This window comes from Heterocephalus glaber, unplaced genomic scaffold (genome assembly GCF_053883595.1).
Source record: "Heterocephalus glaber isolate CG9 unplaced genomic scaffold, H.glaber_assembly_v1.0 deba00001429, whole genome shotgun sequence".
Taxonomy (NCBI): domain Eukaryota; kingdom Metazoa; phylum Chordata; class Mammalia; order Rodentia; family Bathyergidae; genus Heterocephalus; species Heterocephalus glaber.
This window is the reverse complement of record NW_028258294.1, coordinates 23,504,667-23,576,755: the sequence shown is the minus strand read 5'-3', so window position 1 is coordinate 23,576,755 and position 72,089 is coordinate 23,504,667. Positions and strand designations below refer to the sequence as shown.

Sequence of the window (72,089 nt, the reverse complement as noted above, 5' to 3'; positions counted from 1 at the left end):
TTCTAATTTGGATGCCCTTTATTTCTTTCTCTTGCCTGGTTGCTCTGGCTAGGAATTCCATAATGTTGAATAAAAGTGGTAAAAGTTGTCTTATTCCAGATCTTAGAGGAATCTTTCAGCTCTTCCCATTCAGTATAATGTTAGCTGTTAGCTTATTGTAACTCTCTGGACTTTGTTCTATTGAGGTATGTACCTTCTATACCCAATTTATTCAGCATTCTTATCACAAAACATGGTTTAATATTATCAAATATATTTTCTGCATCTGTTGAAGTACTCATCATGATCAACTGGTTTGGCATATGCAAGTCAATAAAATGATAAAATACGTAAGTAGAATGAAGGACAAAAACCATAAGAGAAACTGCTTTACAACTATGTTCATTAAGGACACTGGCCTGCAGTTTTATTTTCTTTTTCTATTTTGTTACATCTTTATGTGGTTTAGATGAGTAATGCTAGCCTCACAGAATGTCTTTAGTAAAATTCTCTTCTGTTCTATTTTTTTGAAATAACTTATGAAGAAGTGGTATTAGGTTTTTATTAAACGTTTGTTAGAATCTAGCAATAAAGCTACCTAGTTTTAGCTTTTCTTTGATGGGAAGTTTTTTGAAATATTCATTTGGTCTCTTTTCATGTTATTCATCTTTCAGGTTATCTACTACATGATTCAGTCTTGATAAGGTATATGTGTTTAGAAATTTATCTATTTCTTCTAGGTTATCAAATTTGTTGCAATAGTTGTTCATAATAATAGCTAATGATCTTTTGTATTTCTGTAGTGTCAGTTATAATGTCTCTTTTTCATCTCTGTTTTTCTATTTTTGGATCTTTATTCTCTTTTTCTTAGTTTAGCTAATGATTGTCTCTTTTGCTTCTATTTTCAAAAAGAACTATCATTTTGTTTCATTTATCTTTGTGAGGTTTTTCAATTTCATTTATTTCTGGTCTCATCTTTATTATTTTTTCCTTCCACTAATTTGGAATTTGGTTTGTTCTTATTTTTCTAGTTTCTTGAGATGCAGATATAGATTGTGTACTTGCAATGTTTCTACTTTTCTTAATATAGGCACTGATAGCTCTAAAATCCCTTTTTAGTAATGCTTTTTCTGAATCTCATGGGTTTGGGTATATTGTGTTTCCATTTCCACTTGTTTCAAGAAATTTAAAAAATTCCTTCTTGACTTTTCTTTTTATCAATTGGTAGTTCAAACATAAGTTGTTTAATTTCCATGTATTTGTATAATTTCTAAAGTTTTTCTTATAATTGAAACCTAGTTTTATTGCATCATGGTTGTGAAAGATAATATAATTTCAACTTTTAAAATATTTGCTGAGACTTGTTGTGTGACCTATCATATGGTCTTTCCTGGAAAATATTCCATGTGCTGATGAGAAAACTGTGCATTCATCGGATGCTGGGTATAATGCTCTGCAGGTATCTATTAAACCAATTTGGTCCAGGACACAAGTAATTATCTTTGTTGATTTTTTTTGACTGGATGATCTTTCCAGTGCTTAAAGTGGAGTGTTTAAGCCCCGCCCCAACTCTTATTTTATTGGAATGCACCTCTCCATTTAGGTCTATTAATATCTGCTTCATATAATTGTGTGCTCTAATATTAATACATACTTAGAATTGTTATTTTATTTTCATGAAATGACTCTTCATCATTATATAATAAAATTTTCTTGCTGGGCATGGAGGCACATGTCTGAAATCTCAATGCTTGAGAGGCTGATGCCAGAAGATCACAAGTTTGAGGCCAGCCTGGGCTACTAGTGAGTTCAAGGCCAGCCTGGACAACATAGTGAGATCCTGATGATGATGATGATGATGATGATGATGATGATGATGATGATGATGATGATGATGATACTGATATAACCATGGCTATTCCTACTCTCTTTTGGATTTTACTTTCATAGAATATCTTACCCTATTTCTTCACTTTCTGTCTATGTGTGTCCTTAGGGGTAAAATGAGTTTCTTGTAAGCAAGAGTTAGTTGGTTCTTCTTTTTAAAAATCCATTAATTCACCCTATGCCTTTTAATTGGAAAACTTAATTCATTTACATTGAAGGTAATTATTCATTGATAAGGTTTTCTACAGTCATTATGTAACTGGTTTTCTAGTTTAGTTGTCTTTCTTTTATTTCTTTCTCCCTCACTTAGTCTTCATTTGTGGTTAAGTGATTTACTCTAGTAGTATGTTTTGATTCCTTATTATTTTTGGTTTGTGTTATGGTTTAGAACTTAAACATCCCCCAACAATTCATATGTTGAAGGCTTGATCCTCAATACAGTAGTGTTCAATAGAGTAATCCATTTATGAATTCATAACTTAATGAGCTATTGGGAGGTGGTAGAAAGTATAGAAGGTAGGCCTAGTTGAAGGAAGTAGTCAGGGAGGGCATGCCCTTGAAGAATATATATTTTGTCCTTGGCCTTTCCCCTCTCTCTGTACTTCCTAGCCACCATGAGTTGAGAAGATTTGCTCTGCCCAATGCTGTCTACTATGATATTCTGCCTCACCACAGGCCCTTAACAATGGAGTCAAGTAAACACAGACTGAAATCTCTGAAACCGTGTGTCAAAATAAACTTTGCTTCTTTAAGTTGATTTTCTCAGGTATTTTTTCATAATAACAGAAAATTGACTAAAATTTATTATAAAATTTTGCTTTGTGGTTGCCTCAAGGCTTACAATATCATCTTTTGATATAACAAGCTGTTCAACTGGGGATCAAACTTGGGACCTTCCATTTTCGAGGCAGGCAATGGAACCACTGAACTAAAACCCTGGCCAAACAAGCTACTTTGAAATCAGCAACTTAATGTGATCATAAAGATAAGAACAGGAACAAGAGAAAATACATCAATAAGAAAATGCTCCAATTGTATTCCATTCCTTCATACATCTTGAGTTTTAGATATTGCACTTTACATCTTTCTGTATTGTCTATCCCTAAACATATTAATGTAGTTATCACACTTATTTATTTATTTATTTATCTATTTATTTTTGTGGTGCTGGGGATCAAACCCAGGGGCTTGTACATGCTCATCATGCACTCTACCACTGAGCTAGGCCCCCATTTCCCTTTTTGAGATAAGGTCTCACTATGTCGCCCAGGCTCAAATTTAGGCTCAAGTGGTCTTCCTGCCTCAGACTGCTGAGTAGCTGAGACTACCAGTGTGTGCCTCAGGCTTGACTAATGTAGTTAATGTTATTTTTAATTGTTTTGTGTTTTAGCCTTATACTAAAGATATTGTTTACACACCATGCTTACAATATTAGGACACTCTGAATTTGTCTTTCTATGTTTTATTCTTATTCATTGTCTCTTTCAGCTTGAAGAACTTTCTTTAGTATTTCTCATATAACATGTCTGGTGGAAATATATTATCTTAGTTTTTGTTTGTCTATGTATGTCTTCATCTCTACTTCATTTCTAACAGATGGCTTTACTGGGTACAACATTCTTGGTTGACTGTTTTTTCCTTCAGTATTGTGAAAATCTCATGCCACCATTTCCTATCCTATAAGATTTCTAGTGGGAACCCTGCTACCAGATAAACTGGGACTCCTTATATCTGGTTTCTTTTCTCTTGGAGCCTTGAGAATCTTCTCTTTATTTTTCACCTTTGAGAGCTTGATTGTAAGATGTTTTGGGGTAGAGTTGATTGAGTTAAATTTGACTGGTGACATTTGACCTTCCTGTATCTTTTGTATCTTTGTTTGGAAAATGTTATTTCTTCGAATAAACTTTCTATCCCTTTGGTATTTTCAAGTCCTCTTTGCATCAAAATAATCTGAATACTTGCTCTTTTAATACAGTGGACCCTTGAGTTATGACTGGCTTGACATATGAACAACTTGGGTTATGACTGAAATTTTAGTTTTCACTTCTGACCAGAGTCTTAAGTTATGACCTGAATGCCAGCCACTTGTGCTTCCAGAGCGTCTCAGATACAGATTTAACCTTTAAAGAGTTCTTGAAGGAACATTACAACATCGTTTCCTGTGTGGGATTATTTGAAAAATCGTGGGCCAATGTCTCTCTAAGGACACTGAGATCTGCCTGTATACAGGAGGGAGATTTTGAAGGCTGTGCAGAGGAGCCTGAGCCTTCAATTGACCAACTTGAGTAATAACCAGCCCTCGAGAATGAATTGAGTTCATAAGTCAAAGGTCCACTATACTGTTTCCAAGTTCCTATAAGCTATCTTTATTCTTGTTTATTCATTTTTCTCTCCAAATGGGTATTTTCAAATAGTCTGTCTTCAAGCTCATTAATTGTTCCTTTGGTTTGATCTATCCTGCCTTTTATTATGTTCTTAATTTTGCACAGTATGTTTTTTGGCACAAAAATTTATTTGATTTTTTACAAACGGCTCCCATCTCTTTATTGTTTCCCTGTTGAAGTACTGAAACACTTTTCTGTGTTTTCAAGACCACTGAATTTCCTTTAAACAGTTGTTTCAAATTCTCTATCTGAGCTTTCTCTTATACTGATTACTATCTGGTCATTTTGATTGTTTGTTTTTTGAATTCTTTCAGTTTTTTGGTTTTTTTTTTTGTACTGGGGATCAAACTCAGGACTTTGTGCTTGCCAGGCAGGCGACAGAACGACTGAGCTAAATCCCTGGCTGTTTGTTTTTTGAGACAGGGTCTTGCTATGTAGTCCAGGCTGGCCTTGAATTTGAGGGGATCCTCTTGCCTCCGCCTCCCAAATGCTGGGATTACAGGCATGTGCCACCATGCCTGGCTATTTTCTGTTATCTTATTAGATGAGGTTATGGTTTTCTGAAAGCTCCTGATTCCTTTTGGGGTGAGACATCATCTGGACACTGAAAGGTTAGGTTTCCTAATCTGGCTTTGTCTATTCTTATCTGTCCAGAAATTCTAAGCAGGCTGTTTATTTTCTCTGAGCCTGTAGTTACTTCCACTATTTTAGCAATTAATGATGCCCAGGTCAGTTTGCTGAGTCTGCTATTGTGTTGTTTTTGTTTCAGTCCCAGAGGGCAAACCAAACCCAGGTTTGTTCCAAATGCACTGTGGTTGTGTTGTTCAGAAAGAACCAGGAAAGCACCTAGAAGGAAGTCTGTTCCTCCAAGATTTCCCTGGGGATGAAGTAGGCCCAGATGCTTCATCCATGGCTACCAGCCTGTGGTCTAGCACTGTAGGAGTCTGCTGGTTCTAGGCACAGTCACTTTTTTTTTTTTTGGTACCGTGGATCAAACTCCGGTCCTCGCGTTTGCGCAGCAGGCGGCGAAACCACTGAGCTAAATGGCACAGTCACTTTTGATGGACCAGCCCTAGGCTGCTAGGTTCAGTAATACCTTGGTTCACAAATGCCTTTTTCTGCAAACAATCCAGTTCACAAACAGAAGTGTTCAGCAAAATTTGCTTCCATTCTCAAACTTTGCATCAGGTTATGCTAAATATGATGGGGAAACTGGATTCAGTTTGTGACCAGGATCATGGAACAAATTAAGTTTGTGAGCCGAGGTACCACTGTAATACTTCTGGCCATCAATGCTGTCTAACTGTGTCATATCCTGAGCCCACAGCCTTCCAAGACCAGGACAACCTAAGATAGGACCAAGGCCACATCACTCTGGAATACCTATTGCTGAGGTAAACTGGTGCTCCAAGAATGCTGTAACCAGCCCCAGTTAATACTAGCTGGAATGGAAGTGTGATAGACTTGGGTGTATTCCTTGGACACTGGAGCTTTCCAGATGCTCTGTCCATAGACTGGGGATAGGGACCATTAGGACCTGCCCAGTGTTGGGTTTTACTAGCCTAGCATTACCTTCCAGGGAAAAATCTTGTGCTCACCATCCTGTCCTATGCCCCAGCAAATGGGATCTTGTATCATTTTTTTTTGGTACAGGGGATCGAACTCGGGACCTTGCACTTCCGAGGTAGGCAGCGGAACCACTGAGCTAAATCCCCAACTCAGGGGTCTTGTATCAGGTTAGGGTCAGGGTAGTTTTGGTGAAGGCAGTGTTTCTCCACCTAGGCAGATACTCCTGGGTCATGCCTGAGTCTCACAGTTGCAAGGACCTTCATGGTCTCAGGGGTACACTGAGGCCCATACTGCAATTGGTGGTGATGCAGGCTTAAATAGGAATGTCCCATTGGGGTACAGGTCTCTGCCCATTATCTGGGCAGTTCTAGAACTGCACCTGTGAGGACTAGTCTGGGAATAGCTGTGTTGCCCCAAGTTGGGGGACAAGTGATAGAGACTCAGGCTGACACTGAGCTGGGTCACACCTGTCTTACAGCTGCAGGTGCCTGCACAGTGTTGGGAGGAGGGGAGATGTACCCTAGACCCACTGCAAGGCTGAAAATGCTGTGATTTAAATGTGAATCTCCCACCAGTGCACAGATCTCCACCTGATGCTGAGGTCTGTGAGCTCTGGCCTGAGTCCGGGGCATTGAGTTTCTCCCAGGTGCAGGGTCTCACTGCAGCAGGCCTGCACTGGGGTCCAAGATAAAGTCCTGTGCTAATTTTCATGCCTGGCTCCCAGGAGGTGGAGTCTTACTTCCCCTTCTGCTCCCAGGGCTAGGAAAAAGGGTGGTGCTTGTGGTCAGCCTAAGGCATGCTCTCTGGCTCTACTGGTACTGGCCTGGTGGTAGAGGTCCTTGGGCTTTTCCTGGTGCTGGTTTCACCATGATAAGCCTGGAACTGGGTCTCCAGACTAAACCTTGGATTTAATTCTCTCTCTCCCTTTCCCAAGCAGGATGCATATCCTGCCATGCTGGGTTGCTTGGAGTTGGGGGAGGGGTGATGCAGGGGACTTGTTTTTGTTTGTTTTGAGACAGGATCTTATTATAGTCCAGCTGCTCTTAAACTCACTATGTACCCCAGGCTGGCCTTACAAATGTGCAATCCTCCTGCCTCAGCTCCCGAGTGCTGGGAATTCCACCACACCTTACTTCAGGGAACTCTTTCCTTTCTGCCTTCTTCAGTGTGTTTTTGTTTCCTTGTACTAAAAGCAGCCAGCATGGTCTTTCACCTGATTTCCTGTGAAGGTAGTCTGATGCATAATAGCTGTTTGACTTAGTGTACCTGTCAGGAGATGATGGCAAGAGAACCTTACTGAGTTGCCCTCTTGCTCTACTTGTCCTATGCTGCAAATTCTATACAGTCACTCCTCCATATCTGCTGGGGATTTGATCCAGGAATCTCTACCTCCTCACCAACAGTACAAAATCCAATGATGCTCTAGTTTTTATATAAAATGATATAACATTTGCATCTAACCTATGCACATTTTTCTTTATATTTATATTTGTATTTACTTATTTTGAAATGGTGTCTTACTTTGTTCCCCAGGATGGTCTTAAATTTTGGGGCTTGAGTCAGCCTCACGGCTCAGCCTCCCAAGTAGCAGGGCTACAGGCCTATATCACCTTGCCTAGCTTCCTTCGGTATATTTTACTTTAAGTTTTTATTAGTACATGTTTGCAGTACATAGTGATCACATTCATCATGGGGAGATGGTACATGTACATAACACATCTTAATTCTTTTTATTTCTTTCTCCCCCCTCCTTCCATCTCTTGGTCCCTGTCCCATTTACAAAAGATCTTTCTCCCTGTTTCCTATTATCTTTTATGTTGCTCTTTAAATTATTTATACTTTGAGTTTCTTATATAAGAGAAACTATGCAATATTAAAGCTTATGTGTCTGATTTATTTCACTTAATATTAGTCTCAAGGTGCATCCATTGTTCTACAAATGATTCAAATTTATCCCTCTTTATGACAGAATAATACTACATTGTGTGTAAATACCACATTTTTTAATCTATTCATCTGCTGATGGACATATAGGCTGCTTCCAAGATTTAGCTATTATGAATTGTGCTATCAACATGGATATGAATGTATCACTGTAATATGACATCTTTTAACTCCTTCAGGGAGATACCTAGAAGGGGAATAGCTTGGTTGGGTGGAATTTCTACTTTTAGCTTTTTGAAGAATCTCCATATGGATTTTTATAGTGGTTCTACTTGTTTATGTCCCACCAACAATGTAGAAGCGTTCCTTTTCCCTGCAGTGTCACCAGCATTTGTTATTGCTTGATTTCTTGATGATACCCATTCTTTCTGGAGTAAGATGGCCTCAGTGTTGTTTTAATTTGCATTTCTCTAATGGCCAGAGATACTGAATATTTCATGCATTTATTGGCCATTTGTACTTCTTTTGAGAAATGTCTATTTCAGTTGCCCATTTTTTTGATTCAATGTTTTATCAAGAAGGGTCTAATTTTTTTGAGTTCTTTATATATTAGTCTTCTGAGGAATAGCTGGCAAAATTTTTTTCCCAATCTGCAGGTTGTCTCTTTGTTGGTTTTTTCCTTTGCTGTGCAACTTTTTAATTTGCTATAATCCCATTTGTTGATTCTTGATGTTATTTCTTGTGTAATTTGGGTTCTGTTCAAAAGTCCTTGACTGTGCCTATGTCTTCAAGAGTTTTACCTATGCTGTCCTCCAGGAGATTAAGTGTTTAATATTTAGATTTTTGATCCATTTTGATTTTATTTTAGTATTTGGTGAGATGTATGAGTCTATATTCAATCTTCTTTGTGTCTATAGCCAGCTTTCCCAGCATTCTTTGTTAACTACCTACCAGTCCAATTATTTAAACACAGGATGACCAAAAATTGCATATTTTTGTTAATTTTTATAAGCTAATATAACAGGAAGTATAAAAATGACAATTTTATCAAATTTATTAAATATTTTTTTCTATGTATGATGTATCTTAAAACATTTGATACAAAACACAATGTTACAATCTGGCCAGTAGTATCTAGTCTCTTTCCAAATTCTTTTTTTTTGGTACTGGGATCGAACTTGGGTCCTTGCGCTTGCGAGGCAGGCGGCAGAACCACTGAGCTAAATTTCTGGCCCTCTTTACAAATTCTTTTTGCATAATTGTCTTTTTTTTAACTGCACACTTCACACTGTTGTGTTGGCCTTTCCTTTTTTTCCTGTGGGTAGTATAATTTCAATAAAATGTCCACCACTAAATGGAATGGTGAAGATATGGATGATGGATGTCCTGGTTGTGTTTCACTATCCCATATTTTTCAAAATTGTAAATGAATTTTTGAACCCCCTTCTTCTGAATAAATTGTTATTTATTTTATGAGCTCCATATTGTCCGGTCCAAGAGGTGCAAAAATATCTTATAATAGTATTTTTTTTTTTTCGGTACCAGGGATCAAACTCAGGACCTTGTGCTTGCAAGGCAGGTGGCAGCACCACTGAACTAAATCCCCTGCCCTTATAATAGTACTTTTTTCCTAGCTTTTTGATTACAGGGTAGCTTGTTTTCCTCTGTGATATGCTAACATTTCTCCCTTTTTCAGATTTTTCTTTTGCAGATCTTTTGCCACTTCCTTCCTATTCAGTCTTGATGTCCTAGATGTATCCATTTTGTATTGTAAAAGAATATCACTGAGCCACACATGGTGGTGCATGCCTGTAATCCCAGTACTCTGGAGGCCAAGCCAAGAGGTTCGTCACAAGTTCAAGGCCAGCCTGGATTACATAGCAAGACACTGTCTCAAAAACAAACAAACAGAAAAAATAAAAAATAAAAAAAAGAATATCACTGAGTTCTGGAATAAAAATTATATCTGACATACTTACAATAAGAGTAGTTATAAATTAAGCACAAAATTATAGGTTATTTTTCACAAATAAACATGAATTAGTAAAAAAATGACAAGAATTTATTAGATTTCACTAGAAACAAACATCAAAGGGAAATACATAAATAAAGAAGTATTAAAATAGTTGAAATAAAACAAATAAACAGATGTATCTTGTGCAAATAAGAATTGACTGGTTGAAATGACCCTTGTGGAGCTCAGGATAGTCACACTCCCTCCCTGGAGGTAAACTCCAGGCACATTCAGCTATCTGATCTTTGACAAAGTGGCCAAAGTATAAATCATCTCTGGATTACTTATAATATATAATGCAATCTAAATGGTATGCAAATAGTGATACAATATTGTTTAAGGAACAAGGACAAGGAAAAAACGCTGCACTTGTTCAATATAGATGCAACTTTTAAAAAAATTGTTTTTAAAGCTGGGCATGGTGCTGCATGCTTGTCATCCCAGTACTCAGGTAGGCTAAGCAGGAAGATCTCAAGTTAGAATCCAGCCTAGGCAATTTACTGATTTAATGAGATACTATCAAGAAAGAAAGGAAGAAAGAAAGAAAGAAAAAGAGAGAAAGGGCTGAGGATACAGGTAAGTGTGAAGGCCTGGGTTCAATCTCCCAGTACTGAAAAAAAAAATTGTTTTTGATTTTCAGTTCATTGACTCCAAAAATGCAGAATCCACAGGTAGGATTGGCTGACAGAAACAAAGGACCTGAGTGAATCACTCCCTTCCCTCCATTCAACTGTAAACACCACACCACCCTAACGTTTGTCCATGCTTCCACTATCCTAAAAGAGGTAGGCAAGGTAGCAGATCACTGACACCAGAGAGAGAGGCAGGCAGCCACTAGAGCCAGAGGTGTCTGATCATTTAAATGCTGGAAGCCTGAGTCACTGAGAGGCTCCTTTTTTCCCCCCTTTCCCCTTTTGCCTGTTCCTGCTGCTACCATCCTGTGATCTTCAATAAACGTAGCTATTTACATATTATGAGGTGTATGCATGGCAAGTTTTTTCATACATAAGATCCTGGACTATTTCTGGCCCACTCAACTGTAACAATCTGAGATCCAGCCAGTTTGGCTTATAGGCATCCTGTCCTCAAAGATAAACAAGATTAGCAAGGGGTAGAAATTAGGTCAAGTAAGATAGGGTGGAAATTCAGCTAGGTTCGTGATTAGAGTGGGATGATATTCTAAGACATCCATTGTTCCTTCATGGTCTGTATTTTCTTTATTATAAAGAGTAAAAAACCTAACTTGTTTAACTACAGATATTCATTAACATCTAAAACCATCCTTTAATTTTATGTATTACACAAAAGCATACATTTTATAAAAGGACTATATCATACTTGCTAGAGTCCTTTTTATTTTTTAAGTGCAGCTTTTCCCCTTTGCTTTCTGCACACCCCTTCCTCCCATTTAGTAAGAAGAGACTACTGTGGTCTTTGGTTGGAGGACACTGACAATATGCTTTGGCTCTTTTCTCTTAGGATACTTGCCGAGGTGGAGTGGGGAAACCAGTTGCCAAGTAAGGAGACCAAATATGGTGAATTCATCAGGCTGTGAGGAAGACTTTGTAGTCTACAATTAGAGGTCACATGGAGTGCTCTAACCTCCACTCCACTCCCTGCTTTTAACTTCATCTGTCTTTTAACTAACTTGCTGAGAGACCTGGAGCCAGAATTGTCTGGCCCACACCTCCCTAACCTCCTGCCCCACAGAAACCACAAGAGATAATTAAATGTTTGAAGCCACAAAGACTTGGGATGTTTCCAGACATACAATAGATAATATAAAGTTTTTGGTTATGGAAGGTGCTTAATAGCAGTTTGTTGTTGTTTGTGTTTTTTGCACTTGTGGTAAGTAAGGTTATCATGTGCAAAATTCCTAACATCTAATACTTTTTACAGTAAATTTCCTTTGACAAAAACATGTGGACTGGTGCCTTAGATTAACTCAATATCTTTTAATCCTGATACCAACCAAAATAATGTTGACTGGTCAATACTGCTTGGGAGATGTGCTCATTTTGGAGCAATACTAGAGGTACTATTGTCGTCCCCCCCCCTCCATTTTGGGAATCCCCAAAACTTAGGGCTTTACATTGAGCTTCATTTCCAGCCTTTTTTATTTTTCACTTTGAGACAGGGTCTCACTAAGTCGCTAAATTGCCCAGGTTGAGCTAGAACTTGTGGTCTTCCTGCCTCAACCTCTCAGAGTGCTGGGATTACAGGCATATGCCTCGATGCCTAGTAATAAAATCTTTTGTTTCTTTCCACCATCCGCTATTTTATTTTAGATTGGGGATTAAACCTATGGCCTCCAGCATGCTAAACACCTGCTAAGCACACACTCTTCTCCTGAGCAACACTCTCAGATCTCTTCAACCCTTTCTTAAAGTTACTTATGTTGACATGTATTCTACACTTTTCTCCATACCATATATATGCATATATTCAAATAAAATCTGATTTAGTAAGGAAAGACTCTGAAGTTCTTGTAGACGGTATACTTGTAATTCTTGAAGTTATATTTCATTTTTCAAAGTCTATTTTTTCCCCCCTTAGACTCTACTTACATAAGTGTCCAGTCCACCTGGGAGGCTGAGGAAGAAGGAACACGAGTTCCAGGACTGTGCGGGCCACACAGTGAGTTCAAGGCCAGTGAACAGCGTACTAGTGAGACTGTCTCAAAAAACCCAGATGAGGGCCGGGGATTTAGCTCAGTGGCACCGGGTCTGCCTCACGAGCACAAGGTCCTGAGTTCGATCCCCCGGTACCAAAAACAAAAACATAAAACAAAACCAAATAAATACATAAAAGGTCATCTTGAACATACCCTTTTTTAAAAAAAAAAAATTTTTTTTTTAACATACCCTTTTTTTTTGTTCCCCTCCTCCCGAAAGGAAGGACGTGGAGCAGGAGAGGTGGCGGAGGGGATGTTGGTATGCAAGAACCTTTTTTTCGTTTTCCTAATCTCCTTTCTGGAAACAAGGGCTCAACCAGACCCACCGACCTCTTCCTGTCACCCAGTCAGGAACTTTGCCACCTCAGCTTTCGGTTCTCCTCAGCCCCGCTCAGTCCCAAGGTCTTGGGAGGTGTGGTCTGGGGACCTCAAGGGGCGTGGGACGGGGGCGGGACGCTCAGGAGGCGTGGCATGGGCTCGGGGGCGCGCAGAGCGCAGCCTGGAAACCCTCAGCAGTGCGGAAAGAAAGGCGCGCGGCGGGCCACCCAACAAAGACTCGCTTCCGGGATCCTTTTAGGCTCTCACCCTTATTTGGGGAGGAAGGGGAACAACCAAAACGGCTCTTCAGTTCCAGTTCGACGGGACTGTCAGCCGGGCGTGGTGGCGCATGCCTGTAAACACAGCACTCGGAGGCTGAGGCAGGATTGCCCGCAAGATGGCAAGATCGAGGCCAGCCTGGGCTACATAGTGAGTTCAAGGCCAGCCTGAACTACATAGCAAGGCCCTATCTCAAAAAACAAAGCAAAACAAACAAACAAAAAAGATGGGGCTGTAGTGTATAAATCAGAGGGAGAGAAGCTGGAGATAAAGCAGAGGCCAGTCCTCCCTCCAATTAGCAAAGTTCAGGCAGTGACTAACTGCTTCTTTTTGTTTTGTTTTGGGTCTCACTACGTAGTCCAGCCTGGCCTTGAACTCACTCTTTGGCCTAGGCTGGCCGGAAGCTGACAGCAATCCTCCTACCTCAGGCTACTGAGGGCTGGGATCATGGGCGTGCACCACCAAGCCTGGTTTAACTCCCTCCTTCTTAGGGTGGGACAAGCGAGGACTCAGTAGCGATAACCCTGGATCACTTCTTTTGCTGAGTTCCAACAGGGAGCCATATAAACCTGAAATGCACCTTGAGTGCCGCCCAATACCAAAGCTGGACTGCTAAACTGGAAAAAAAAAACCAAACCCGCCCATTCTCCTCCTGCCTCCCCAGCGGTGACCGGCTGTAATCTGCGAAAGTCTCGTCTGGCCCTTGGGCATCTGGACGGTTAATAATTGGTGGCAGAGGGAGCCGGGCGAGGAAAGAGGGGAACGCGAGCGAGCACGCGATTCAGGCAGAACCAGCGCCGCGCGCGAGCCGGATTCCCGCCAGCCGCACAGGCGCCGCCTTCCGTTTTGCGGGTCCGGGCGCCTCGGGGAATTCCGGGCGCGCGAACGGCGCGGGGGTCCACATGGAGGCCGAGTCCTCGTCCGGCCCCGGGGGCCCGCAGCCCGGTGCGCTGCAGCCCGCGCGCGCACTCGGGAGCCTGCTGCTCAAGATCCGAGGCAAAGTCTTCACCTGGTGAGCGGCGCGGGACGCGCGGGCGGGTGGCGCGCACGTGTGCTGCGCGGGAGCAAAGGTGGCGACTGCTCGGACTTCGGCTCCCGGCGCCCTGCGCGCCTTCCGAGGGTGTTGCGCCTCACCTGGCTTCCGAGGCGCGTGGTGCCCCTCCCTTGGCTCCCTTGTAGATCATAGCGATGTATTTCGGAGGATTTGGGGGAAATGCACCCGGCTGGCATTGTTGGGCGGGGCCTTCCTGACCTCCGGCGGGGAGGGGACCTCGTCCCCAGGGATGCGGTGAAGGAGGGTTGCCCACCCTCGAGTCTGGCAGGTGGATGAGCCCCACTTTCTGGCCGCGCACCCGCCTTCCCTCCGCCTCCCATCCGGTCAGACCGGGCCAGGTGATCTCTAACATGAGCTCACTCAAATAAGAAATCCAGGTTAAGTTTTGCACAGCTGCCTGCCTCATTCGTGGGCCCGAGCGAGGTGACGTGGTGGCCACCTGCGGGGCCGGAGTCCAGGGAAGCCTTTTTCTGGTATCCCAGTTCTCTGTGGGAAGGTTCTTAAGGAGTTGGCAGCGACTCCATGGAAAGCACTCCTGTGGTTATTGGAGGACTTTGGATAACGAAAGCCATTTACTGAGCAGTGACTCAGTGCCAGGCGTTGTGCTTAGCAATTTGCCTGAATAATGACATTTCATCCTCACTTTGGGAGGTGGCACTATTGTTATACCCACTCTGCAGACTGAGAAACAAAGAAGCTAAAGCAGTTACCTGAAAGGGTGCTGCCAACGAGTCTAACCTGCACGGTAACCACTTCTGGCCGCTGGCATCTCGTAAAACGCACGTTTCAGTTTTTTCCTTTGTATCGACAAGCCGAATTCCTCTTTAGAGATTGTAAAAAGCCGTACCATTTTCAAAACTAGATCGATAAAGGTGTATACATTCTTGTTGTCTGTATTTTTAAATAGATGCATGCATTTAAAGGAGAAAGTTGGCCAAAAAATCACCTTATTCGCTCTGTCTCCTTTAGTTGTGTAGGTCCTGATAATGTAGTTGTAAATGCTCAGCTAGGAGGCAGTATAGTGGCACGGCTAAGGGCATAGATTCTGGATTCAAATCCTAGCTGGACAGCTTCAGCTGCCACTTAATTTCTCTGTGTTCCAGTTTTATTATTTTAACATTTAATTTAATTAATTTATTTTTTGAGATAGGTCTCATTATATAGTCCAGGCTGTCTGTGAACTCAATATCCTTGTATCTCATCCTCCCAAGGGCTGGAATTACAGGCGTGCACCACCATGCCCGGCTCAGTGTTCCTGTTTTTAAAATGGAGATTGTGTATGGGTATGGTGGTGCATGCCTGTAATCCCAGCATTCTGAGAGGCTGAGACAGGAGGAATGAAAATTCGAGCCCAGCTCAGGCAATTTATTGTCTTAGTGAGACCCTGTCTAAAATTTTAAAAAATGGAGCCAGATCCAAACACTCAGAAAGCTGCAAGTTTGAGGCCAACCTGGGCTTCAACCTGGGCTACATAGTGAGACCATCTCAAAAAACTTAAATAAATAAATAAATAAAATTTAGAAAATGTCTGGAGATGTAGCTCAGCATGAAGGCCCTGAGTTCAATCCTAAGTAATGAACAATAAAATAAAATAAAATTCAGACAAAACAGTAGCAGTACCTACAAGGCCTAGAAGTGTAGTTCAGTGATATAGCACATACTTAACAAGTGCAAGGTCCTGGGTTCAATCCCTATCACCAAAAAACCCCCTCCAAACCAAAGCAACAGCAAGAAAAAAACCCCACAAACCCCCAAACCTCAAGATGGTGCTTACCTTGTAGGAAGATGTGAGAATGAACTGATGGACTACACAGCAGTGGGCAGACAGATTCTTCCTCATTTCAGTGCCTGTGTGGCTTAGCTATCTTCCTTCCTGGCTAGTGGGAATGTGTGGTGATTCTCTGGGAGATGCCAGCAGACCTGAGGTTGGGGCAGACCATATGGCAGATCTCTGTTTAGCGAGATGTAATAATATTTTTCTCATAATATTCTATGTTTTCAGAGTCACAGGGTGTTTTACAACCTGTAGAGTCTAGTAGCTTCCTAAACATGAGATTTCTTCAGCCTCTGAATGTACATTCTTTTGTACTTCCCTGGGGTTTTTTATTTTATTCCTCATCTTTGGATATTTGTGGGTATTTTAGACTCCCAATAGATGAACTATCCCTCTCTCCCTCCTTTCCTTCTTCCCTCCCTCCTTTCCTCCTCCCCACTCTCTCTCTTTCTCTCTCTCTCTTTTTTGAGACATGGTATTCCAGATATTCAGGTTGGCCTTGAACTCACTGTGTAGTCCAGGCTGGCCTCAAACTCTCAGTAATCCTCCTGCCTCAGCCTACCAAGTGCTGGGATTACAGGCATGTGCTACCATGCTGGTTTATCCATTATTTCTTATACTTAGTGCTTTCAACTCCATTACTAAATCTCATCTCCCAAGTTCTAGTTTAGCTTAGTGAATCCCCGTCCCTGGCTAGGGAACCATGGGGGGTTGGCTAGAGACTACTGAATAGGTATGATGTGTTATCACCTATGAACAGGGTATGGAGAGATAGTTTGCAACCGCACAGCTCTTTGCTATTCCTTTTACAAATAAGAGGCAAGAAGGGCCCTTGGCAACCTGGGTACTAACTATTGGGGAAAGTTTGAGCCCTAGAGTTGGTTCTGTTATCATAATAAGAAGCATATATTCTAGGTGACCCCAATTCCTCATGTACTTGCCTCTTTTAGGGTAGATATAACTTTTCTCTATGATTAATAGATCAGGCTACTCATTCAAGTTTATTGAGCACTTGTGCTAGGCATTTGTGATAATGAGCCCCATAAGTTTCCAAGTAGACTGACTAGACCTTCCCTTCCCTTCCCTTCTCTCTCCTCCCCCCCGCCTCCCCTTCCTTTTTCTTCTTTTATTCTCTCTCTCTTCTTTTTTTGGTAGTACTGGGAATTGAACCTAGGGTCTTTTCACTGAGCTATATCCCCAGAACCCTCCTTTAAATATTTTTGAAAATTTTTATTTTGAGATAGTGTCTTACTTCGTTCCTAAATTGTCCAGACTAGGCTCAAAGGCTCAAACTCCTGGCCCTCCTTCCTCAGCCTCCTAATTGCTGGGATTACCGGAGTGCACCACCATGCCTGACAATTGCTCTTTAAAGTTTTTTTTTTTTTTGGTACCGGGCAATGAACTAGGGACCTTGCACTTAGAAGGCAGGCAGTGGCACCACTGAGCTAAATCCCCAGCCCTGCTCTTTAATTTTTACTTTTGTCACTTATTGTTGTCAACTCAAATGAAAAATACTGTAACAGAAGGCCATGGATTTTCAGAAGTACCTAAGGGTACTTATTTTATACCATTAGGTAGTTTACATTCTGACATGTAAATCCTAATCTATTGATATACTTAAAATGCATATGTATTTAAAAAATAATTTAAAAAATGCATATGTAATCTGTCTTATTACAACCATCAACTTTAGCAAAAACTTTTATTTATTTACTTTTGGTTTTTGAGACAGGGTCTCACTATGCAGTTCAGACTGGGCTTGAACTCACTATGTAGCCCAGGCTGGCCTCAAACTCACTGAGATCCTCCTGCCTTAGCCTACTGAGTGCTAGGATTACAGGCGTGTGCCACTATGCCCAGTCTAGCAAAACCTTTTAATTAGTATTTGTCTTTTCCCTATCACATAGATGGTAAACTTTTTGAAGGCATAGATTTTTATCAGATTCTTTTTGTAGCACAGAGCTAGACATGGTTCATTCATTTGCCAAACTGAATAACATTCTAGACACTAGATTGGCTTTTCTGGCTATGGTGGTGAGTAGGATTTAGTTACTACTCTCAAGAAAGCTCATAATCAAAGTGTAGTAAGAAGTTATGTTAGGGGCTTTTATGGCACAAAGTAGGGCAAAATCAAGCTCAACAGAGTGAGGCAGAATCGGGGAACTTTAAGCATCAGTAAGAGTTTTCCAGCTGGACTAGTTGGGGAAAGGTAGTCTGGGCATGGCACTACCCATGAAATATGTTTTTCTGTCTTGTTTAACGGAGCAGGTAGGTGACTTTCCCAGGACATATGGCTAGTTTCTAGAGACAGAGCTGAGATACTTTCGTTTGATTCGAAAACACAGACCTGCTTTATTATTTCTGAAATCTCACATCTTTTTCAGTCTGAAAGGTTTTGGGACTCCTCTCATCACCTTTGCTAATGGTTTGCAAACTGGGGCACTTTGGGTGTTTCCTGGAAGTTCCTTAGGGTTCACGGTGGGGGACAAGTACAGAGTTGGAGCTGGTGAGCCTCTCTGTCAGCTCCTGATGCCCACAAGATGTGTTACTGTTACCTATTTGTTTTACAGGTGGGCTTTCATGCAAGATGTCTTAGTCCATTTGGGCTGCAGTAACAATACTGGAGACCATGTGGCTTATGAACAACAGAAATTTATTTTTCACTGTTTTGGAGGCTGGGAAGTCCAAGGTCAAGGTACTTGGAGATTAGATGTCTGGTGAGGCCATCTTCTCCCAGAAGGGGTCAGACAGTAATCTGCAGTCTTTTTTATGGGGGCATAATTCCAGTTGTTACCTAAAGCCCCACCCCCAAATAAATACCATTACATTGGGGATTATATTTCAACATATGAATTTGGAGGTACTGATCAAACATTCATTCTGTAGCTGTGTTGCCTGAAAAAAGAGTCCAAACAAGTCTGAAAGCCACTGGTTTCTAGAGAGAGCTTAAACTGCTGCTGCTGGTCCCCTTTCTCTCCCTCCCCTTTCTTCTTTCTGTTTACCTGTATGTAATAATTATTTTTCATTGGTTTTTTAAAAAATTGTGGTAATATGATTCAGAAGCGTTAAGGATATTTACAGTGTTGTGCAGCCATCACCACTGTTCACTTAGAAAACCTGCTTATCATCGCTAACAGAAACTTTGTACATGTCAAACAGCTCAGAATCTCTTTCCTCCCTGAGGCCCTGGCAGCCACTGGTCCACTCTCTGACTCTCTGATGCTGACTTGTCTGGCTGCCCCATATCAGTGGATTCACATGGTATTTGTCCTTTTGCAAGAACTTAAGCTTCTTGACAGGAACTATAAGAAGACCCTCCATGTTGTCAGCCCACTGCCCCCTCAGCTCATCTCCCGGCCTGTCCGTCTCTAACTTAGTAGTTCCTTCAGCAACACTGACACACCTGTGCTTCCCCTGTGCATAGCAGACCTGCACTTTTGCCTGAGTCATTCCCTCCCGGCGCCCTTTGCTATCTGACTTTGTCCTGGCAGCTTGAAATTGGGGCATCTCTGCTGACTCTTTCAGTCTTTCCTCACACACAGAACCTTTTATGTACCTGTTCCTAACTCGTCACTGCACTTAGCGTATTTAAGATTAAATATAATATCTCTGGCCTGGAAGTATACCTTAAGGGAGAGGATGTAGTTCAGCTTGGAAGTCCGTGTAATATTTTGTGCTTGGCACAGAACTGAAATGGTGGCAGTTCTTCCTATTTTGGAAGTAGAATTGATTTCTAGGAACTATAAAAACATATTTGCACCCACATTTGGTAAATAAGAGGTATGAGTTAAGGCCGAAGTAAAATTGGCTATTTCTCAAGAGGAGCATTTAGAAATATTTCAAAAGTAGCCACATTTGTGGAAGATGCATACTGCACCCCTAGAAAGCCCCTTGTGTATATAATAAGTTTTGGTAAGTTTATTTAAAAACTGCAAAACCTTCCTTCTGTTATTATTTAGGGAGTACCATAAGAGAGAACTTTTCATTTTACACAGGTTAATTTTCCAGATAACTTCAGGCTTACTCTCTTAAGCATTAAAATTTACTTTTAAATACAGTTGAACAGCTCCATTTATATAATGGATTTCTCACTTCTGCTAATTCGTTTGTTTATAATTTTTTGGCAGCATTTTCCAATGTTTAATTGGCTTGCACTGAACAATTCTTGAGGGTGGGCCAACCCATTTAATTACTTAGTGGGTCCATTTGCAACAAATCCTCGAGATTTTGCCAATAAAAAATAAGACATTATTTAAAATTCTTCATGACACATCTAAAACAGATGAGAATATTCTTTTTTCATAAACAAAGTGTATTCAACATGGTACTTCTTCTGTTTTTTTTTTTTTTCGGTACTGGGGATTGAACTCAGGACCTTTCGCTTGTGAGGCTGGCTCAGTACCACTGAGCTAAATCCCCAGCCCCCTCTTTTCTTCTTGATCATCATTGTGAACTTTATTCTGGTGAGTAGTGATAATATGCTCAGGGGAATTAAAGTGAATTACTTCAGCTTGTCACGTTTCTTTCGGGGGAGGATTAGCGAAGCATATCTCTGGAATCCTGTGTCCTTTTGAAATTATGGTTTCTCACCCCCCTTTTGGTGTCTACCCAGTTAACACTAGAGGAACCTGATAACCCATTTCCTACAAACTGCTGGTAGCGAAAGTGTAAGCAAACCTTGAAAAAGACTTGAATGTTTTCGTTTTAATCAATTATAAAAGCTCTTAACCTGCAGATTTTAGGATGTTTATTTTGGATGGTTATGGGAGTCTGTTAATTAAAGTCATTGGATAAGTGATCCATCACAAAATTTGGCTAGTTATGTTGATGCAGAGATAGATCCTTGAAAAACTAGTCCAGTCCAAAACTCTGTTATACCTATTTCTTAAAAACCAGTGGGGTTTTTTTTGCACTTTATTAAATTTTTTTATTGGTACATTGTAGGTATACAACACAATTACATTTCTCATTCGGAATTGTAGCTTTACATAATGTATCTTGGTTCTTATTTTTTCCCCATTCCTAGCCCTCCCTTCACCCCCTCCACCCTTCCCTATTTACAAAGACTTTTCCATTTTTTCCATTTCTCATCATTTTTCCTTTCCCTTCTTTCCTTTCCCCTGCCCCTCCCACTACCCGACCCTTTGGGACCTTTTCTTCCTATTTTGCATTATCGATTATTCATTCTAATCATTGGTACATTTTAGGTATACAGTATAATGACATTCATCATTGGAAATTTGCACCTTTACATCGTCTCTCTTGGTTCTTATTTTTCACCCTTGCCCAGCCCTCCCTTCAACCCCTCCAGTCCTCCCTATTTACAAAGATTTTGTTCCTATTTTTCCATTTTCTCATATTAATCCCATTCCCTTCTATCCTTTCCCCTATCCTTCCCACTTCCTTCCCCTTTGCCCCTTTTCTTCCTATTTCACATTACCTATTATACATTTTAGTCCTTCTTTACACTTTCACTTTCTCACACCAGAGAAACTATTCAGTATGTATACATGTGTGTCCTATTTATTTCACTTAAGAGTATTGCCTCAATGTGCATCCACTTAGCTATAAATGTCTCTAATTTCTCATTTTTTATGGCTGAGTAGTACTCCATTTTATAAAAAACCCCACATTTTCTTTATCCAGTCTCCAGTTGATGGGCATTTGGGCTGTTTCCAAGTTTTAGCTATCACAAACTGTGCTGCTATAAACATGGGCGCACATATATCACTGTGGTATGATTCTTTGAATTCTTTGGGGAAGATCCCCAGCAGTGGAATAGTGGGGTCAAATGGGACTTCCAGTCCTAGTTCTTTGAGGTATCTCCATACTGATTTCCACAGTGCTTGCACCAGTCTACACTCCCACCAGCAGTGGAGTAGGGTTCCTCTTTCCCCACAGCCCCAACATCATTTGTTATTGGTTGATTTCATGATAGCAGCCATTCTTTCTGGAGTGAAGTGGAATCTCAGCATTGTTTTCATTTGCATCTCTCGAATGACCAGTGATGTTGAACATTTTTTCATGTATTTATTTGCTATTTCTACTTCTTTGAGAAATGTCTGTTCATTTCAGATGCCCATTTTTGGATTGGGTCTTTAAATTTGGGAGGTCTGATCTTTTTAAGTTCTTTATAGATTCGAGATAGTAGACCTTTGTCTGAGGAAGAGCAGGTGAAGATTTTTTCCCACATTGTGGGTTGTCTCTTCACACTGCTGGTGGTTTCTCTTGCTGTGCAGAAGCTTTTTAATAAGAAGAGATCCCACTTGTTGATTGTTTATGCTAGTTCATGGGCAACTGAGGTTTTGTTCATAAAATCTTTTCCTACACCAATGTCTTTAAGGGTTCTACCTAACCTCTGTTCCAACTGGTTCAGAGTTTCTATTTTAATATTTAGATCTTTAATCCATTTTGATTTTAGTTTAGTGCATGGTGAGAGATATAGGTCTAGTTTGAATCTTTGGCAAGTTGAAGCCCAATTTTTCCAGCACCATTTCTTAAAGAGGCTATCTTTCCTCCAGTGAGGGTGTTTGGCTCCTTTGTCGAAGATGAGATGGCTGAGTGTGTCTGGCGTTGTTTCTGCATCTTCTCATCTGTTCCACTGGTCCTCAGGTCTGTTTCTTTGCCAGTACCATGCTGGTTTTATCACAGTAGCTTTGTAGTGTAGTTGCAGGTTGGGGATTGGGATACCCCCTGCCATGCCTCTGTTACCTAGAATTGCTTTTGCTATTCTGGGTCACTTCTTCTTCCAAATGAATTTTTGGATTGTTTTCTCAAGGACCATGAAGTATGCTCCTGGAATCTCAATTGGAATTGCATTGAATCTATATAGCAGTTTTGGAAGTATGGCCATTTTCACTATATTAATCCTTCCTACCCAGGAGCAGGGGATGTCTGTCCATTTTCTGATATCATCTTCAATCTCTCTTTTCAGAATGCCATAGTTTTCAGAGAAGAGGTCTTTGATTTCTTTCGTTAGGATGATTCCTAGGTATTTCAGTTTTTTGGATGCTATTGTGAAAGGAATTATTTGCCCTGTTTCTCTCTCAGTGAGTCTGTCATTTGTGTAGAGGAAAGCTAATAATTTTTGTGTGTTGACTTTGTAACCAGCTACTTGACTGAATTTGGTTATTAAGTCTAGAAGACTTTTGGTGGAGTTCTTGGGGTCTTCTATATAGAGTATCATGTCATCTGCAAATAATGACAATTTGACTTCTTCATTTCCTATCTTTATTCCTTTTATTTCTTTCTCTTGTCTAATTGCCGTGGCTAATGTTTCCAGAACTATATTGAACAGGAGTGGTGATAGTGGACATCGTTGTCTTGTTCCTGATTTGAGTGTGAAGGATTTCAGTTTTTGACCATTTAGTATGATATTGGTTGTTAGTTTTTCATAGATGGCTTCTATCGGTTTGAGGTAGAGACCATCTATTCCAATTTTTTGTAGGGTTTTTATCATAAATGCATGTTGGATTTTGTCAAATGCTTTTTCTGCATCTATGGAGATAATCATATGGTTTTTGTCCTTGGCTCTATTGATATAGTGTATTACATTGATTGATTTGCATATATTGAACCATCCCTGCATCCCTGGGATGAATGCCACTTGATCAGGGTGTATGATCTTCTTGATGATCTTCTGCATTCTGTTTGCCAGTATCTTATTAAGGATTTTTGCATCTATGTTCATTAGTGAGATTGGCCTATAGTTCTCCTTTTTGGTTGGGTCTTTCTCTGCTTTGGGGATCAAGGTGATGGTTGCTTCCAGGAATGAATTTGGGAGTATTGCTTCCCTTTCAATTTCATTGAAGAGTTTAAACAGTAGTGGCAGCAGTTCCTCTCTAAATGTCTTGTAGAATTCAACAGTGAAGCCATCAGGGCCTGGGCTTTTTTAGTTGATAAGTTTTTAATTACATTTTCAATTTCATTGGTTGATATTGGGTTGTTCAGAATTTTTAGGTCTTCTTCATTCAATTTTGGTAATTCGTATGTATCTAGGAATCTGTCCATTTCTTCTGTATTGTCCATCTTATTGGCGTATAGGTTCTGGAAGTAGGTATTGATGATCCTCTGGATTTCTGCTGGGTCTGTTGTAATTTCATCCTTTTCATTCCTAATTGCATGGATTTGGGCCTTTTCTTTCCTTTTTCTGATAAGGTTGGCTAAGGGCTTATCAATTTTGTTGATTCTTTTGAAGAACCAACTTTTGGCTTCATTGATTTTTTTGTATTGTTCTTAGTCTCCACTGCATTGATTTCTCCTCTGATCTTTATAATTTCCTCCCTTGTATGAGCTCTGGGGTTGTCCTGTTCTTCTTTTTCTAGAAGCTTGAGGTTCAGCATCATGTTGTTTAATTGGGCTCATTCTGTTTTCCTAATATGCTTATTCACTGCTATGAATTTCCCTCGTAAGACTGATTTCATTTGTGTCCCATAGATTCCGATATGTTGTATTGTCATTGTCATTTAATTGAAGGAACTGTCTGATTTCTTCTTTAATTTGCTCTGTGACCCATTGGTTATTCAGAAGTGTGTTGTTCAATTTCCATGTGTTTATGAAATTTTTTGAGTTTCTTTTGCTATGGATCTCCAATTTCATCACACTATGGTCTGATAATATACAGGGGATAACTTCAATTCCTTTGCACTTACTTAAACATGTTCTGTGTGTGAGTATGTGGTCTATTTTGGAGAATGACCCATGTGCAGCTGAGAAGAATGTGTATTCTGATTTTGTGGGGTGGAAGACTCTGGAAACATCTGTTACGTTCATTTGTTCAAGAGTTCAATTGAGTTCTAGTATTTCATTACTTATTTTTTGTCTAGTCGATCTATCTATTTGTGACAGTGGGGTGTTGAGGTCCCCCACTACAATTGTATTAGTGCATATATGACTTTTCATGTCCGTTAGTATTTGTTTTATATAGTTGGGCACACTAGTGTTTGGTGCATAGATATTTATGATTGTCATCTCTTCCTCTTGGATTCTTCCCTTTACAAGGATGTAGTGTCCTTCTTCGTCTCTCTTCATCAGTGTTGGTTTGAAATCTACTTGATCTGCCAAGAGGATAGCTACTCCTGCTTTTTTTCAGGTTCCCGTCACATGGAGTATTGTTTTCTACCCTTTAACTTTCAGTCTATGAGTTTCCTTTTGAATGAAGTGTGTTTCTTGTATGCAGCATATTGTTGGATTTTGCTTCCTGACCCATTCTGCCAGTCAATTTCTTTTGATTGGTGAATTGAGACCATTACCATTGATGGTTATAACTGAAATGTATTGACTTGTCATTGCCATGACTTTTTCTTTTTGTTGGGTTCTCCCCCTTTCCATTTAATTTCTTGTCATGTCAGATGGGTTGATTCTGCTTTGCTTCCTGGGGTTGTGATCCTCAATGTCTGTTCCTAGGCTATTGTGTAAAATTCTTTTTGTGCTGGTTTGGTATTCACGAAGTTCCTAAGGTGGTCTTTGTCATGAAAGTATCTTATTTCTCCATCCATTTTGAAAGATAGTTTTGCAGGGTACATCAATCTGGGTTGGAAGCTGTTTTCTTTTAGGGCTTGGAATATGTCAATCCAAGCTTTTCTTGCCTTGATGGTTTGTGTTGAGAAGTCTGCTGTGATTCTGATGGGCTTTCCTTTGTATGTGATTTGTTTCTTTTCTCTAACTGCTTGTAGTACTTTGTTCTTCTGTTGATTTTCTGGAATCTTAACAATTATATGCCTATGTGTAGATATTTTTGATCAAGGCTATTTGGAGTCCTATATGCCTCACTTATCTGTATGTGAATTTCTTTTCCCCTGCTTGGGAAGTTTTCTGCCATTATTTCTGTGAAGAGATTTTTTATGTCATCTGCACTCTCTCCTGTTTTTTCATTGACTCCAATCAGTCTTATGTTATTCTTCTTTGCATCATCTAGCAGCTGCTGGATTGATTTCTCATGTTCTCTTATAATTTTGAAGCAATTTTTCTTTTCCTGGTCACTAATTGCAGTCTTATCTTCTATATCTGAAATTCTGTCCTCACATTGCCTCATTCTGCTGTGTAGACTTTCAATGGAGTTTTTCATCTTCTGGAAATCTATTTGCATGTGTTTTATGGGTTCCATTTGTTTTCTATGTTGGGATTCCATCATGTTCCTGAGCTCCTTTCTAGATTTATTAATCATGTCTTGTACTAGGAGCACAATTTCTCCTGTTATCTGAGAAATTATTTCTGATTTCATTTTTTCCAGATCCCCTTTTGTTGCCAGTTCAGTGGGTCCAGGTGGTTGAGTATCAGAGTGTTCCATCTCATTTCCCTTTGAGATTGCAGTTGGTGATCTGGAAGTCTGGCTTTGAGACTTATTTACATGTTTTCTCATATCATCTGGGGGGGTGGCTGTTGGCACCTGCACAGATTACCTCCTCTGAGCTGGGAGAGGTGGGACAGGGGCCGGGAGCAGTGGTAGGGATGGTCGACCTAAAGCCCTTTCCTGTGGTCTGGGAGCAGGGGGAGGGATGGTGGCTGGGAAGCCCCTTCCTCTGGACCAGGAGCAGTGGGATGGCGGCTCAGAAGCCCCTATCTCTGGGCTGGGAGCGGTGGGAGGGATGGTGGCCCAGAAGCCCCTTCCTGTGGGCCAGGAACGGCGGGACAGAAGGTGGCCCAAAAGCCCTTTCCTCTGGACTGGGAGAAGCGGGAGGGATGGTGGCTGGGAATCCCCTTCCTCTGGACCAGGAGCAGTGGGATGGCAGCTCAGAAGCCCCTACCTCTGGGCCGGGAGCAGCGAGACTCAGTACCATGGTCTGGTGGTCCGGTGTCCTCTGCGTCTTTGTAGTGTGGAACCAAGCGGCTGTACGGGGGGGGGGGGGGGCGTGGTTGTCCAGAGGATTGTTGCCAGGCCTCGGGCTGATTCTGCGTGTTCCGTGTGACTCGCGACCTCGGTGTAGGGCATGCGCATACCTGCCTGTCTGCGGCGGGCTCAAAAACCAGTGTTTAAGGAATAAATTGGTTCAGTTTCTTCTGTCCAAGTTCTTCCTGAGAACTTGAGGCTGGTTTCATGCTAGGTACAGTAGATCTTTCCAGGGGATTACGGGGACATTCCTGCCTCAGCAAACTTTAGGATATATTTGGGGAGAAGACCATTTCCTAAGCTTTTCACAGCAGTGTCAAGTGAGAGATAAAAATAACAATCAAGCTTTGTCGAGTAAGGCTTACTTTGTATACATCAAGCAACCACACTATTTATTGCAGGACCTTGGGAATGGAGTAACTTTCTGTAGTAAGCATTGTAGTACTATCCTTGCCAGCCTCATTTGGAACTTGTGGCAGATGAGGCACAGAGAGGTGAAGTAATTTTTGCTGACAGGATTGGCCACATAGCAATAAAGGATGCAACCAGGCTTCCCTCTGGGCAGTCTGATTCCAGAGTCTGTGCTCTTAACCACTGCGCTACCCTGCTTTTTGTGAGATAGATGGCAAACAGAAAAAAACAAACAAACCAGGCCTTGGCAGTCTCCCCCTGGGCTTTTTGTATCTCCAGGGAGGCCAGAAAGTTTACAAATCAGGACACATATAATGCATCTTCCTGGAAACTAATTTGCATTACTTCAGTTGCACGAAAGTAGATTAATCATAATTTCTGGTTCGTGACACACTCTCATTGTTGGTCTATGAATGGATGAATTAATTTTTTTACTGTAATAAGTTTCCATAAACCCACTACCAGTCCTAAATCTAGAGTATCTTTTAATTTTCACATGACTAGTTAGAGATTAAGTTGTCTGTGTATGTGTATTATTGATTGGCCTTCCCTGTTTTCACTTCTGTGAAGTATTAATATTCTGTGGAATATGTTTGGCACGTTATTTTTATATTAAACAGAATGCTCTATACACATTGCATTTATGTGAGTTTAAAAGTGCCACCTGAGAGTTGAAGAAATGGGGAGCTTGTCTCAGGTTTCTCACTAATGCTTGTTTACTTCTTGTCTGACAGTGGGAGTTCATTTGTAAAGTTCAGAGTAGTGAGGGTTGGCTGGCTGAAATTAGGAGTTGAAGCTGACGTAGGGAGATGTGAGACCTGTGGCGTGATGAAAGGCTGAAGAGGATACTATGACTCACAGAAAATCTCTCCAACGCCTCCACCTCACTCACTGAGACCGTCCTAGAGTTTTGTAGGTCAGGCTTTTACTCTTGTTTTCTTTGGGTTCCTGGTTGGTGTTTGATGAGTGCTTTATGTTGGTTCTTAGAGAAATCCAGCTTCCCACTGACATAGGAAAAATGAGGATTTATTACTGTACAGAATCAAGGAAATCTGGCTGCAGCTGCCAAACCACAGAGAGCAGGGAAGCCACTGGAGCCAGGAGCCCAAACCACACTGGGGTTCTGTCTCTGCATTTGGGCTCTGAGTTGACTATTGGCCTCATTCTTTTTTTTTTTCCCCCCAGTACTGGGCATGAATCCAGGGACGCTGTACCACTGAGCTGTACCCCTAGTCCTTTTTATGTTTTATTTTCAGACAGTCTTCCTAAATTGCCCAGGCTGGGCTTGAACTTGCAATCCTCCTGGCAAGCACGAGTAACTGGGATCACAGGCCTGCACCACCTTGCCTGGGTGGCTTCATTTTTCCAACAGCAGGCCAGGTGGTTGTCTTCATCTGAGGATTACATTTTATAGTTTAAAGCACAAAAAGCAAAAAGCAGATGAAAAGCTCAAGTTTTGAAAACTTTTATTTTGGTAATCCACAAGGAAATAAATTTAGATGTTACAACAGTTAAAAAAAATAGTCCTTCAAAATTTTTATTCCACCTCAATGGTCAGGGAGTATTAAGACTTAAAAAGTGTATGGGATGTGGCTTCTTGGTTGCCTGTTGAGAGCAGGGTTAGTCTGTTCTCCTGAGTTATTGGGTTAGATTGAGGTAAGCAGAGGGACGGTTGTGTATCTCTCTCAGGGACACAAAGTCTTGTAATCCAGATTTGAAACAGCAGTGGATTTTTCTGGTACCAGTTCTGTGCTTCTCACTGCCCCCTTTCAGCCTTCATGGCATCTACTCTTTCAGCCCACTTAGGATAGTTGCAGAGGAGTCTCTGGGAGGGAGGGTCCTGGAGGCAGAGGGTGCTCCTCCACACACTGCCCACAGTTTAGGGCTACCGTCTCAGGTTTGATCCTCCCTCCCCCAACCTAAGCTTTATGGTCAAGTTAATCTGACATACATGGAAAGAGAATAGGTGGTTTGGAAATATGTTTCACATTTTCTCATTCAAGCCAATCAAAAATAGGAGGACAAAGAAAGATATCATAGATTCTATGCTTTCTCCCGTATTTTCATCAGGATACTGCTTAACTGGAAAGGCAGTGTGGAGGCAAGGCATATGACTGTAATCCCAGCACTTGGAGGCTAAGGCAGAAGAATTGCAAGTTCAAGGACATTTTTTTTCATTTTACACTTTTTAAAATGTTTGCTTGTTTGAGACAGGGTCTCACTTACGTAGTTTAGGCTGGCCTTGAACTCTCTATGTAGCCCAGGCTGGCCTCCAACTTGCAGCAGTTCTCCTGTGTGAGCTACCATACCCAGCTCTCAAGGACAATTCAGTGAGACCCTATCTCAGAAAAGAAGAAAAGGACTGGAGATGTAGCTAAGCATGAAGGCCCTGGGTTCAATCCCCAGTAACACCAAAGCAAAATGAAATTGTAGAACATATCATCAAATAAGTTGTGCTAATCAGTGCTGATTGTTAGAGATGCAAGATAATTTATATCAATTGATCTCCCTATATACTAGTATAATCTTCATACTATATATTTTATTATTGTTATTATCAGAAAGACAGGGTATAGACCAGGAAAAATAAAAACTTACTAATTCTCTGACCTGGAATAAGTTACTTCTGAACAGCTGAAACTCAGTTTCTCAACAATGTAATTGTACAAATAATCCCTATCTCACAAGAGATTCTGTGAGGTATAAGTGAAATGTATAACACTTAGTATGATAACTAGCATCAATTTATTTTTATTAAGCCACTGCCTTCGTTAGGATATGATGAAAGTCTCAAATCAATGCAAGTAGCATTCTGGCAATGTAGCAGTGGTTACAAGTTGTGCTTCTGGAGCTACACTGCTTGGGTTATTTTCCAAGGTTTGTCATTTGCCAGCTGTGTGATATTGGGCAAATTGCTTAACCTCTCTGTGTCTCTAGCTACAGATAGCAACAATAATATACTACCTCATAGGATTGTTGGATTAAATGAACTAGGACTGTGAAATTATGACTGTGAGAGTAGTGCTTGGTGTAGAGTATACATTGCAATATGTATGAGATGTAATAGCTATTATTATTATCATCAGTTATCCCTACATGTTTTTGATAGCTATATGTATATAAGGAGGAGGAGATCAAAACATCCATAACACAGTTTCTGCATTTATAATTTGGTAAAGCAAAGGCGACACATAAAACATTACAAGTAGAATGTAGAAAGTGGGAAAAGAAGCCAGGTATGGTGGCGCACGTCTCTAATCCCAGCACTTGGGAGGCTGAGGCCAGAGAGTCTCTGTGAATTTGAGGCCAGCCTGTGCTATATAGTGAGTTCAAGGCCAGCAGGAACTACACAGTGAGACCTTGCCTCAAAAAAAAAAAAAAAAGAATGAGAAAAGAAGTAATAGCAAAATATCATAGGCACTTAGAGGTTATTGTGGTTCTTTTCTTACTGTCTTCATTCTCAGTTTTTTCCTTCTCAACATGACAGAATGGAAAGAGCACAGACAGGCTCTAGAGTCATATCTGGATTTTAATCCTGTGCTGCTATTTCTTTCTTTCTTTTTTTTTTCTTGGTACTGGGGATCAAACTCGGGTCCTTCCGCTTGCAAGGCAGGAGGTGGAACCACTGAGCTAAATCCCTGGCCCCTGTGCTGCTATTTATTTGCCACATGAACTTGGTTAAAAGACTTGAACTTTGGGAAAAAAAAAAAAAAGAAGACTTGAACTTTGGAAAAACAATCCCTGCTCTGCAGTGTCCTGTTTAAAATTCAGTAAGTTAATCTATGTGAGAGCTCAGTATGGTGGCTGGCACTTCCCCCTTCCTTTTACTGTTAGTGAAGGAATATTAACATGTTTCCCTTGTTTTCCTATCTAAGAGTCATGCAGGGCATAAGAAGAAATCATTGAATTTGCAATTTTAAGTTTTGTCATTTTGTCATTTTGCCATTTTGCATAAAAGTAGTTTCTGGCTTGATGGCATGATTTTCTTTTCTCCCTGGCAAATGATGAAAGTGTTTTAGCTGATGGTGGCTCCTGATAAGCTTTGTCTGCATTTATTTAATAGACTCTTTTATTTGATATGATTATCTTGTTACCAAAGAATTTCATTGAGATAAATGTAGTCATAACATTATGATTCAAGTATTGTTTTAAAGTATCTCACAAACTTTATTGATTTACTGTATTAGTTTGTTATTGCTATTCATAATAAATACCATAAATGTAGTGACAAAACAATACAAATTCATTATCTTACTGTTCTTAGGTCAGAAGGCGAATACAGGTCTCTGGGCCAAAATCAAAGTGTCAGTGTGGTTGCATTTTTTTCAAGTTCTGGGGGAATCAATTTCTTGGCCTTTTTCAGCTTTGAGAAGTCATCTGCATTCTTGGCTCATGACCTCTTTTCATCCTCTTTTGAACTTTATTGTTATTTTTAATCAGGACCTATGAGTCCAACTTGTTCTTTTGTTCTCTTTTGAACTTTAAAGCCAGCAGCTCGCTGACCATTCTGTAGTCACGTCTCCTTCTGACTACAGTCAGGAAAGGTTCTTTCTAATAAGGACTCCTGTGCTTAGATTAGGCCTACCTCAGAACCTATGATGATCTCCCCATCTCCAGCTTCCTTAACCTTAATCATATTTGCAAAGTCCCTTTGGCCCTGTAAGGTATCCTATTCATAGGGTTTGGAAAGGGCCTGGGTGTCTTTGGAAGGCCATTATTCTCCATTCCACATTTAGTGGTAGAACCTAAAAATGGTTCCAATAAAAAATAGCTTTAGAGTGCAAAGAAATGAGACTGCCCGGATGTTGGTAAAAATGTAGCAATAATTCATAAAATGTCAAGGAAACCTGTTCAGCTCTTTTTACACACAGCCTTTCACACATACTCAGTCTTTGAAATAATCAGCCAAGAATTGCTACTGACTGTTCATGTTGCACCAGAGATTAGATAACTGCTGGTTTCTTTGCATGAGCTGTATCTTCAGGCTGTAGTCAGCTGAAGGGTGCGTGTTCCCACTGCTGGGACAGAAGTTTCCCATACAACTTCTCTTAATTTGAACAACTTCTCTTGATTCTTCAAGTCTCAGATGAAATATCACTTCATTCATAAGGCCTTCCATGAAATCCCAGATTAGGTTAGATCCTAACCTACCTGTTCATCTTCCACCATAATGTTATTGGTGTTTCTTTACTGTTCTTTTTCACTGCTGTGTTACGAACTCCGTGAGGTCAAGAGCTCTATTTCTGTTTATCTAAGAGCCTGACACAGTGCTAGGATCCTGGTAGGTACAAAATGTATTGCTGAATTGGATTGGGCGTCATTAAGGAGATGATAATAAAAGTCACTGTGGGGTATTAAAGTTGCTTTCCAGGGTTAGACTCTTAACCACTAAGCAGGCAAGGAAAATTCTCACATATTCTGGCGTTGAGGTAGAAGCTTGCAATAGTATGTTGCTGCAAAGCCCTGTCCTGAAAAAGATACAAGAAAAATCTTGATGTGAGAGTTCCTGAGATAGATCAGCACTCAGACAAGGCTGAGTTTACCGGGGGTGTTCTGTCCTGTGCACAGAAGCAGTTACCTCCAAATACCTCTGGTGGCTTTTTGCTTTTTCTCCAGTTTCATCTCTCTGCGTGTGAGCGTGTGTGTGTTTTCAGGTTTTAACACATCGAATACTGGCCCCTTCAAATAGCATCCATTTGATGTTTTGCTTAACTCCAGTTTTCTAGAGGGTTTGATGTTGGTAGCTTCTATCTTATTGGCAGTGGGATGATGTGATGATATACAGTTGCCAGGCATTGCAGAAGGCTGTATATGTTCTAGTATGGACAATATTTATTAAACTGATTGGAGTGTGTTAGGATATGTTTGTATGCAAAATTCCAAGTAAAATTTAAAATGAGTATAACTCTATGATAACTGAGTCTTTAGTTATTGTGGAATATATTATATAGAATGGAAAAATTGTACTGAAGTAATATTCAGTGATCAGATGCAAGGTCAGGCATTTATTGAAAGAGATAGCATTAGTATGATTTAGCCTGTATTTTTTGCTATTTCATTCATTTTCATCAGCTATGTGGTAAGAGGAGAAGAAAAGGCTAGATCCTCTAATTTGCAGTTATTTTGACAGTCAGGTAGGGATGAAACTTGGCTAACAAAAGCACCTTATTTAGGTCCAGTGCGCTTGTATTTAGTATGTGATTCTGCAGTATTTTTTTTGGTACCGAGGATTGAACTTGGGTCCCTGAGCTTGAGCAGCAGGCGGCAAAACCACTGAGCTAAATCCCTGGCCCCAATTCTGACATTTTTGAATATCAGTTAGGTGACCATTTCACCTCTCCTTAGCCTCAGTTTCTTTGTCTGTAACACCACAGTGTTGGTCAATGGGTCAAAAATCAGGGTAAGGTTTATAGGAAAGTTTTTGTAACTTATGAGGCACTATAAAAAATAAAGTGTTCTGATGAGGTCCATTAGCATGAATGTAATAAATAAATAATATCTGATGATGATAGATGCCCAACTGCAAATTCAGGGAACTTTAAATCAGCAGTTTGGAAACCTTGAATGTCAACAGAAGATTACGGGGCCGGAGGGGGTTGGAGGAAAAATAAAAGAGGGAAAGTGAGCTGTGAATCTAGGATTTAAAATGAGGAGTCAAGGAGATGTTTTCTAATGATTACTGTTTTCTCTTACTCTCTCCTCTTTCCTCATTCTCTTAGGAATGAACAATAATTTTAAAAAACAGATTTCTCATTGTTCGGAGGCTTGGTACATACATAATGGATACATAAAATTACCAAAAAAAATCCCATTGTCCCACCCAAAGTCTCTGGGTCTTTCAAGGTTCAATCAGGTAATACGATGTATTCAAGTCATTGATTTCTTACCCCTTCCTCTAGTATCCTTGGTTCTAAGCCTTCTGTTCCCACACATTCAGAACAGAATGAAAACAGTTCCAGGAACTAATAGAGTTAGGAATGACCAGAGATTGAAGATTGAAGATTGTTTTAACTGAACATTTCCTGAGTTACAGTTAAAATGATTGGATGTAATTGGATGGGTTCCTTGCTGGATATTTCTCTAAAGTTCTATTGTATTGTTAAACAACACTACAAAATTGTTAGGCTTTTTTTTTTTTTTGGTACCGGGGATCGAACTCAGGACCTTGCGCACTTGAGAGTCAGGCGCCAGAAGCACTGAGCTAAATCCCCGGCCCATTACAAAATTGTTTTACTTTCCCCCCTCCTCTCATCTAAGAAGTACAATATGGCATATCATACTGTGAAGATCAGTAGAGAAAGAAATATTTTGCCAATATCAGGAAAGTTCTGTTCTGCTCCATTACTCTGTATAATAATTGTAAGTATAAGGAAATATAACTGGTATTATAATTGATGAATGATTTTTGGAAAAGCTTTTTTTCTTTTCTTTTCTTTTTGAGACAGGGCCTTGCTATGCAGCCCAGACTGGACTCAAACTCTTGGTGATCCTTCTGCCTCAGCTTCTTGAGTGCTGGGGTTACAGGCGTGTGTCACCATGCCTGGCTCAAAGCTTGGTTTGTTGCTTCATTAAATATCAGACTATGGTTCTGACAAGACTGCATGACTATGCTTCTGGCATTGTAGATAAGGCTAACATCTGAACCTCAGGATTCCTGTTCCTTACTGGAATTTTTCAGTTCTGTGTGTCCCAAGACCAAGATCCGTTCACTTGAGGGTGGCCAGGCTCTGGAGGAAGCAGCTCTGGTTGTTCAGACATAAATTTTATTTGAAAATGAATGGATTAATTTATGAAAGTTGTCACTGCTAAATTTGACAACTAGGCCCAGTGAAATCATTCCAACAGATAAACCTACATAAGAAACCTAAGATCTGAAGTTGCTTGGTAAATCAAAAACAAGGACAAAAGAAATGACATAACTTCCATTTTTTTTCTTTTTTTTTGTGGTACTGCAAATACTGAATCCAAGGCCTCATACATGTTAGGCAATCACTGTACCACTGAGCTACATTCCCAGTCCAACCTCCACTTCTTGAACTCTTTTCTTCCCCTCTTGATATCTGCCTTCCAAACACATACGAAGTCTTATTGTTGGAGAAGACTTTATAACTTGCCAGATTTACTTTTTCTAGAACTCTTATTGTATAGCAAAGCACATCACTATCGCTTTGTCCCATTTTACTATGGATTGTAACTTATTTTACATTTTGTATTTTTGTTTATTTTCATGTTTGCAGTTGCTGAGTTCAAACCCAGGGCCTTGCACATGCCAGGCAAATGCTCTATCCATTTAGCAACACCTCCAGCCTCTGCATTTTAATTTTTAAGTTGAATACTTAAAATTTGGGCTAACTCATTTCTAAGTAACACTATAAAATGATTTATTCTTATAACCCATTATAATTTCTTATAATCCATTTGCTGTAGGTGGGCTAATAGAGCCCTCTGAAACCCCAGCCTTCTTGGGCAGCGTTTTTTAACTTTTGTAGCAAGTCAGCCAGTTCATATTCATGCACATACAGGACAAAGAAGGATGACCATGACATTGTTTCTGCCTTCCAGGAGTCCACTACCTTGCTTGGGGAGTCCAACACATATACTACCCCAAATTATTTGACTCTGTATTAGATCATCAGACTTCAGGTTTTTCCTCCATCATGAAATCTTTTTATTATTATTTTTCCCAGCAATCCTATATTTTGAGAGATTTTAACACCTCAACCCCATCATTGCATTTGTTAAGTAATAATGAATTTATTTTTTCCTCTCTGTCTTTTAACTAATCGGACACTAGCACTTTTGATTAGCAAGAAAAAATGAGTGTTACCATGCTTGGTTGCTATAATTATAGCTGAAAGCAAATATGTGTTGTTTTCGTGGGTCGGAAAAACTGGACTGTGGGTAAATGTAAAATTTTTGTTAGGGTTTTAATAAAAACTTTATTGTGGGAACATTTAAATAAAAGTAAAGACAATCCCTTACTGTGGTTTCAGTAAATATCATCAGCTCATCTTATTTCATTTATATCTCTGTATTTCTTCCTTCTTGGATGTTCTTAAAATAAATCTCAGGCATCATATACTTTTATGCATAAATATTTCACAAGTCATCTCTAAAACATAAGGACTTTAAAAAGTCATAATATCATTATCTTGTCTAAAAATTAATAATTTCTTAATATCTAATAATCAATTCATATTAAAATTTCCTCAATCATCTCAAAATTTTTTAGATAGTTTGTTAAATCATGATGCAGGTAAGGCCCACACATTTTAATGAGTTATTATACCTATGTATCTTTCTCTCTGTAGGCTTCCCTCTATCACTTTTATTTTTTCGGTACTGGGGATTGAACTGCAGAGCCTTAAAACTGAGCTACATCTCCAGCCCTTTGTATTTGTTTATTTTATTTTGAGACTGGATCTTGCTAAGTTACTGAGGCTAGGCTTGAACTTGGGGTCCTCATGCCTCAGCCTCCTGAGTAGCTGGGATTATAGGTATGTGCCACCATGCTTAACCCTTTCTCACCTTTTTTGCTTGCAGTATTTATTTATTATTTATTTATTTTTGTGCTACTGGGGATTGAATGCAGGGCCTTCCACATGCAAGGCCAGTGCTCTGCTGTGGAGCTATCCCCCTGACACTTTTTATTTTATTTTAAGATAGATTCTTGCTAAATTGGCTAGGTGCTTGCAATTTATTTCTGAAGAGATAGTTTATTTGTCTTATGGAGTTTTCCACATTCTAGTTTTTGCTGATTTTTGTCTTACCACTAGTTTTACAGCATTTCCTTCTTAGGATAATGATTTAAAAAGTATAAAATTAGGATTCTTTTTAGCAACATGGCACTGAAAGTAAGGAAACTCCTGGCCCTTCCAAAGCTGAAGCCAAAGCAAAGGCCTTGAAGGCCAAGAAGTGTTGAAAGGCGTTCACAGCCACACATGCACACACATTGGAGGCCAAGAAATCCTCTGCCGTCCTAAAAAGGAGGACGGTGAGGGCTAAAGAAAAAATGACAGCAGAGACTTGTGTAATTTCAAAGTATATGGAAAGACAAGAACTCTCCGAGCTAGCCATCATTTACTGGGTACACACAATAATTGGAGGGAGTATTGGGTGACTTAGCGGGCAGCAGTGATCCTATGTTGATGCGAATCTCATGCTGATGATGGTGGAAAGGAGAGTATTCCTACTGCAGTAGGTGAGATGAGTTAAGCTGGTAAGGCATTTGTCCCTCCTCAGGTGAAACCTTTCCCATTTTGCATTACTGCTGGGTTCTCAAAGGACCAGGATGTCTTCAGCTGATGTAATCTTGCCCTTGAGCCCTTAGCATCATCCGACCACTGAGAGCTCAGCTGTGACTGGAGGCAAAAATGGAGTTATGTTTCCACATGCCATAGTCAGATCATGGGCAAGGCAACATTGGGCCTTAGACAGCTATAGTCATACTTTACTTATGAAATGATTTCCCCCCCAACTTTTGTAGAATAGCTCTCCACACACAAGATTACACATCCTCTACCTTCTGATGGCCCAAGGCAATGTGGCCGTGAAGCCAGCTCAGATGCACTTTGAAGAGCTTCCCCTGGGGAAACAAGCTTGGTCACTGTGCTGTCATCAGGGTTACCCTCACTGTGGATTAGCCCTTGAAGAAGATAGAAGACAGTGAAACACTTGTGTTCACTGTGCATGTCAAGGCCAGCAAGCACCGGACCAAGCAAGCTATGAAGCTACTCTGTGGCACTGATGTGTCCAGGTTATCACCCAGATCAGGTCTGATGGAGAGAAGAAGGCATATGCCTGCCTGCCTCTAGATTATGATGCTTTGGATATTGGGATCATCTAAACTTACTCCAGCTGGCTAATTCTAAACATACCCTTTTTCACTATTAAAAAAAAAAATAAAGCCAGGTGCCACATGTTTATAATCCCAGCTATTTAGGAGCTTGAGGAGGAGGATTGTAAATTCTAGGCCAGCCTCGGCAATTTAGTTAAAGCCCTCCTCAAAATAAAATAAAAGAAGACTGGGGTTGTAGCTCAGGGCTCCTTAGGTTCAGTCCCTAATGTCACACACACACACCCGCATGCGCGCACATGCACACACATACATGTACACACAAATACATAGGATTATAATGAAAACAAATTATATAGTTTAGTTATAAAATTATTAAAATAAAATGTGGCATATATTAATACATATGCTTATTTTCTTTAAAAATATGCTAGGAGCTTTTACATAGGTTATGTCAATTAACTCTTGAACCCAAAAAGATAGTTCATATCCATTTATTTATTTTATGTCCCTAAACATTGGACGTAGGGAGTGCTGGTAAGCTACATCCTCAGTCTCCACTTTAAAAAAAACCTATCTTTTATATTGAGGCAGGATCTTGCTGAGTTGCCCATGATGGCCTTGAACTTTTGATCCTCCTGCCTCAGCCTCCCAAATAGCTGAGATTATAGGTATGCACCACTACCACACAGAATTTATACCATATTTTCTTTATTCATTCATTGGTTGATAGGACATTTCTTAATTATTATGAATAATGCTGCAATAATCATGGGAGCACAGATGTGTCTTTGACATACTGATTTACTTTCCTTTAAATAGATACCCAATAGTTGGATTACTGGAAATATTTGAATCATAGGAATGTAGAGATGGAAATAAAATAGGTCATCTAAGCTGCTACTCAGTATATAAAGAAAAAGTACTTGTGATTAATTTTGAGCTTGTTTCTGATATAATTTTAAATGTTCAAGAAATAGAATTGGATAACTTATGTGCTAAGTATGAGGACTTGGTCTAAACGCATATCTTTTCAGATTTATAATAGGATTTTTTAATAGATGGGCTGGAAATTATAATCTCTGCTGAGAATTTACATGTGGCAGATGTGATGGACTCTAAAATTTCTACAAAGTAGCTGTGCTTCATAGACGTCTTCTAACTTTAATTCTAAATCCTGCTTTTAGCTGACAACATGTAACCTAGTGGCACAGATTTATTGAGACATAAAGAGAAGCAAATGTGTGCTATGCATTTAAACAATGCATTTTATTGAGTTTTAAAAAATCAAATAAAAAGGAGACAGTAATGTAATGGTTTGCCATCCTGATTGTGTCTTGAAATTCATTTAGGGGACTTTGAAAGTAGGCTGATGCTTGGGCCCTGGCTCCTAAGAAGCTGAATCAGTTGGTCTGGGCTGGAGTCTTGATGTCAGTGATGTTTTTTTGTTTTTTAAAGCTCCTAATGATTTATAAATGTACATCTGAGTAGAAGACTTTGTCTCCAAATTGAAGTTACAAATGTAGGAGTGCTAAAGAAATGAATGGGCCTCATCATTATCTATGATGTAAATATTGTGTAAAACTGCTGTTTGAATTAGGCAAAAACCCAGTCCTGATTTGTCCTTTCTAGTCTATGATCAAGTGTCTCATCCTCTGTGACCCTTGTCTTGGAAGGCTTAACACTTCTTTCTCTATAGTTGTAAGCCCCAAATTTATTTTAACTTTCCCATTTTATTGTCATTCTGTATTGTCAGGTCTGACTCCTCTAGACAGAAAGTCCTTGAGATGTTCAATAGTGGCAGATAGCCTGGCATGGTGCCACATGCCTGTAATACCAGCCCTCAGGAACTGAGGCAGGAGAATCGCCTGGAGTTCAAGGCCAGACTGGGCTACTTAGGGAGACCCCGTCCCAAAACAAAACACAAAAACAAAAAACAGTGGCAAATATCCTATGTACCAGACACTGTGTTTGTCATACAGGGTATAGTGTCCCTGACCTCTTGGAGCTTGGATCTTGATGGAAGAAGAGTCACAAGCAGTGTGATGGGTGCTGTGATTCAGGGATGTGGTGTTTTGCTAGGGGGCACAGCATGAGGTCACTAATCTGATCTGGTCTGGGGAGAAGATGTGGTTCTAGACTGGGAACTGAAGTTATAAATTCCTGGAGTTTGGCACATATTGCTTTTAACCCAGTACATAGCTGAAGAGTTTACTGACTGCATAAATGAGTAAAGGAGGGTGTAGTTTCACTGGAAAGCATAGGCATGAGTGTGTTTTGGAGTAGAAGAGCTACTAGGACATGTACTTTAGGTTTTCTGGAAGAAAGAAGGGGGAAATTTAAAATATGCCTTAAAATTGTTCCTTCTTTCATGTCTTAAAATTCTTAAATTAATGGGACACATCCAAACAGTAAGGTGGTTGGAAGCGCCTTACTATAGGGCCATTTTCTACCTGTTTTCTCACCTCTGCCCCAGCGATTCAGAGCACTTGTTTGCCTGCTGCCTATGACCTGGCTCCTGCTCTGCGAAGCCCCCTGGGGAAATGTGCTTTGTAGTTGGACCATATCCTGCCTTTGAAGTAAACTTCAGTGGAGGTTGTTTGAATAACTGACAGGATATATGCCCTGCTTAGATGTCCAGTTGCTTCTGGCAGCTTTCCTTAGACAGGAAAAAGATTTTGTTCAGTTTACCTCCAAACCAGGACCTTGTGGTGAATGCAAGTATGAATGTGAAGCCATAAGTAACAAAAATTGTTTTGAGGCCCTTGATGCCTTTCTTTACAAGTCTGAGTGTTTTTCTCATCTTTCTTCAATCCTCTCCCTCCCCCTTCTCTCTCCCTCTCTCTCCCCCTCCCTCCCTTGGTCACTCTCTTCCTCTTCCATTATAGATGAGGTCATTATGATTTGGAGCCAAGAGAAGTGCATTCCTGTAACTTTAAATCTCCATGCTCAATTTTTAACTCCCCTTTTTAAAAAGAAGATGGTTATACTTTATAGTTGGAGGACAGCTTGCTTAATTGTGCTATTTTAGAATGCAAATATGAGCTTTCTGGAGAAATTTTGTCAATTTGTGAACAGGGCTTAGTGCTCCCACACTTCTAATTCTCACTTATTTCCAATTTATAATTGCTTTCAAGTCCATTACGGCATGTGAAAAATGTTCAGACTTTGATTAGGTTATTGCTTGATTAGATTTTCTGTGCCTTGTGCTTTGGACATCCAACAGGGAAGCCATGTTACTGCTGGGAGAAGAGAGATCAGGTTGGCCCTCTTTCCTGACACCAAGGCAAGGTGGCAGGATGCTTTGCAGAAGAGATTTTCTAATATAAGCTGGGTTACGGAATCGTAATGGAGAGGTGTAAGACAGGGGAGAGAAAAATGTGAGGAAGGAGAGAGAGGAGGAAGAGATTAAGAAGGTGGGAAGATAACCAGCAGTGAGGCGTGACTTCAACTCTTATCCCAACCATGTTCTGTAGGAGGGATTTGAGGGGTTCTTGACATTCCTTCCTCTAGAAGGGTGGAGGCTCCTTCAGTTCCTTCCTTTTGGGAGTACCACACTAAACTACAGGAAGCAATGTAACCCTTTGAAGAGCAATCTAGCAAAACTAGTCAAGTGCAGATGCTTACGAACCAAGACCCACAGTTTCACTGTCACATATGTCTCCAAATAGCCATTAAATTTGTAGGGTATGCTGAATTTGCTGTACTTAGCAATAAAAGCAATGAGATGAAATATCTTCAGATGCCCTAGGTAGCTTCCATCATGATGGTAATCTTTTAAAATTTTTTTTTGATTTTCTGAGTCAGGGTCTCCCTATGTAGTTCAGGCTGGCCTCGAACTCGTGGTCATCCTCTTGCCTCAGCCTCCCAAGTGCTGGAATTACAGGTGTGCACCACTATGCCTGCCTCCTATCAGGTATGTCTAACCCAATTGTACTATTTTGCTGAAACAAAAACACATATGTACATGAGGGGACATATGCAAGAATGTTTGTAGAGGCATTGTTTAAAACAACAACAAATTGTAATAAAACTTAAATATTCATCCACAGTGGAATGGATAAAGTATGAAATATTTTTGTAGTGGAATACTATACAACTGTGAAAAGGAAGGAACTAGAACTAATGGATCAATACAGATGAGTCTCCCAAACCATGCTGATCAAAATAGGAAGTTGTGGAAGTATACATATAGAGTATACCATTTATATAAAATTTAAAAAGAAACAAAGTAATAGTAATGATTGCTTTAGGGATGCCTATATGAACATTAAATTAGTATAGAAATGCATAAGAATAATAAACACCAAGTTCTGGAAAGTAGTTGCCTTTCAGGAAGGCTCAGAGATGGGAGAGAATACAAAACGGTTATGTAGATGTTGCTAATATTGTATTTCTTAAGCTGCTTGGTTGTTATGGTTTGATCTAAAATGTCCTCAAAAGTCCCATGTATTCAGAGGTGGGGCTATTGGAAGGTGACTGGATCACAGGGCATTGTACTCATCAGTTGATTCGTCCATTGGTGAGTTCATAGCTCAGTGTGCTGCTAGGAGGAGGAGCCTGGGAGGAGGTGGTCCATGGTGGTCCATGGTGGTCCTTGCTCTGGAAGGGTGCATCTCTTGCTGTGGCTCTTCCCCTCTCTCTCTGCTTCCTGGCTACAGTGTGTTGAACAGCTCTCCTCTGCCCAGCCCTTCCTCCGTACTGTTTCTGCCTGGGAGCAAGGTGACTATGGACCGAAACCTGTGAAACCATGAGCCAAAATAAACCTCTCCTGAAATACTGTATTACATGCATACTGATTATGCTTATACAGTCAGCACTCCAAGTGTGTGGGCTCTGCATTCATGCATTCAACCATCTGCATTGTGAAAATGTTCAGGGAAAAGTTTGCCTCTGTACCAAATGTACATTTTTCTTATTCCTTAAACAATGCATTATGTACATAGTATTTGCATCATTGTGTTAGGTGTTATAAATAATCTAGTGGTGATTAAAGTATGCAGTAGAGGATGGGCATAGGTTGTCTATCTTATAAGAAATTTTTAAAATGAAAAATTAGATAAGCTGTAAGAGAGTAGTCCACGATAAGGTTGGAGAGCCAAGCAGAGGTCAGATGGTCGCAGCCTTGTTGGCCATTTCAAAATCAGGCTTTCATGTAAGGGCAAAGGAGAACTAGCCAAAGGCATTAGCTGGGGGAAGGACCCTGTTAGATTAACGCTCAGAACGTTGACTCTCTTTTGGAGTGGGGACTGGGTCTGGGGAGAGTGAGAGCGCAGAAGGAGAGGTGCTGCTACAACATTCTGCTTGTTGCACCACCTTCTCTTGGCTTCTCCGCTTCCTTCCTAGTTCTCCCCTGCCTCTCTGACGTGCCTTTTGTCTCTGCATCTATTTCCCCTTCCTTCATTAGTTTCTTAGATGTCACTGTGTCCTAGAGTGTTTCTTTTGTACCCTTTATTTTTCTTAACTTTTAGTCATATGCCTTAGTGATCTCATTTATATCCTCAAGTTCAACTGTCACCTTTATGCTCATGATTCCCACATTTATTTCTTCAACTCAGTCCTTTCTCCCAGCTCCTAACTGCATATTGGACATTTCTTCTCGGCTATCTAATAGTTAAACAAAATCCAGTGTGCCCCAAATGGAGCCGTTATCTTTTCTAAACCTGTATTTTTCTCTTCCCCTTGGGATCTTGACTAATCATATACTCTATCCAGTTGTCTCATACACAAATCTGGGTTTTGCTCTAGATTTCTTTGTCAACTTTCCTTTTAGTTGGTTTCCACGTTAGGAATAAGGCTAAGGTTTGGTGTGATGTACCCAGGGGTGTTCAAAACCTGTCTTGCTATTCCCTTCAGTGGTTCCTCGTTAGAAGATTTTGATGATTCTACCTCCAGCAAGATAACAACCTTGGAACATTTCATACATATCAGACACTTTTTGATATAGTTTTCATCTTCATCTGCTGTCACTTTTCTCTTACACTCTGTTCTGTAGCAACATCAACCTATTGGAAATTCCTGAATGTTCCTTATTGTTTTAGGGCTGATTTTACTTCTGCAGGGAATGCTTTTTCTTAACATGCCTGTCTGGTATAGTCTTGATGTTTGAACCCTTGTCTTGCTGTACGCTAATGACTAGTTACATGCTTGCTTTTTCCCTTAGACTCTAAGCATCTCAGGACGCAGGGTCCTTATTCATTTTTGTGTCTTTACAAAAATGGGAATCTTGGCACATGGTAGGTGTTCTACAGATGTGTTTAGGGTTGTCTTACACAGCAAGCTTCACCTTTTTCTTTTTACCCTTGTGCTAAGATTATTTGAGGTTAGTTGCAAATTCCTGAAACAAATGTTTCAGAGGAAAGAATATATTGTAAACTCAGAACAGTTGTTGTGTGTGTTGTCTGCTATTTTGGTGTTTCCACTTTGCATAAGCAACTTGGGACACAAATCACATGTTTAATAGCTGGATGTGTGCTGCAAACCTGTAATCTTAGCACTTGGGAGGCTGAGGTAGGAAGATGATTGTGAGTTCAAGGACAGCCTGAACTACATAGTAGGACTTCATTCATATCAGAAGCAAAGGACTGAACCAAACTAAACCAAAAATTATATGTTTAATGAATAAACTAAGTTTTTAAAAAATTAGAAAGGGATGACAGTATAAAGTTTTGAAACTAGAAGAAATATCAGGAGGCACCTAAAAGAATAATTATGTATTGTAATTTAGTAGAAATTTGGAAATCAAACTGGCTCTGGCTGTTCATTTGGCCTCTATAACATTGAGAATCTTGAATTGTATCAGTGGTTTCAACCTGGCTACCTGGGACAATTGCCAGGGGAATGAAAAGCATACCACCCCCTTGTGGTGTAAGATCAAACCCAGGGCTTTGCCTGTGCTGAACAAATGCTCTAGCACTGAGCTGTCACCATCTTAAAGCATGCCAATTTCTAGATCCCAACCTAGGTTAATTGGTCTCATTTGGGGCTTGGGAATCAGTATTTTATACTTTAAAAATTATTTAAATTTATTTTATACTTTTCTGGGTTTTTTTTGCTGCTGGGTTTGAACCCAAGGCCTGCTATGTGCTAGGCATGCACTCTGCCACTGGGCTGTGCCCACAGCAACCAGGATTTTTAAAACAGTTCTCTTGTTAGTTCTAGTGCGCACCAAAGTTGGAAAACCAGTGAATTCAATGAACTCTGAGGTTCATCAAACAATAAATTCACATTGTATCTGATTTTAAAAACTCTTAAAATTGTGCTGGGGATTAAATCCCCTTTGCATCGAGCTATATCCACAGCCTTTTCCCCTTTTATGAATTTTTAATTTCTTTTTAAAAATTTTGAGACAGGGTCTCGGTAAGTTGCTAAGTGGCCCAGACTGGGCTTTATCTTGCTTCTTGATTGTCTTCTTAACTTCAAGGAAATATTTATACAGTGAACACTTAACGTAAAAGTTTTAGCGTTCTCAGTTGTGATTCCTGATTCTCCCAAGAACTGTCCATCTTCATCATCTCTAAAATTTCTTCCCTTTTCCTTGCATAATTATAAAAAGTCGTCTTTATAAATCTTCAGGTTTTCACTTTTGCTGACTTCTGCTTATCTTATAAGTTTCCTTGATCTTTTAATAAAACAATAAAAACCCTGTGCTCAAAGCTGATATTTATTCTTCAGACTCTTTCTTATCCCTATTCTCCTCCCCACTCTCCATTGTTTCAAAAAAGAGATTTTCTGGGGCCAGGGATTTAGCTCAGTGGTTCTGGTGCCTGCCTTGCAAGTGCAAGGTTCTGAGTTCGATTTCCAGTACAAAAAAAAAGAAAGAAAAAGAGATTTTCATGTTTGATGTATTCCCTTGCTCACCTTCTTCTCACTCAGCCCATGGGAATCTAACTTTGGACATTCCCACTAATAAAAACTTTCCCTCCAAAGATCTACCAACCATACTGTTTTTCTCAAGCCATGTCACTTCTCCCCGTGGCTTGTAATCCTGTAGTATTGATGGTCTTTTGTTTTGTTTTTTGTTTTTTGAAACAGGGTCTCACTATGTAGTCTGGGGTGGCCTTGAACTTGCTATGTAGCCCAGGCTGCCCTCGTACTCAAAGTAATCCTTCTGCCTCAGCCTCAAATGCTGGGATTACAGGCATGTGCCACCACCCCTGGCTTGATCTTTTCTTTTTTAAACTGTTTTTCTATTCTTAGCTTCCTTGTTACGGAATTTTCAGAATTTCTTATTTTTCTCTGACTACTCCACCTCACTCAGAAAGTGGTGATCTGTCATATATTTGAGAATATACAGTGATTTCTTTATTTTTGTTCATTCAACAAATACTTACTGACAAAGTGCCAGTTATCTATTCCTATAATACAGATCAGCACAAACTTAGTGACTAACAACAACACGTGCACTTATTATCTCACTTTTTTTGTTTGTTTGTTTGTTTTTTTAGTACCAGGGGTTGAACTCAGGTCCTTGTGCTTGCAAGGCAGGCAGCGGAACCTCTGAACTAAATCCCTGGCCCTTATCTCACGGTTTTTATGGATCAGGAATCTGAGCATGTCTTAGCTCGCCTCCTGCTTCAGGGTTTCTTACATGGCCAAGTCATGGTGTTGGCCAGGGCTGGAGTCTCATGTGAAGAGTCCATTGGACCATGGTCTGTTTCTGAGCTCCATCAATGTAATGTGCAGCCAACCTCAAAAATCGCTTTCTACAAGGGCAGTGGAAGAAATCAAGTAGTTAGACTGAGAGGAGAAGAAACTGTTAAATGTTTACTGAAAATGGGGAAGGGGTCGGAAATGTAAAAGAGAATACAAATATAGACTCCCACCCAATAATTTAATATTCGTGCACATGAAGTAAGCAATAAAATGAAATAAATAACCTTTTGGTATAATTAGCATTTCTTTTTGTGTTTAGCACAAAAGTGTGTGTGTGTGTGTGTGTGTTTTACTTGTGTAACTTACAGGTTATTCCAATTTCTTTATTTTCTAGGCATATTTTGAAAACAATTGCTCTGGGACAGATGTTGTCCTTGTGTATTTGTGGGACAGCTATCACCAGCCAGTATTTGGCAGAAAAGTACAAGGTGAACACCCCTATGTTTCAGAGCTTTCTCAACTATTGCTTACTGTTCCTGATTTACACAGTGATGCTGGCTTTTCAATCAGGTATGTCAAATATGTGCGAATTACCTTTTCAACAAAATTATAAAAATGTTTGAATTTTTTAGACATTTAAAAATAAAACACAGGGAAAAGCTAAAAACTGAAAGCTGTACTTATAAAAGTTATCTAGAAAGGCATGATACCTCTAAATTCTATGAAAGTTGTGACTAGAAGTTTATGTGTAACTCTCTGAAAGTGTTGATTAAAATAAACTAAGTACCATGAACTGTTTGTGACAGAGTAGACAATCAAAAAAGTGTAAATGTTAAGTTTTATTTTTTTCTACCTTCTTCTTGATATAATTAAGAGATAATATTAAAAATACTTAGGGCTGGGGATTTAGATCAGTGGTTCCTCAAGGTTCCGAATTCAATCCCCGGTACAAAAAAGAAAAGAAAAAAAAACTTGAAAAGACAAGAACATCACTCTCCAAAATATGTATTTCCAACTAAGTGGAAAATACTGAGTGGAACATGGATACAAGTAGATCAAATCTTGGTTTGTTTGTTTTTGTTTTTAACAGTACTGGGGATTGAACCTAGGGTCTTGTGCCTGTGAATCAAGTGCTGTACCACTGAGCTACATCCCCAGCCCCTAAATGTAGGGTTTGAGAGTAACAAAGGCAAAGAACTGATAAGGAATTAACATCTTTATCACTGGCTGCCCAAGCTACTTTAGCACCATGTTTCTAGTTAGTTGTGGAAAAAGTAGGTTCTAACTAACATTTTTGTGCCTGGGTTCTTTCTCTCTCTGTTCTTCTCTTCTTTCCTCTCCTCCCCTCCCCTCCCCTCTCCCTCTCACTCTCTTATCTCCATTTTGCAGATGAGAACCTGGGGCATGTAGCACTTAGATAACTTGCTCAAGGTCATTTTGGTAGTAACTGGTAGGGCCAGGAGTCCAACCTAGGCAGCCTGCCCCAGGTCCCATACTTCTGCCACCACTCTGTATTCGGGACTGCTCAGTACACAGCCCCTCATGTTCTTCCCATGAGAGAGCATGGTATTGTCACACAAATAAGATTGGATTTAGAAGTGTGAAGAAAATAGGTATCTCAACTGATTGGGAAGGTGCAGTACTCCCAGTTTCATCATACTTAAAATCACCAGTGTGTTGTTTGTTAATTCTTTTTAAATGAACCTTAGTACCTCAGTGGTATTCTTATGTGTCAGGACCAGTAACTCATTTTTTAAAGAAAATAGGAAACAGTTGTGAGAGAGAGAGAATCATCTTAAGGGAGGAGGCACACCACGTTTGTCAAGAACATTAGGAGCTAGAAGCAGAACTGGTACGTGGTTAATAACCCTAGAATTTGGTCTTTTCGAGAAGCCCTGGCTTTCAGAAAGTCAGTATGATTCATCAGCACATCACCAAGGTCCCCCTAAGGGATGGCTCTTATATGCTTTCTATGCCATCCTATTTGAGGAAGACTTACTTGGTGTTTTCAGAATGTTCCTGCTAATTGGGTTTTAATGATAATTTTTTGGTTATGATTCTTACTACTTTTATTTAAGTTATCTTACCATAAAATCTTCTCATATATGTGCCAATGCTATATCTCCTGTGATGCTAAATTCTCCAAAGTAGTGAATCCTAGTTTATTTGAACAAACCAAATTTGGGGGAATAAAAGATTTTTCTGTCATAGTCCCAAAGCTCTTCCCTAAGTTTATCACTAGCTTAATTTTCACTTTTCAAGCATGTCTCTTCCAAAAGGATGACCACATGCAGTTTTCTTTAAAGAAACTCATAACTGGAGGTTAAATAACCAGTTAATTCATAGGAAAACATTTCACTTTGTAGAATAGACTGTGGCTCATCAGAAGTGATGGCATCCACATTCATATCTGGATATTTTATTTCTGTTACAATGTTACACATTCCTCCTACCTTTTTTCCAGTGCTGTCTTTGAACACTTGGTCTGTAATGACACCTTAGCTTGGGCATCATACTGAAAAGTCTAACTGCCTCTGCTAAGATGGTGCAGGAGTTTGGGCTTTGGGTAATGGGAATTAGGAAGGGCCACATTGGAAATACACAATGAACCCATGCTTTGACACTTTTATTTCCAAATTAGTATACAGGTGTCATTTAAAAAAATTTATGAAAAAATTCATAACAAAATAAGAGAACTACAATAGTTAATGCACTATATATTGTTATCTTCAAAATAGTTATTCAGAGTACAAGACATAAACCAAAATGGTTCTTTTTTTTCCCATTAACTTTATTGGTACATTTTAGGTATAAAATACAGTTACATTCATCATTGGGATCTTGTACCATTACATGAGTCTCTTGGTGCTTATTTTTTTCCCCTTCCCTTGCCCTCCCTTCACCCCCTCCATCCTTCCCTATTTGCAAAGACCTTGTTTCCATTTTTTTTCCTCTTCTCATATTTTTTCCTTTCCCTTTTTTCCCTTCCTCTAATCCCTCCCAATTCCCCTGCTCTTTGAAACCTTTTCTTCCTGTTACACAATATCAGTTATACATTTTTAAAATTACAATATTAAGATCTAGGAGACATTACCACAGATTGTACAGAATTTAAAAGGATATAGAAAGCATATTACAAAAATCTTTTCTGAAATAAATTTGACAACTTCTAAGAAGTACTTTGGAAGATAAATTAATGAAACTAACTCTGGAGGAAATATAAAATTTGAATAGCACCTATTAAAGAAAGTATATCCCTAGCTTGAAAACCTACCTATATGACAACAGCAGGCTCATAAACATTTTAACTGATAAATTATATCAAACAATTAAAGCAGAAAAAAGAAGGAATACTTCTCCCCTCGTTTTAGGAACTCAACATTGTGCTAATCCTAAAACTGGATAAAGATAATAGAAGAAAAAAGTATGAACATAGATAGAAATTTGTTTAAGAAGACAAACTATTAGAATTCAGATCTGGCAGGATGTAGAAAGTGGTTTTGTTATAGGGATGGCAGTGTTGGTTCAGCATTGGAAGATCCACCCCCAAAAGTCATCATTTTAACAGAGGAAAGGAAAAAGCCATATGATCCTGTCACTAGTTGGAGAAAAAGCATTGGACTAAATTCTTCTACAGCTGTTCATGGTAAAAGCTATCAGGAAACAAGAAGTAGAACAGAAACTTCTCAACAGATTAAAGACATATACTCCATACTTCCAGCGAGAACACCTTACATGAATGGAGACGATACAATGCTTTCTCCTTAAGGTGGGGGACAAGGGCAGATATGCTTACTCTTTATCTGTCCATTAAACTTTGAAACCTAGTCCCCACCAAAATAGTCTGGCAATAAAATGACACAACTAGGATAGGATTGGCACGGCAGAAGCAAAATCTTTATATGTAGATGAAATGATCATCTACAGAGAAAATACTAAGAAATCTCTAGGAGCTCCTAGAACTTATACTTGAATTTAGCAGGATTAGAAAACACAAGGTATATATAAAAATTCAGGTCTGTGTATACTTGCTATAAATGAAGAATTGGATATTGAAATTTAAAAGTTATGTAGGAGTACAAAGGACCTAGAAAAGTTAAAAACAAAAACAAAAACATTGTTGGAAGACGTTTAGTACCTAATTTTAAGACTTCTTCTAAAGCTACAGTAATCAAGGCAGTGTTGGTGTAAGGAAAGACATATAGATCATTTGAATAAAACAGAGAATCTAGAAATAGAACCACACATATATGGTCCACTGAGTTTTGAAAGATTATTTAACATTAGCATTTTATAGAATATAAACTCAATTCAAGAGCCGAGAACGAGATAGTGTCTTCAGCAAACATCACTAGAACACCTGGTATCCATATATAAAAAATTAACCTCAACCCTTTTTTTCCATACATGAAAATAACTTGAAGGGATCTATGAACCTAAATAAGAAAGCCTAAAAGTATGAAACTTTAAGAAGAAATTATAAGGGAAAATATTTATGAATTCAGGGTAGGCAAGAACTACCTAGGATACAAAAGACATGATGTATAAAAGAAAAAAATTGATAAATGAGATTCCATCAAAATTTAGAACTTTAAATGACATCATTAAAATGAAAAGTAGTCCTTAAACAGACCATATTTCCAATGCATATAACCTATGACCAGAATATATAAAGAACTCTTACAGCTCATTAATAGACAACCCAATTAAAATGTAGAGATAAGAAGATGATAAATAGCCAGTATAGCACAAGGAATGGTGTGCAAGTCTAGAATCAGAAAAATACTAATCAGTACAATAATAAGATCGAATTATACACTCATTAGGGAGATGAAGTTCAAAGTTTTAAAAGCCTTGTCATGACTTTTTCTTTTAGTTGGATTCTCCCCCTTTGCATTTAATTTGTCACACCCCATGGATTCATTCTGCTGGGTTTCCTGGGGTTGTGATCCTCATTGTCTTTTCCTAGGGTATTGTCTCAAATTTTCTGGAGTGCTGGTTTGGTATTCATGAAGTTCCTGAGGTTCTCTTTATCGTGAAAGTATCTTATTTCTCCATCAATTTTGAAAGATAGTTTTGCAGGGTACATCAATGTGGGTTGGAGGCTGTTTTCCTTTAGGGCTTGAAATACATCACTCCAAGCTCTTCTTGCCTTGAGGGTTTGCACTGAGAAGTCTGCTGTGATTCTGATGGGCTTTCCTTTGTATGTGATTTGTTTCTTTTCTCTCACTGCTTGTAGAATTTTGTTCTTCTGTTGGATTTCTGGAATTCTAACTATTATATGCCTATGTGTAGATTTTTTTTGATTAAGGTTAGCTGGAGTCCTATATGCCTCACTTATCTGTATGTCAAGTTCTTTCCCCCTCCTTGGGAAGTTTTCTGCCATCACTTCTGTGAACAGTTTTTTTTATGTCATCTGCACTCTCTCCTCTTTCTTCATTGACTCCAATCAGTCTTATGTTATTCTTCTTTGCATCGTCTAGCAGCTGCTGGATTGATTTCTCATGTTCCCTTACAATTTTAAAGCAATTTTTCTTTTCCTCCTCACTAATTGCAATCTCATCTTCTATATGTGAAATTCTATCCTCACATTGGTTCATTCTGCTGTGCAGACTTTCCATGGAGTTTTTAATCTCTTGGAAATCTGTTTTTATCTGTTTTATGGATTCCATTTGTTTCCTATGTTGGGATTCCATCATGTTCCTCAGCTCCTCTATTTTTTTTATCTGTGTCCTCTCTAGATTTATTAATCATGTCTTGGACCATGAGGAAAATCTTTGCTGTTATCTGAGTAATTATTTCTGATTTCATTTTTCCCAGATCCTCTTTTGTTGCCAGTTCAGAGAGTCCAGGTGGTTGAGTATCAGATTGTTCCATCTCGTTTCCCTTTGGGGTTGCTGTAGGTGATCTGGAACCCTGTTTTTGAGGCTTATTTATGTGTTTTCTCATTTCCATGGTGGGGGGAGTGCTTCTGGGGCCCACACAGCTCACCTTCTCTGCCCTAGGAGCTTGGGGTGGCAGCGGGGAAGCTTCCTTCCGGGTGCTGGGACCAGCTCATCTTCTCTGCCCTGGGAGCCTGGGATAGAGGCGAGGGAGCTTCCTTCTGGGTGCTGGGACCGGCTGAGCTTCTCTGCCCTAGGAGCCTGGGATGGAGGTGGAGAGCTTCCTTCTGGGTGCTGGGACCGGCTCACCTTCTCTGCCCTAGGAGCCTGGGATGCAGGCAGGGAGCTTCCTTCTGGGTGCTGGGACCAGCTGAGCTTCTCTTCCAAAATGGTTCTTATAAAAAAGAAACAAACAGGGCTGGGGATGTGGCTCAGTGGCACCGCATCTGCCTGGCAAGTGCAAGGTCCTGAGTTAAATCCACAATACTGAAAAAAAAAAAAAAAAAAAAGCAAAGAAAGAAAAAAAAACCAAACAGTAATACAAAACTTTCTTTTCAATCAACTAAGATAAACTGGCAGTATAAATAAAACAAATGATGAATGAATAAGGAAAATGTGGTATTTATACACACTGGAGTATTATGCTGCTATAAAGAAAGATAAACTTGAGCCATTCATAGGTAAATCGGTGCACCTTGAGAACATAATGTTAAGTGAAATAAATCACACACGAGTTCATATATTGCATGGTTTCTCTTATATGCGAAACAATATATCCCTAGGCCTTTTTAAAATTTTGTATTTTGAGACAGGGTCTCACTGAGTGGCTAAGATGCCCAGGCTGCGTTCAAACTTGGAGTCCTCCTGCCTCAGCTTCCCAGAGTGCTGGGAAACCACTCCAGTGGTTTCTCATGAGTATGTATGTATGTATGTATGTATGTATACACAAAGAGCAAAATAGAAGAGAGATAAGTAGGAAATAGGGAGAAGTTCAAATACTTCCCCAAATTATGTGTTCTGTTGTTTCAGGTGTCATCTTCAAGTACTAACCCAGCTTTTTTTCCATCAGGCAGTGATAACCTTTTAGACATCTTGAGGAGGAAATGGTGGAAGTACATCCTACTGGGACTAGCAGATGTGGAAGCAAATTACCTGATTGTCAAAGCGTACCAGTACACAACTCTAACCAGTGTCCAGGTGAGGGTGGCCCTCTGACCACCTTGGGTTTTACAGCTTCAGAAAGAGAATGACTGTCTCCATATGTGTTAATCTAATTCTATTGACAACCTGTTCACTTGAAGAAAACCTAAACACAGGTGGATGGTGTCTGTTTTCTGTAGAGCATATGTTCTAATGAGTAATGTTTCCCTGAATTAGAGGAAATGTATACAAGTTAATCACTTTCTAAATTGCTAATTCCATAGTAGATCAGAACAATTCCTACCAAAATAAGCATAAATGTTTAGTTGACAGTTGATGCTGTGATGTTGAACTGAGTTCTGTTTTATGTGTTGCTCAAACATCAAAGTGGATGTGTCTTTGTGGGGTAGAAAAGATGGAGGCTTATAATCAAAGTAGACATTCATGACATAACAAACCACTGGAGTGGTGCACACCTGTAATCCCAGCTCTTTGGGATGCTGAGGCAGTAGGATTCCAAGTTTGAATACAGCCTAGGCAACTTAGCCACTTAGTGAGACCCTGACTCAAAATATAAAATAAAAAAGGGCTAAGGATGTAGCTCAGTTTGAAGGTCCTGGGTTAAATCTTCAGTACTGCAAAAGCAAACAAAACAAAACCCACTGGAAGGAGCGAGCCTACTCAACATTCTGGGGAGATGTGGTAGCCAAAGGTAAAATTCCCATTCCTCTTTCTTTATTAGGTTTGTTCTGGCTATGTTGAAAGAAAAATGGACCTATATATCAGTACTTTGCAACTTTGTGGAGTTGAGAAAGACTGATTTAAGCTCTCCCAGTGTTAGCAAATGGTGGGATGTATCATACCACTGACTCACCATTGCTAACAACAAAATCTTTTATAAACAGAGGTGAAAGTGAGTAGACACTAATTCCAGATTTAGACTCACATCTTAATGAATTTATAACTTTTTGGTGAATTAGATTTCTCACTATACATAGCCTAGAGAAGTTCATATTAGATCTCAAACTTTAAGAATTGTGGAGAACTAAAGTGAAATTAGACTTATTTCACTGCAAAAGGTAGGAATCAATGAAAACAATATTTGTCTGATGTGAACATACATTAAGCATTATTATCAGAATGCATAAGGGTAAAAGTATGTAGAAAACGGTATTTTCTAGCCACATAACTCTCTTGATTACAACTTTTAGAGACTTTATCATCTAATAATGACAAAAATTTTTGAATTGGTGAAAGATTTAAACAGTGTTAAACAAAACTCTTATAGTTGGATTTTTGTGACTGAAGTTTATGTCTTACAGTATCAAAAACAATTTCTTTCATCCTTGCCTAGTAGAAAAACCTGAGCATTTGTCAAAAGTCATGCACTTATGGTCTAAAGCTGAACAACTAACAGCTAAAGCTCCCTCTAGCTGCAGAGATGACTGTTATTACTAGAATTACCCAATTTGTGGTCTCAACTTGAATCATTTTTTAGCCTGTGTAATCTGAAAAAGTGGCAGTTTGCATTAGATGGTCTCGGAGCCTCTTTCCTAAGGATTCCTTTGAAGATTCTGTAATTACAAATAGTCACATAGTGGTTCATGTGAAGTCTATGCTGTGGCCATTGGCACCGATGGCCTTGGTTTCCTGTCCTGTTCCTTCTGCTGCCACATCTGCCTGTTCTTGCCACAGTCTGCTCCTTCTCTCTTAGACTGACTCTATTTTTTCCTAGAATGCAATCTGTTTGGAAGACCTTCCCCCATCCTCTAAGGCCTAATTCAGCCTTGCTTTTTCTTTGGTGCGCTTTTGCACTTCTAGTATGTTTTAATGTGGCCAAACTCACTTTTATATCCATATTGCCCCATTCCTGTCCCCAGGGTCTTACTTTGTACTCTGTTTATTATGACTGTACAATTTTTTTTGGTTTGGTTCTTTCATTTGTTTTTTTGAGACAGGGCCTTACTATGCAGCCCAGGGTGCCTCAGCCTCCCAAGTGCTGGGATTATAGGCTGGGATTACACCGTGCCTGGCTCATAGCTTTTTTTTTCCATTAAGCTTATCGGTACATTTTAGGTGCACAGTACAGTTACATTCATCATTGGGATCTTGTACCTTTACATGATGTATCTTTGTTCTTATTTTTTCCCCAGTCCCTGCCCTCCCTTCACTCCCTCCACCCTTCCCTATTTACAAAGACTTTGTTTCCACTTCTTCCTTTTCTCATATTTTTTCTTTTCCCTTCTTTCCTTTTCCCTACTCCTCTCATTTCCCCTTCCCCTTTAGACCGTCTCTTCCCATTTCACATTATCAGTGATACATTTTGATCTTTATTTACGCTTTTCATTTTTCACACCAGAGAAACTATTTGGTATTTACACGTGTGTGTCCTATTTATTTCTGGCTCATAATTTTTAAAGATTAAATTAAATGAGACTCTGGGAACTGAATGGATCAAAGAAGAAGATGTCTGCCATCAAGAATGTGTTTCCCCTGAAGGTGATATGTATCAGATGAGAAGTTGTGGAATTTTAGAGTAGTTGGAGAACTGAGATCATTTGTCTGGCCCCTTCAGTCCATATTTTGACTCAGAGAGGGCACAGAACTAACTGATCAGTGGTAGGGTGGAGCTGAGGCCTTTGGGGCTCATTCAGTGAACAGGTAGCTCCCTTATAGGGTTATTCATGGCTCAACAAAATTGTTTAAGATTGATTCTAAGACATTTGAGGGTAGGGAAAGCCGGGCATGGTGGTGCATACATGTAATCCCAGGATTTGGGAGGCTGAGGCAGGAGGATTGCTGTGAGTTTGAGACCAGCCTGGACTACATAGTGAGTTCAAGACCAGTGTGAACTATGTAGAGAGACTCTATCTCAAAAAAAGCAAATTAAAAAAAATTAGGTGGTAGGGAATCTTCTGTGAAAAGTTTTTGGAGTGGATTTTTTTCTACCTGTTTTTTTGTTTGTTTGTTTATTTAAGAAATATAGTTTAGACTTTGTTAAACCGTTATGGCTGAATTCTGCTGGTGTCTTTCAGGACAGGCTATTATCATTTGCATCATTTAATGATCTGTTATTCAGGCAGGCTGAATAAAGCACTTAGGAGATTAGAGTTAGGCAGCTGGAATAAATAACAAGGCAAGACACCCATTCCTACACATGGTGTGCTGGACTCCAGTGATGATAGTGCAATGAAAAGCAATCAGTAAACAGCTGCAGATGGGATCAAATAGGCTGCTAGAGATTTAGGGGTCTGCCTGGTTCATGACTAAACAGATGCAGAAAGAATCTAGGATATGACTTAAAAAACAAGCAAACAAAAACTAGGATGAGCAGTAAAACAGCTTTCAGAAATATTATTAGTCTAATGCATGTATTTTATTTTTATTTTTATTTAGTTAGTTTTAGATAGGGTCTTACTCTAGTCCAGGCTGGCCAAGGACTCACAGTCCCTCTGCTTCAGCCTCGTTAGTTCAGAGATTACAAGTGTGTGCCACCATGCCTAGTTTTATTCTGGAATATACTTAAATGCATCAAAAATTATCCTTGAATATATGTTATCCTTGAGTTAGCAAAAAGTTTGTGACATTAAGAATTGAGCAAGTGAAATTTGTTTTTTCTTTGTCTTGTGAATGATTTTGACCCTGTTAATCCCCCTGCCTTTCAGATGGGCAATATCAGGGTGTGGCACACATTTTCTGGACCCTGTTTAAAGTTGTTTTTCCTTCCTTGCAGCTTTTGGATTGTTTTGGGATTCCTGTGTTGATGGCTCTCTCATGGTTTATTCTTCGTGCAAGATACAGGGTGATCCACTTCATCGCTGTGTGTGTCTGTCTGTTGGGCGTAGGAACCATGGTTGGCGCAGACATATTAGCAGGGAGGGAAGACAATTCAGGTGAGATATCTGTGTTACTTGTTTGTGGTTTGGTCACAGAAAAGTTTTGCTCAAGTTTTCTCTTTTAGTTTTCCAAAGATATAGTAAAAGGTAGAAAATACAGCCTGGTTAGCTACATTTTAAATTTTACTTTTTTTCTGGTGTTTTCTAACCATTTCCACATAATCTTTATGTCCCTACTGGCCCACAAACCTCGCTTTTCTGATTTTTTTCACACTAATTAATTTTATTTTGTCTCATGACGGAGAAGTTTCTTTTCTCTTTTCTTTTCTTTCCTTTTCCCCTTCCTCCCTCCCTCCTTCCTTCTCTTTTTTAAAAATTTTTTTTATTTTTTATTTTTGTGTTGGAGATGGAACTCAGGACCTTCACCCTGAACTTCATCCCCAGACCTCTTAATTTTTTATTTTGAGACAAGATCTCACTAAGTTGCTCAGGCTGGTCTCAAATTTGCATTCCTGCCGCCTCAGCCTCCCAAAGTGTTGGTGTGTGCCACCACACCCAGCTGAGATGTTTCTATAAAAATTGTGTGTCTGCAGTCATCTTTTGGTTCAAACATTTTGGATTAGTTACTGGAAAACTAGATTTTTTTTTTTCTTTTGTCAAAAAAGAGACTTGGTATTCACTAGTGACCTCTTTTTAAATCACTTTGTAGATGACAACACTTTGATACACTTTGTGTTAAATCCAGACAATTGACAGCATAAAATCTAGGTAAAGTTTCACCCAATCTACAAGTGACACCAGCATCTCCTTGGATTGAGAGAGAAAATTACCCGGCTTACAAGCTTCCTTCTCTATAGTTTTCAGTAAATCCCATGAAACTGCCAGCTGTAGAATCATTTTCTGAGGCCTTATGTCATGGTTATGTTGTACCTTCCTCCTGTCCATTAGTCTCGTGAAGAGTTGAAATATGAAAATTTGCCATGTGATGAAATTTGTGCCAGACAGTGAAAAGAATAAGAGAGTTTAAACTCCTAGAAACCAGTGTTGCAGAAAATCTTATTTGAATGAAGAGGAGTCATATAAACTCCTGATTCACCTACTGACTGTGTATCCCTTTGTGGGTCTTGTCTGCCGGCAGGGAGTGATGTACTGATTGGTGATATCTTGGTCCTGCTTGGGGCATCCCTCTATGCTGTTTCTAATGTATGTGAAGAATACATTGTGAAGAAACTGAGCAGACTGGAATTTTTAGGAATGCTGGGCTTATTTGGAACAATTATCAGTGGCATACAGCTGTAAGATTTTAAATTTTTTCTTAGAAATAAAATAAGCAAATTTGTCATCATAAATGATTACTTTCTAAACATTAATATTCTTTGTTTAGTGCAAATTCATATTTGAAATTAGTAACTTGTTAAAAATGTTAGAGGATTGTTAAAACATCAAGACTTATGCCTTATTTTCTTACATATGTATGATATTCACGATTTCTGATTACAGTGTGGTGGTATTACCAGTAAGGACTTTTCTTTTTCAATTATTTCCAGAAAATATTGGCACATTAATTTCCTAAACTTATTCAAGGAAAATCATTATGTCATGTTTTCCTAGTAAAGAAGAGCACCTGTAATCTAATTAGACACATCTTTATTGATTCCTTTGCTTTTATTCTTTGGCTTTTTAAAAAGATAATTATTTTTATAATCTAAGAAAAACACAAAAGTCAACATAATTCCTTATCTTATCTTAGCTGAAGTATAGCAACTAAACTGTTTATAAAATAGTAAAACTTCCTAAGTGGATCTCTTTTGGCCTCTTATTTTAACCTTAGATTGGTTGTGGAATATAAGGATATGGCCAGCATTCACTGGAACTGGAAAATTGGTATGTAAATGAATGATCTTTGTTTTTAAGTATTGTCTTTTTTTTTTTTTTTTCTGAGGCAAGGTCTCACTATGTAGTTCAGGCTGGCCTCGAACTCACTATGTAGCCCAGACTGGCCTGGAACTTGCAGCGATCCTTTTGCCTCAGCCTCCTGTGTGCTGGGATTACAGGTGTGAGCCACCATGCCTGGCAGTATTCTTTTAACTGACAAAAATGCACATCAAGAAACAAATGCTTTCTTTTGATAATATTGATGTATTTTTGCAAAGTCATACCAGTGATGGTGGTTTACATTGAGTTTTCTCTGAGAGGTGGTAGGTGAACCTCCATAAAAGTCAATTCTTAATATTTACCAACAGGAATAACTTTTTCTTTTTGCAGTGCTGGGGATTGAACAGAGGGCCTCATGTATGCTAGGCACTTGCTACATTCCTAGGCCTTTTTAATTTTATTTTGAGACAGTGTCTCAAGTTTCCCAGGCCTTGAACTTGTGATCTTCTTGCCTCAGCCTCCGAAATAGTTGAGATTATAGGCATGTGTCAGTCACTACCACTATGGCTGGCAACTTTGCTTTACTAGGAATTCTGAAGGCTGAGGTTCACACCAGATTTCAATTATATCTGAATCTTAGGTCCTCAGACTTGTGAAGATTGTCTGTCATCTAGAGGTGTAATTAGTGAAATATAAAACATTTAACCAAAGCATCTGATGGTTATGAAATCACCTACCACCTCCCATTTCTTCTTTCATTTGATATTCCTGGACATTGGCACAAATAACTAAAGCAGGAGAAAGTGTTAGGACTGCTAGGAAAGATTTGAACCTTGTTTAATGAGGGGCAGAAAGAGGTTAAATAGTGCATAAATGTCATCAAAGCTTGTGTACCATGCTTGGGCAAGTTAGTTCAATTAAATAATGTAGATTGAGTCTGGGATGAGATTAAAAAGTGGTTGCAAACTAGACACATTCCCTTTATCACCAACATCCACGTGACCACCACTTTCTGAAAGAGGAGAGTTACATTGTGCTATCTTGGTGCCATGAACAAAATATAATGGATCTAATAGGTGCCTTTGATGTCCTAAAAGTACTTTATTCTAAATCCAGTGACACAAACTGTATCTAAACAGACCAAACAAAAGCAAACAAAAGGTCATGAGTTGTTTTTCTTGATACATGATATTGAGTCTGCTTTTATTGACCTTTTATTATAGGATCACCTTGGCAGGAGGGTTTATAGCACAGGGATAAAAGCTATTGAGTTACTCATACCATAAGTAAATTTTATAGCCTTAGCTGGATGTGGTAGCTCATTCCTGTAATCCCAGAACTCTGGGAGACAGAGACCGGAGATTCCAAGTTTGAGCCCAGCCTGGGGAACTTAGTGACTTAGCAAGATCCTGTTTCAAAATAAAAAATAAAAAGGGTTGAGGATATAGCTCCATGCTCCCTGTTTGATCCTCAGTACTGCACCCTCCTGCTCTTCCCAAGAAAAGATTTCATGGCATTGATTATTTACCCTATTGGATCTTTGAGGTCCTTCATCTGCATCACAACTTGTTATTTTAGTATTGTCTCACAGTGCCTCTTTGTAGTCTCATAGTCTCATTTGCAGTGATGACTGTTAAGGAGATAATTTGTAGTGTGTTAAAGGATCAGAGGGTTTTACGGAGCAACCAAGACTGAAGCCCTTTTTTCTTCTAATTTCTCCCCATAATACTAGATGTTCCATTTTCCCACAGCCCTGCTATTTATGGCATTTGTCTTCTGTATGTTTTGCCTGTATACCTTCATGCCAGTGGTGATTAAAGTCACTAGTGCGACTTCTGTGAACCTGGGCATCCTGACAGCTGACCTCTACAGCCTTTTCTTTGGACTCTTTCTGTTTAGCTATAAGGTAAGAAAATAGATTATGTCCAAGTAAGAATGCTTGCCTGGCCTAAAAGAAGTTTCCTTAAGCAGCTCACCCTCCTTTTATTGTGCCCCTTTCCCTCCCTTCCTCCCTCCCTCTCTCCCTTCCTCGCTTTCTTGATGCAGGATATCTCTCAAATTGCCCTTGAATTTGTGGTGATCCTCCTGCCTCAGCCTCCCAGGTGCTGGGATTATAGGTCTATGTCACTGTGCCTGAATAGCTTTTTTTTTTTCCCTTCTGGTACCAAGAATCAAACTCAGGACCTTGCCCTTGCCAGGCAGGAAAGGTGCCACTGAGCTAAGTCCCTGGCTCCCAAATAGGATTTTTTTTGGTACCAGGATCGAACTCAGGACCTTGAGCTTGCCAGGCAGGCACTATGCCACTGAGCTACATGCCCAGCCCCCTAATAGGATTCTTCTTTAAGACTCTAGATCCAAAAATAAAACCTTCTCATCCTCTTAGCAAGAATTTCATTGGACAGGGCTTACTTCTTTTATTGTTGCTTCTAAATTAGAAAATTGGTCCAAATAAGAATTACCCTTTAAGGGTTTTCCTAAAGGGTGAAATACAGTGGATTTCATCTTTGATGACCTGGCCAGGGACATTGGCTTTTGAAAGCACTTATTGTTACCAGGTGACAAACAATCCCAGGCTGCTGTTGACCTTCAGGACAGCCTTAGGCGGGGCTTTCCTTTTTCCTTTCTGCCCAGATACACAGACAGAAAGTCTGGAGTCCCTGATGAAAAGGAAGGAGAGATGGGTATATTATCATGCATGCATGATTGGAATGGTTGCATCCTTGATGATATATGTAGAAGGGACCTTAAAGGTCCTTCAGCCTGATGGTTTTTCAGACTTTTTCTGTCTCTACCTCCTCACAACACTCACAAGCATAACTCATGACAACAATAACAGTTCCTGTTCTGTATACTAGTTCTCAAGGTGGAGCAGGGGTGGGGGTAGACCAGTGCCTTTGGAAGAAGCAGGAGAATGAATATGGAGCATGGAAAAGAGCATCCCCAGAGCCAGAACCGCCTTCCCTTGAGAATTGCTGATTGGAGTGTCTCATGTTAGGAATGAAGAAAGGAAGGCCCAGAGAGGTCATTTGATTTACCCTTAGTCAGCAGCTGGTTAGTGGTAAAAGTCAAGACCAAATCTTACTTTTTATTAGCATCTTCATCTTCTGTCAGTTCAGTCCTGCTTCCCTTGCATATCCTCCCCACTCCATTTTCATTATTAAGATGAGAATGTCAAGCTCATGAATGCATCACGTTGTCTCACTCATCAGAGATAACCAAATAAATAGATTTAGTTGTTTGTTTTTTAAGACAGGGTCTCACTGCGTAGCCCAGGATGGTCTTGAACTCCCTGTGTAGCCCAGGAGACCTTGAATTTGAGATCCTCCTACCTCAGTCTCCCAAGTGCTGGGATTTCAGGTGTGTGCCACCACACCCAGATTAGATATTTTTAAATTTCATAGCCACTTTGCGAACTTCTAAGGTAGAGAGAGGTTCCCATACTTTTCAATCTCGAGACCCTTTAAAATACTTAAAAATTGAGGACACTAATTACTAATGCCTATTTACTTACCATATTAGAAATTAAAACTGAGAAATTTAAAAATATTCATTTCTTATTAAGACAATAATAAACTTATATATTAGCATAAATATTGTTGTGAGAAAACAATATTGTCCAAAGAGATTATTGTCCAAAATGTCGATATTGTCCATATTGTCCAATATTGTCGATATTGTCCAAAGAGTGATTTTTATATTCAACGTGGTTTAATAGAAAACAGCTAGAATCGCACATCTGCTTCTTCCACCTGCCTTGTTATTTTACATGTCATGTTGATATAGGAGAAATATAACTCCCAGCCTGCTAGATGTCAGATGTGCCAAGTTCATGTTCCCTGAAAGAAAAGAATGAATTCCAAAGGACAAAGGAGGTTAAGAGTAGGTAAGGTTTATTGGGGAATCAGAATAGCTCCTGAGAGCAGAAGGGGTCCCAAGTGGGTTACCGTTAGGGTCATCTCTCTGACAATGTTTTATAGGATAATGTTACCGGACGGGTACAACATGGGTCAAACTATAATCAGCCAATAAGATTACAAGTGTAGCTGCCTAACTACTATTGATCCAATAGGGAAGTGGTGGGTTACATAGCAAGGGCATATGGATGACATCATTAATCTTGGTTGATAATCTGTAGCCTTAGTCTTAAGTCTTAGTCTTAGTGGATGGCCCACCTTTTGTGAGATAATGGTCTATTTCTATGAGAAACCCCAAAAGGGTGATACAGTATAATCTCAAACTTCCATTCATCCCTTAGTGAAGTATGTAAATCTGGCCACAGTTACTTTAATCTCGAGGTCTTGCCTTCTTCAGATGCACCTCCAGCCACAGTTTTGATGTGTTCTCATCTTCTGCACTGACTTACTTGATAGCCCAGCCCCTTTCTGCTTGTATATTAAATTTTATCTAACTTAGCTGCCTATAATAATGTACCCCTGGAACATCCCACTATGCACTTATAAGACAATGAAAATTAAAAAGGCAAATAGCATCTTAGTATTATTGTGAAGTGGTTTTTTTGTTTTTTTTTTTAAGTACCAGGGATCGAACCCGGGACCTTCCGCTTTTGAGGCAGGATAGCAACTGTATTTCTTTGTCCTTGAAATATTGTATCCAAACAGGAATCCTTGATGCTAATTTATATGGGCCATGAACTCACAGTGCTTATCTGAATTATTGATACATAAATCTCCCTGGGTTCTCAGAAATTGCTGCTAATGGAGCATAAACCTTTGCCTTGTCAGATTACACAGAATAGGAACCAGCTGTTATCTTTGCAGTCTTGGTAGTTAAGATATTCCTAAACTAAGACTGAAGGAATCTTTATAGCTTATTGGTAGTGTCACAAAAAGTAAGGAATGTAAGTGAATCAGAGAAGTGGTCTTGACACCCCCCCACCCCGTACCTGCCCTGAATTGACAAGGGCTAATTCAGTCTAAGTTGCTCCATGATGGTGTGGCTGTTTCACATGACCACTTAGTGATGCTGGTGTTTCTATGCTGTGATTTGAGGACAGTGGTAACTGTTAGATTGAGATCTTAAATATTTGTTCTTCAAGTACCCTTCACCTTATGATGAATAAGCCTTTTAAAATGTCACATTGAATGTTCAATCTATAAATTCCTTTTCAGTGCTTTTGTTTCATAGTCCTTTGTCCCTGCATGTCTAGCAATGTCCTCTTAATTCAGATCACATTTTATTGTTTTTTTTGGTCAAAGGCTGTTTTAAAACTTAAGGGCAAAGAGCAGGTCCACTGTGATCTTAAGAATAAGTTACAGAGGTAGATAAAATTCAGGACATAATGACACTTACAATTTTAGACATAGGTTTTAAAGCTGCTACCAATTTAAAACATTGTAGTGCTGAAAATAACTTTGGCTGTGATGTTCTTGAAGCAGACAATTGAAAGCGAGTCTCCCAATTTTTTAATGCTCCTCTATGTCAGACCTTGAGCATTCTTACTCCTGCGGCATTGATCTGAAGTAAATACTTTCTGAATAAAGTGGCCACTAGAAACTTCCTGTATAGATCCAGATACAAAAGATAGAATTAAAAAAACAAAAAAGGTAAGAGCTTCTGCAAATTCAGCAGACTTACCTCACTCAGAGTCTCTTTGTTTTAATAAAGTGCCTCCATTTCACCTTCGACTTTATTAGAGTGATACCACACTGTTTCTTCTGAACAGTTATAGATCACCAAACCAAACAGGGGATGTTTCAAACAAGTTATAGGTTTTCCTACAGGTAACACTGGATACCTCATAAAAGAGCATGATCCTTTTGTAATAGCGACTTTAAAATTTAACGAGCTGAGTGCAATGGTACGTGCTGATAGTCTCAGCTTCTTGGGAGGCTGATACAGGAGGACCTCTTGAGTCTTAAGAGTTCAAGACCAGTCTGGGCAACATAATAAAATCCCAACTCAATGAAATAAAATGTTTAGGGTACTTTAAATAGCTTTAACTTCCCTTAATATTCTTTGAATCATTTTTTCCTATAAATATTTACTAGACATCAGCTGTGTGTTGCATAGCTAAGTACCATGCTAAGTACTAAATACAAGAATTAAAGTCAGTGGTAATTAACATCACACCCAGTGGTGTTCCACAGAAGTCCATGGCTGGATATGACCAGAAATCTATTTAATATTCATTTCAGAAACCTACTTAGTTTTTCATTCTACCTTTCAAACTGTATCATATTTCCTTTTTCTTTTCTTTTCTTTCTTTCTTTTTTCTTTTCTTTTCTTTTTTTTTGTACCAGAGATCAAACTCGGGACCTTGGGCTTGAAAGGCAGGCGGTGGAACCACTGAGCTAAATCTCCGGCCCTTTCTTTCTTTTTAATCTTTCTCTTTCTTTTCCCCAATTCCTTTCCCCAAAGTGTATTGCTTTACTCTTTAATTCTGTTATTTAAACTTTTTATTGGTCATAATATTAAACCTAATCTAATCTAAGTACATTTATTGGCCTGAATAAATATAACCCTATTCTTTTTTTTTTTTTTTTCTTGGTACTGGGGATCAAACTCAGGACCTTGTGCTTTCAAGGCAGGCAGAAGCACCACTGAGCTAAATCCCCAGCCCCAACCCTATTTTTTTTGTTTGTTTGTTTTTTGAGACAGGGTCTTGCCAAGTAGCCCTAGCTGGCCTTGAACTCACTATGTAGCCCAGGCTAGCTCCAAATTCTCATCGATCCTCCTGGCTCATGAATGCTGAGATTACAGGCGTGCATCACCACACCAGCTATCTATCACACATTTTACCACATAACATTTGTGTACAGAGACAAAAAATTTGTTAAATTTTAACAAAATGAAATGTATTGGTATAGGAGAGATTGAGAGGTTATTCAGCAATGCCACATCTGTACATCCACATTAGATCTTGGTCTTACATTCTTCTGTTTTATAACAATATTATAAGCTGTGTGGAGGGGCTGACATGGGCTCTCTCATGGTATTACATGCTGACATTTTATTTTCTCCACTCAGTGGGATGGCTTGCAGGGTGGGGTGCAGCTGGATTATCACAAAATGGCAAATGTTCCATTTCTGCTAAAGATCCAAGGACACTGCAGACTGATGTGGCAGGTGTTTTTGCCAGAGCCCGTAAATTCACTCATATACACAAAAGGGTTTCGGGCATTAGAATCTTCTTAGCCAACTTTCAGAGGACAGATTACAAGAAGGTAGTCCTCAAAGCACACTTGGCAAAAGGCAGCAACACAGATGTGTACCCGAGGGCTCTCAGTCTATTACCTGTTTATTTCTCCTTTCAGTTTTCAGTACTCTACATCCTGAGCTTCACCGTCATCATGGTGGGATTTATCTTGTACTGCTCCACCCCAACGCGCACAGCAGAGCCAGCAGAAAGCAGCGTGCCCCAGCTCACCAGCATTGGGATCGACAACCTGGGACTGAAGCTTGAGGAGAGCAGTCTCCCGGAGATCCAGTCTGCGGCCCTGTAGCTGGAGGATCTGGCACAAGCCTGCGCACAACCAGTGGAAAATGAGCCTGGCGGAGGCTGAGGGGACACTTGGGGAAACGACTGGACACGGAGTAGACACTATAGCATTGGATGCATCCAGTGGTTAGATTTCAGAAAGGAACATTGAACAATGTACCCGAAGTAGAAATACCAAAATAAAGCAGAACCGAGGCTAGGATTATGTTTCTGTGTGCTGAGGGGGCTCCACATTGGGGGTTCAGAGGCACACAGCAGAAAGCAGGATGGGGAAATATACCCATGAAGGGGGAAGCCTCCGAGCAGGGCCTGAAAGCAGGCAGTCCAGGCTGTGCTAGATGGTCAGGAGTAGGGATTGACCAGTGTGGTTCTGGAGAACATTTCCTCTGTTGTGAGCTTTGGGTTTTTGTCCCTCCAACGCAGTCATTGTCCACAGGTCTTGTGGCCTTAATAACAGTGAGGCCTGGTCACTGATAGCACATGGCAGGGAAAATGGGGGTGGTGCACCTGAGAATTCTTGGGATGGAAGAGTGACTACAGTACTGTGGAAATATTGAATGGAGTGATGCTGCCTAGGAACCCTCTCCCAGTTGTCTTGCTCTCTTCTTTTTCTCCTCCTCCTTTTCTTTTTAAAAATACTTCTCCATCACTCCCTGCTCCCGCCAGCCTCATTCAGTCCATCATTCCAGGTACATCGCAAACTCTGCTCTCAAAGTCTGGACTCTTCCACATTTTCAGCCCCACACCATATTCTCCAAGATTTCTTCAGACCTGAGTAAATATGTAGATGCCATCCTTTTTAAAAAGTTCTCACGACTCTCAGGTTTATTCCTGTTGATCTCATTAATTTTCAGCTCAGAAAACTAAGTCTTACTGCAGATTATCACATCATGGAGAAAGCTTTATTCTAGAACTGGTAAAAAGAAACAAAACCCCCAAATTAACAATTTATCAGAGAGGAGTTGCCCCACAGCACTGGAAGTCCCCAGTTGTTAAAAGAGGACACGACACTACTTCTTACCAAATGTTTATAATGCCACGATATTTCTCCAGTACAAAGTATTTACATGTAGCTAAAGTATTAACATGTATAGTATGAACCACCAGAATGCCATTTTGGAAAACTCAACTTTGTATATAAATTTTTTGTGAAAGTATAGTAAATTATATGTGTTCATATGATTAAAAGACTTTTCGTTCATGGGAATACAGTCACTTTGTATGTGTGTGTGTGGGTTTTTGGGGTTTTTTTTGGTACCGGGGGTCAAACTTGGAACCCTGCACTTGAGAGGCAGGAGGTGGAACCACTGCGCTAAATCCCCTGTCCTACTGTGTGTTTTCTTAAATTAACCAGTTCCTGTGGATATTAAATGTCTTGACGTACAAGGGGTGATCAAAATATATGGGTTAAGTTAAAATTTTTAATATAATAAAAGACACATTGCCATTAATCTCCCCAAAATACCCCCTCTTGCTCAAACACACTTATCTTGTTGTTCTTGCCACTTTCTGAAGCAGTTCTGGAAGTCCTGTTTAGTGAGTGTCTTTATGGGGTGTGATAAAAAAAATACAGTTAATGCTGCTGCCAGATGCCATCCAATGGAAATGAGAGCTTGTAAAAACATAACAATATGTCCTCATTCACCTTATTTCCCGGATCTGGCACCATGAAACTTCTAGCTCTTCCCCAAAGTCAAAATGACCATTGAAGGTAAATATTTTGAATTGATTCAGGACATCAAGGCAGCCATGACAACATAGCTAAAGACACTCACCAAAGAGGACTTCCAAAACTGTTTCAGAAAGTGGCAAGAACAATAATATGATTGTGTTTGAAGTAAGGGAGAATAATGGGGGCCCACTAATAGCAATTGTCTTCTGCTGTAATAAATTTTTAAAAACCTAAACATTGACTTTTTTTTTTTGAGACAGGGTTTTCCTATGGACTTCAGGCTGGCCTTGTACTCAGTATGTAGCCCAGGCTGGCCTCGCATTTGCAGTGATCCTCCTCCTTCAGCTTCTTGAATGCTAAGATTGGAGGTGTGTGTTGCTACGCCCAGCTAACATTCACCATACTTTTTGATCACACTTCATCTTTGAGATTTCTTCATATCCAGCTTTCGAATCATGTCTTCCATGAGACAAGGCAGACAAAATAGGGAGTACCTAAGATTAAGGAAATTCAGAGTGAGCTTACAGGTCATTTGTAGGAATGAATGTTTTCTAATTCTCAGTGACCACAGTGGATCTCTTTTTTTTTTTCACTTTTTTCAGTGCAATAACTTTTCATTCCCTGCAACCTATTAAAAGTGATTTTACTACTGATGTTTACTTTCACACCCCACCACTGACAATGTCAACGAGTGCAAAAGATTCTGTGAAGACATTTGGCCTTTTGGAGAAGGCTCAGTTTGATTAGCACAATGATTATTTAAGTAACCTGTGTCAGTGTGGGGATAGGGGGATGTAGAGAAGCGTCAAGGTTGAACTCTGTCTTTCCTTCTGTGGAGCCTTCCCAGGTCCCGGCTAGGCTGCACTGTCCTCTGGACCCCGGTGTCCCTCCCTGCTCACAGCTTCCTAGCAGCACTTAGCTGCCCCACCTCACCATGTGGGTCCCTGTGGGCCAACAGTGCCCCCCCCCTTTAACTGCCAGAGGGAAAAAGAAGCTTTTCTTGCTTTAATTGTTCATCTGCATCAGAAAGTCCAGTATCCCTGAGATAGGAACCACTGCAGTAAGAAGGGAGCGATAGGCTCTCCCAAAGGAAGATTGTTGCTTCATTAGGCGGAGCTACTACCTGGGTCATCAGGTGTAAACTTGGCGTTTCCCAACCCAATGCTTTGCAGCACCAAGACCTTTCAGTAATGGTTTGTCATAAACCCAGCATTCCCCATCTTCATGGAATAACCTTGTCTCCCACTGAATTTCCTTTTCCTTCCTTTCTTGGGCTTCTGCTCTTTGCCTTTCTTCCAGTCTGTACTTTGCTTCAGTTGCTGCATTAATATCTCTGATTTTTAAATTGAAAGTGACATCCTTCCAAAGGCAGCAGGACTCATACTCATTCTGATTTTCCAACTTCCTCACTTTCTTCTTTATAGGTAACTTCTTAGTATCTACAAAGACTGTATTTTCCTCTGTTGCATACTTTGTGAACATTATACCATTCCACTCCAATTGAACAAAAAGACTTCTTATCATTTGGAGAAAAAAATCTCAGTGTTAATTCTGTGTTTCTTGCCCCCTTAGAAAGGTTTAGTGTGGAAGACGATGTTTGCACTATATAGTCTGTTTTGGATCAATACTGCATTCTCCTAATTCCACCCAGGGCACTGTGAGGATAGACCTTCCATAACCATTAGGGAATGTGAGGATGTAATGTTCATCATAGTCTAGACACGAGACACAATTCTGCCCTATGTTGTACACCCCAATTGACATCGCAAGGAACTTTGATTTGGTCCAGATATGAGCACTGAATTGTATCTTCTTGTTAAAACATTCAGCATAAAAGGCTGAAATTGGTGGATGATGGGAAACCTGCTCAGCCATGAATGTTACACTGTTTTTAGAAATCCAAGGAATAGGTCCTTCTGAAACTAGCTCTGTGTTCTCTTCAGTGTCATTTGGTAACACCCAGTGACACTGAAAGATCTCACCCAAAATGGGGTTGTATGGCTTTTTGGCAACTGATCTTTTCCTTCCTGCATGAAAGGCTGAGAGGTACCATTTCACGACCTGAACCATTTGATCTCTGGGATCCTTCTGGTCACTAATGCTCACAAACAGGTCTGGATGTGCAAAAAAGTCTGCATACATTTCTAAAAGAGATCTTTCAAGAAGAAATGTTGGAAGAACTACCTTAGTCAGATCCATTCCGAGCCTAACCTGTGACAGGTGCATGATGACACTCCTGTGCTCCTCCACTGGCCCTGCCTCCCTGTTGTCATCTCTATCAACATGTGAGTCAAAAAGGTCAGCATCACTTGTTCCATTGGACATGGAAGAATTCAGTGATTCTGTGGTGTCTGGGAGCTTTAGGCTATTTCCCAAGCTGCTGTGGGTCAAGACTGAGGCAGATCCAGAAGAATGTATTAAGCACTTTGGGGATGAGCTGCTTTGATGGAATTCATCAGTGTCATAGAACTCATCTTCACTGCTAGAGTACGAGAATCCCCGGGCTGTATTTGGAGACAAGTTGACATGGCTTGGAGGAGTCAGGCTGCTACTAGGTGGTGAATGCCCACTGCCTGTACTATTTGGTGTTGGAGTCTGATGATGTCCCAAGGTAGCTAACACAGGCCCAATGGGGAGGGAAGATGGATGCTGCTCTGATTTACACAACTGAGCAGGTTCTGGAGATAAGACAGGCTGGGAAGGCATTGTGCTGATCTCAGGCTCCAAGGAACTAGGTTGATATATTGCATCTACAGGGTTAATAGTACTTGTAGCAATCTGCAGCAACACAATGCAGTGTTTAATTGATTCTACCATGCTATTTGCTGCTTCCTTGAGAGTTCAATTTTCTTTCTCTGTTCATCATCTTTACCGTTTTGAAGCTTGTTGTCAAAAAGCTTTAATTATTCTATCAAGATCTGTAGGTAAGCATCAGCTTCTGTCAATTTCTTGTCAAAGTCTTGGATACTAGGAACAAATCCTGAGTCTAACTCTTGAAGCTGGAGAGTATGGCGAAGCATTGTTTCTTCTAAGGCATGGATCCACTTCTCTCGCTCGTCAGCATCATGAGCCTGGGTCTAATGCGTCCTCTGCGAGAGCCTGTCATCATTTTGTCCTTGGACATGTAGTAGGACAGCAGCCCTATGTTGTAGTGCAGCATGAACCAACGGTACTGCCAGCCTTTCATAACGTTAGTCCATTTGCTCAGTGGCCCTTCCATGATCGACGCCATCTTGGGAGCAACACTGTCCCTTTTTCAACTTTTTAGCCTTTGAGTCATCTCATTTCTTAGATGTTTATTAAATAAATTTTGCCTTTCGTGTCATTAGCAGGTTATCCTGCCCTGCTTGGTTCTTTAACCCATTTATCTTAAACCTTGTCTTCCCTACCTGTTCCTCCCTGGAGATCGGGAAGGAGTTCAGCCTTGACAGCCTAAACTGAAACTCAGAAGTCAGTGTCCCAGAGAAGTAATGCTATGAATGACAAGCCCGCTGTTAAATAATAGTGCAGCAAGGCTGTGCATCCTGGTTTAGGTAAATGTGTGAGGCCTGGGAGTTTAACCAGCCTGTATACATTGCTTCCATGGAAAAATATGTTTTCAAACATCTGACTTATACCCAAGGGTTTTAAAAACAATGTATTTTAAGTAATCCAAGATGTTCAAAGTACCACCATTTCTACATGTGTCACCTGCCACATTTCATGCACCCAATAGTCATTTGTGGCTATTGACTGCTATGTTGGATAATGCAGGTTTAACTTCTTCAAATTAGACTATCT

At 39.8% G+C, this 72,089-nt stretch overlaps 1 protein-coding gene and 1 pseudogene across 1 annotated transcript; one reads left to right on the top strand and one right to left on the bottom strand.

Moving 5' to 3' along the window:
• Nucleotides 1-13,487: 13,487 nt before the first annotated feature.
• Slc35f2 (solute carrier family 35 member F2) lies at nucleotides 13,488-67,852 on the top strand. The gene is made up of 8 exons (XM_004856507.4): nucleotides 13,488-14,000; nucleotides 46,840-47,015; nucleotides 53,397-53,524; nucleotides 57,201-57,360; nucleotides 58,442-58,598; nucleotides 59,135-59,187; nucleotides 60,930-61,084; nucleotides 66,453-67,852. Exons 1-8 carry the CDS (start codon nucleotides 13,891-13,893, stop codon nucleotides 66,639-66,641), a joined length of 1,128 nt encoding a protein of 375 aa, XP_004856564.1. The 5' UTR covers nucleotides 13,488-13,890; the 3' UTR covers nucleotides 66,642-67,852.
• A 1,522-nt stretch (nucleotides 67,853-69,374) lies between these two features.
• Nucleotides 69,375-71,566, bottom strand: LOC101718255 (oxysterol-binding protein-related protein 9 pseudogene; annotated as a pseudogene).
• Between the last annotated feature and the right edge of the window lie 523 nt (nucleotides 71,567-72,089).

Coding starts and splice junctions, on each gene's coding strand:
- Slc35f2 (XM_004856507.4), top strand. CDS start 13,891: ATGGAGGCCGAGTCCTCGTCCGGCCCCGGGGGCCCGCAGCCCGGTGCG. Junction 47,016..53,396: donor GATGCTGGCTTTTCAATCAG/GTATGTCAAATA, acceptor TTTTTCCATCAG/GCAGTGATAACCTTTTAGAC. Junction 53,525..57,200: donor CAACTCTAACCAGTGTCCAG/GTGAGGGTGGCC, acceptor CCTTCCTTGCAG/CTTTTGGATTGTTTTGGGAT.